Source organism: Pelecanus crispus, chromosome 2 (genome assembly GCF_030463565.1).
Source record: "Pelecanus crispus isolate bPelCri1 chromosome 2, bPelCri1.pri, whole genome shotgun sequence".
NCBI lineage: Eukaryota > Metazoa > Chordata > Aves > Pelecaniformes > Pelecanidae > Pelecanus > Pelecanus crispus.
Genome location: NC_134644.1, coordinates 129013476 through 129085564, shown reverse-complemented (window position 1 = coordinate 129085564; position 72089 = coordinate 129013476).

Sequence of the window (72089 nt, the reverse complement as noted above, 5' to 3'; positions counted from 1 at the left end):
ATGAACTTGTTTTATAACATGAAACCCTGAAAGAACTGGTTTTGTACCATGCAGCACTGAAGAACACAAGACTGAAGGGAAGGCTCCTGCAGCACAAGACAGCTTCCTGACAAGCTATACTCACCCTTAGAACAGTCCTAAAATAGGATCTTCCCAAAGGATCATCTTCTTCTAGATTTGTAATCACCATAAAAAAAACTTGGGCAACCTCACCAGAACAAGGATTTTCCTTTCCACAGAGTTGGGGGGCTTAAAAGTCTAAGCACTAGAGACCTGGCATCCAGGTGTGCAGCAAGGAACCCACAGATGCAAGAAGTTCACCTCAAGGCTTTAGCTTCGACCTTGCAGGCTCTGCCTGGTTTTCTCCAAGGCAGTGCAGGCATGTTAGAAACCCTGCCAGCTGTAGCCTGTGTGTAAGGTTTCTCTGGAGTGATAGACCCCAACAGCCTCAGAAGCTACATGAAGTTAACGGTAACAAACTGAGGCTGTCATTTCACTGGTTTCACTTTACACTTTTTTTTACCCTCTGCCAGCAATATTGGTGTTCCTTTCTCCAGATGAGGAGCTCTTGATGAACTCCAGTCTAAGGAACTCAGCCTACACTCTTTTTTATAAATACTCATAAGGATTCACATTCACAAGGATTTCTTAACTTGTTTTTTTGGGGTTTTTTTGGGGTTTTTTTTTTTTTTTTTCTTTAAATCACCCTAGTTAGGCATTCAGTGTATGTTAATTCTGGGGTTTTGTCTGTTTGTTTGTTTTAATCTTCATGCATAACTATTTTAGAACAAGAATAGCTTAATTTAAAAATGTATAAAAATTAAGTTTCTGATTTTAAATGGAAGCTAGAGATAAAACTGAAACAAAGCCAAATAATCCTAGAACCATTAGAAGTGTAAATGACCTAAAGGTGCTGTAAGATAAATAGTGCTGCTAATTTTTCATTATGTTAAACATGGTAAATCATTAAGATATTTTTTTCCCTAATGGAAACACTTAATATTTTCAGCTGGCTGATGATTTTTCTGCAGAATTTAATATAATTCCAGGAAACAGAGAAATGACAAAAAGGAAGTAATTTTCCAACTACAGAGTTTTATGAAATAATTTATTTGGAAAACCACTAACTTTCTTAACATTCTTACCATGTTCGCCAGAATTCTTACACTATGGCTTCCTTTCTAAATCACTTCTTTGCCTGTAATTATTTCTAAGACCTGTTAGTGAAGTATTTATTCAATGTTCATTTGTAAAGCGGACAATTTAAGGAATAGGTTGGTATATAGACTGAGGAAAGTGTGAGCTGAAAACCAATAAAGAATCCAGGCACCTAATCTAAATTTTCGAGCATATATGGCTTTAATCCATATTTCACGTGTGATTAAAGCTAAATTAATTTACTTTTTATATTAGCTTAGTAATGCATTGTTAAACCACAACAAAAACTTGCATGGACATCATGATTCGATCTATATCTAGGTCATATCAATACTCTTCAGTTTAATTCCAGCTGAAATCAGTATTTTAAATCTTTCTTAAACATCCACAAGGGCTTTGCAGGTTTTTAACAAAATTATTTTAAAATGTCTTCTTGTCTGGCTAACATGGTTTCCAAATACAGTCAAGGTGAAGTAAAGATGCTTGAAACTCAGAGTGACTCACAAGGTTTCAGAGCTGTGCGATGAAAATCAAGTCAGATTCAAGGTTTGCAACCACAGGCAATTAAAAACAAGGGAGAAATAATTGATGTTGTAATAGTGTCAGCTCTGATACCAACGTCTGCTGCTTTCCTGACAGAGTGGTGCAAGGAAACCTGTGCAAGGAGAGAGTCGCCCCTAGTTCTCATGGCACTGAAGTACCAGAATCCACTTTCTGCCATTTCTTCTCCTCCTCCCCTGCATCACAGAAGGGGGGAAAAGCATTCAAAAGCACACAAAAACATGGGTTACTACATTCACTGAGATATTGGGAAATTCTAAAAAGCTTTTACGTGTTCAGAACCATCACCAAGTAAATCCATGCAGGTCCATTTCGGGAAAGGCAGAGAGAATGTATCATATGCACTCATTTGAGTGATATTTATTTATAAAAACAAACAAACAAACAAAAAAAACCCCAAGTTGTTCTATGCCCGTTCAAGAAATGAGTAATACATTATGTCTAAGATGTTTTCAGGCACAGCATAGTCTACTGAAGTGTCAAGAATAAACATTAGCAGCTGATCAGTTGGAATTCATGGTGATAGTAATGCAATGTCCAATGCGGTTAAGCCACAAAGAGTAGTAACTACTGAATTGTAACACGACACTTGCCTGTGCTCGGAGCTCTGTGGGAAATCCAGGAGCAAGTTCTGCCTCTGTGATTATGCACCATTTAGAGCTCTTATTTAGTAGCTTTGCTCATGGAGCATTGCAGGATCCTTAATGGACCCTTTATAAGCTGGCTGACAGATTTCCCAGCGCTAAGAAGGGTTGAGAAATATTGCAGCAACTCACCCCTCACATACACACTACACCTCCCCCCCTCCGCTACTAGTGGAGGCACCAGTAGTTTGCATTACGTCTTGGGTCTTGGCCTACAGTTTGTATCTGCATCTCACCAACTGACGGCCATCTGAGTGGCACAGAGGGACCATATCTAGGTTAGTGAATCTGGCCCATAGTCTCTAAATAGTTTCAGGCTGTCACCAGGTTTGGCTTCGTACAGCCCCACCGATACGATTTAAATTGCTCCAATACCTCCGGCTTTGCTAGTTCACAGTTTCAGGATTGTTCATAAAAAATTGACTCTTTCAAAAACCTGGTTCTTTACTTCTGCTCCTTTTAATAACTCTGGGCAGATTTCTTTGAAATCTTGACTTTATACTAGTGTTTCTGATGACATAGCTCTTAAATTAAGTCAGCGTACCTTTTGCGTCTAATACTTACTGTACAATAGCTCATCCACTGATACTTTGTGATTAAAGATAGATAATATCTACAAATCCTTGCCATGAGTTCTACACAGAACTTTACAAAGGTAAATAGGTTAATTACCTGAAGATTAGATGAATAATCCCACTGTAAGGAAAGCTAATGAAAAAGGCTCATAAAATCGTGCTACAAAATACAGTCTTCTAATGATGAGTGATATACTGCACTAACCTAAATGGTAGGTACCTGGGATTTTTTTTTTTTTTAAATTTCACATAGGAAACCTTAAAAAAAAGAACACATTCTTTTACAGAAATTAGTAGCTCCTATTGTTCTCTTTCTCAGATTATCTTCAATGTACTTCAGTACATGCTGCACCTAATTTTCCAGTAAAAGAGCTCACCATAGCTCACAATCCATTTGCAATCAATTATTAGTTTCTAGAGTAACATTTTGTTAATATCAAAGTACATATAAATAGTATGGTTTCCTTCCAGGAAATTAAAATTACATTCTGCATTTAAATAGGACATGGAAGTTTAAATTTATAGTTTCTACACTAAACAAGTTTGTTTGGGTTTGGGGTGGTTTTTTTTTGTTTATTCATTTTTTTACTACTTTTCTAACAATCTTTTTATCCCAGGCAGATCAAATCAGTAAGGCATGTCCTTCTAAATATGGTATAACATTGCTTTTTCCATTTTAGAATTTAGCTGACTGAGGAACTGTGTCTATCTGAGGCATTTTCAACAAATAACATTGTATCTCTTCAACAAAACACATTTAAGGCCTGACTAGAATATGTTTTGTCTTGGCTACAATACTGTAGCTACAATACAGAACTGATTCCTGGCCCAGATGGACATCTTCCAATCATTACACCAAAAGGCTACATGCAAGAGTCTTTCTTTAAACAAACCACTCATGCTGTTCTCTAAATCCTTTATCTGAGCATTTGGAGAAATGATTTTACAAAAGATATTCAGACACAGTTTGGATTTAGAAAACCTATTGCACATTTGGCATGTGAAGACTAGTAACAAAGTACCTACACAGAAAGTAATTTTGTGTATATATACTAAAAAAGTTTGAGTATACCTTTACACAAATGCATGCACATGCAAAATGATGGTATAATGAAAAGGATATCTTAAAGCAAGTGGTTTGTTTGAGTTTTTTTCCTATGTTAATGAGAGGCTGAGCAGTACCCTTTCAAATATTTGATGATTTGGCTTGGTTTGTTTTGTTGCATGAGATTTTATGAGTATTTTCATTAATTTCATTACAAAATTCCTAACATATTTTGTATTTAAAATTCTCTAGTCAAGCTCCTCAATCAGGCAGCAAATCATATGCTATTTGACTGGACTGTAGCTTTTATATACAGGAGATTGGGATTAAAGTATTTAAATTGCTATGTTCTTTTTGAGGACATAACAGCAGTCAGCTGTAATTTATACCCTCCCAGCTGCGTTCTAGCTCTAGCTGGTTCCAGTTCAAAACAAAGCAAGTATCTGAACTTGCTTAATTTATACAAGGGCTGTAGATAGCTCAAACTACTCAATTAGATTTTGCCCTAAAATACACTAAGAGCAATAATTTAATCAATAATAGCTAGGCACCTCTTTAGGAGATTAACACATTTCAGCTGAGGCTGTTTCAGAAACACAGCAACAAGAACACAGCATAATGGATGAGTTTAATTACTTGTTGCCTGTACTGAATGATGGTTAGCTTCGAAAAATGCAAATACAGTACTATTTACATCAGTATAGTTAAGTTAGGCTGGAGCCATCCTAAAGAGTTCTTACTCTATGTACTCCTATCCTGAATATATGGATGTATGAGTTAGCAAAGTCATGATTATTTGACTGATAACTGGTTTGTTGCTGAACCAGCAGAAAAGAGAAGCCAAAGCAAGGATACCTAATGTCTTTCTGAAATTGCTGTTAATTCTGTTATCAAATGTTTTCAGTGGGACTACTGTTTGTATAGTTAACATTGAACTTCTTTGCATGACAAGATATTTGCAAGATACTGTAATGTAATTTGGATTTTTTGCTCATTACAATAATTACAAAACAGCTGGGATAGAAAATTACATTCCCTAATAGATTTCTTCACCTCTCCACATCTTCAGGACCATAACCCTCTGTCCCCTCCCTGCCTTCCCCCTGCGGAAAACCTGCTAGCTGCAATACACAGTCACCTGTTAGCGCTTTTTACGATATGCAAGTTGAGTTAAAGAATCCATAGATTTATAGTTAAGCCTTTATGCCTAACCAGAAATAGAAATATTTTACTTAAAAATCCCTTTGTATGCAAATCTAAAAAAATTGACTTTCCGCAGTAGAGAGTGAGAATACCTGCAGATTTGGGGTCATTTTTCCCTGTTATGACCCCATATCACTAATGGAAGTAGCTAAGACAGCATGGAATACGTATTCCCAACCAGGATCTCTGGGCAAGATATCCCAGAGGACGCAATCTAGAGGACAGCAAGAAGAAAAGTGCTAGTAGAAGAGTGCATCAGGGGAGGCAAAATTCTTTCTACTGTTACTATACAGTAAAGTTACATAAAAGAGGTCTTTGAAAAGGCAGCAGATCTGCCACCTGAAGTGGCAAATTCTAGCAATAATTTTCAAATGTAGTAGTACCTAAACAAAACTCTGTGCCTACTATGAAAATGTTAATGATGGAAAGCTTAGTAGTGGTAGCTGTATTTTTAGTGACAACAGCCCCCTTCCCTCCTAGTCTGGGTATGAATATACCTTTGCATTGTATGACATTTCCTTTCATTATTGCTCATAAAGAAATTAATAGAAGTACAGCTTTGTCAATTATCTCAGTATACCATGACCTGAATACTTTCATATTTTTCTTTCTAATGCTCTCATGTTCAGTGTTACATTGTCTTAATACAGTAAACGTATACTTCAGACATCAAAATTCACCTCCAACTTTTCATCAAATTAAAATGGCACACCATTTTGTTATTTATCAGTCTTTTGATTGACACAGATTGTTGGCTTTCATATAGTAAGACTTGAGCACACGCCAAATGGATATCATACATTCACTGACTTGGCAGGAACACTGTTGCATTTCTTGAAGCCCAGACCAGTTTTGGGAGCTGATAATCCAGTCTTGGACCCCAATGCCTAAATTTCCTTTTAACATCTGTTATTCAGCAATAAATTTACTGGACTGTGAACAACAGGTTCATATTGCATGAATGTTCTCGAAACCTCTGCTTGGGAATTTGCATATGTTGCATAGCTGAGTCCATGGTTGAAGCTGGCTGGAATCGGTTTCATCCTTTGATGCAGACGAGTTGAAAAACGCATTCAATGATATCAGCTGTTCCTTTTATACAGGTATGCAGATGACTTGAATTTTAACAGTCCTTTAGAATAGCTCTGGCAAAAGTTCCCACATTTTTTTGAAAATAAGTGTGTTGATTTGCAAAGACAATACACACAATTTCTCATCTTTCTCTAGCCTGAAAAATGTCAAGTGTTACATGTTAAAATGGTATGTAGGCCAGCAGTCCTGAAGAGGTCATCCTATTTCACTGAGCCAGTGAATCCAATCTGAATTTGTATTTCAGATAAACTGTGTAAAATATCCCATTTTGAACCTGAATTTGATCACAGAATTATCAGCATCTTTAACAAGTATTGTGATTGCTTTGTACCTATTCATTTGAAGCATGAAAAATATACAAAAGCAATGTGTCTTTGTCTCCCAATAATACAATTTGGCAAGCTAAATTTCCTCATAACAGATTAATTTACTCTTTAATTACTAAATTGTTAAATTTTGAATTTCCTCTTTCTCTATTCATTGTATAAGAATTTTCAGGCTTGACTTGCTGAGATGACTTTGCAAAAACATTCTCCCTTCTGCATTTCAAATATATAGCTGCACATCTTCCCCCTCACACCATTTATTGACATGTCTTGGTAACAAGCACTACAAAACACCTAAAATTGCCATCACTTTCAGGTTGTATAGAGTTATGCAGTTGTGTAAGGACTGAAGGACAAGACACATCTGCTTCAGTCCTGTTTTCAGTATCTACCAACATGATTGAAGTTAAATCATTTTGTAACTTTCAAAATCCAAAAGTCTTTAAGCCATGAGTGCACTTCTTCTTCCTTCAGTCCTCCAGGGTTTTGGCTGTGTGGTCTAGATTTTGGTGCAGCTGTGTGCCCTCAGGTCAGACAGCTGTGTGGAAAGAGCCAAGAGAAGTAGGGCCTGCGCCCCCTTGCTTTGGACTTGTGTTTATCTGGGCTATTTGTTCCTTGTCCTGGCCGAGCTGTGCCACAGTGGTGCTGGTGCCTCTCTGCTTCAGACTTGTGTGGTGCTCTGAACTCCTGGCTGAACCCAGGTGCCAACACCAAACCGGCCTTGCCCACCTTGCTCACCTTGCACAGCTGAGGGAACTGTGAGGACTGAGCTTGGCAGGTGCAGCACGATCCTTGCCTGCCTTGTCATCATCCTCAGCTGCTGGCTTACCTTGGTCTCTGGAGCAGCCCGCCTGTGCTGCACCTGCACTACCAGTCTGCTGTGTCCTGAGCTGCCTGACTTATGAGGATTGAGTCTGTACCTTGGTTGCATCCTTGAGGAATCATCTTTGAAATCTGTGTGTTTTTTCATCTTAGACGAAGCAAATACTATGGAAAGTTTGGCTTAGGACAGGTAAAAATTCAGGAGAATGTGACTAAATTTATATGTTCTCTCTGGTTCTCTTCCAGGGAGGCACGTACTTATCCCCTCCCAAAGAAGGTCACTAGCATAAGAAATCCAAATTGCTGTTAGGTATCCTTTCCTATTATCCCTTCAGTAACAGATGTACATCACAAAAAGATGCCCAATTTGCGAAAAGGGACAAGGGTCTTGTTACATTACAAATACACCTCAGTGCCTCTCCCAAATTGGCAGCATCAGCAGCATAGTTATCCTGCAGCCAAACATCTACAGAATATCTTCTGTGACTTTGTTGAACCAGATAATGGCTATGTGGAATTTTCAGCTTGAGAACCTTGGAAGAGCTATGCATGTGCAGAAGTTCTCTCACATGAACTGTCCAAAGCAGCGTGGACAACACTGACTGCATCAGGCTCTGATGCAGAGTGGTAAGAAGTAATTTAGATGTACTTTACGGTTACCATACTTCATTGCTCTGCATTCTCTAAAATCTAACATACAGAACACAGCCTGTTCTTGTAAAACATCCCTCAGCAGGGGTGTTTGGATGCTCTCTTTCACTGAAAAGTTGCTGAAATATAGTTCACCAGCTACAGACTGTACTGTTGAATTATGAAAAAAAATACCAAAAAGAGACAGTAATAATGTAGAATATGAGGCTAGAATGACAAAAGAAAATAATTGTCCTGTAAAACTGTCTTATATATTACTGTAAGCTATTCTTTAGTAGGCAGTCGGCAAAACAAGAAAAAGTCCTGAAATTAAAAAAAAAAAAAAAAACAACAAACATATGACCAGGAAGATACCAGCATTTGTATTCATTAGAAATTACTTCCAAGTTTTAAGTCAAGTTTTCTTTAATGAAATCTTAAGCTCTGACAAATGGTGAAGTCAAACATTTCAAACCACACTACTCAGTGAAACAGTTTGCCTTCAGAATGTAACATGAGGATAGAAGATAGCATATGATAAGAACAGAATAAAAAGAATAAAAAACTATGATTTTGTTATTGCTGCTATACTGGTAAGTGACTTACTGGACACTGGAAAGCAACAGTCCCCCGCAGAAGTAGAACCCACATAAAATTGATGCCGTTGAACAATTCATGGCCCCGCTTTATGTGATGTAGAAATGTAGTTGTAAAGTCAAAATACAAACTACCTCTTTCAGAGAAGTTACAGAGAAAACATATTATGAGGAAACCATTGCTAAAGGAGGAAAACATGGGGTTCATTAATGTAGAAATTCACAATATTCTTTAAGAAGTGAGAGGGTTTTTTTCCTACATAATTCAGATCTCTTCAGATGTAAGGGACTGACTTTTCCCTCTCTACTGAGCTTACCAAACTCCTTTTTATTACCCCACAGGGGTAGTTTTCACTTAGTATGCACATAATTCCTATTAAACTTTACAGGAATTATGGACATATATCAAGTATAGAACAGATATCCTTGATCTTACATCTACATATTGCTATTAGAGAGACTGTAAAACCAAGTAGAGGATAAACTTCACTAGCTCTGTAGTTTATTCTCTGAATCTTAAGTGAGGTAAGTGCAAAGATATTTACATGGGTAAAAGATGAAACTACAGAAAAGTGAAAGCAAGACAGTTCCAGGTCTTACAAGTAAGGCTGAGCTATTAGCAGATTTTGATTGTTAACAGAAAAAAAAAAAAAACAAACCCTAGCTGGAAAACATTGTTTGTTTCTTTTTCCTGAGAAGTAAAACCTTTCAAATATTTTTGTTTCTCATGTTGTTGATGTTTTTCAGCTACATTTTTTATTGTGGGTTGGTTTATCTAGTGGTCTTGGTCAAACTGAATGTTCATTTCTTCATGAATATAATGTTCAACCACAAATTCTGCACTGCTTCACTTATTGTACAAAATGTATACACAAAGTAAAATAAAACACAGTGCACTGAAATATTGCTAAGCTGCACTCAAGGAACTTTGATAATTCAGAACAAAAAAGGGTATAATATGTGGCTGCTCTACGTTGTTTTAACAGCTATATTGCAGTTAATAAAAAAATGTTAGTGGATTAATGACCAAAAGTTAAAGACTATAAACCAAAAACCTCAAAGAGACAAATAACTCTGTATGTGTATACATGTACAATCTTACCCAAATGAGTCAAGTAACAGTTATGGTAGCTGCATATATTGCAATATTAGAGAGTGAATGGGGATTTAAGATGAAATCCAGCAATAAAGAGGGTGCTGAGAAACAATTTCCTCACCCTGCCCTCCCAAACAGACAAATCTAAGACACAATCATGCCAAGACAGTTCTTGTAAGATTGTCAGTTGCTTTCTTTCATTACAGGCAATATGACCCCCCTCTTTCTCCAAAGACTGAAAGAAGTGTCTTGCACATGTTTGCTATTCTAACTAGACTGCAGGAGACAGTCTTTTTTCAAAGGAAAAAGCAAGTGGTAAAAACCTGGGTCATGAAGAACAAGTGTACTGCATCAGGTACCACCTTTATTATAGGAAAACAATAAGAAGTGACAAAGTGAAACATTGTCATAAAGAATGCGTGGGATTCACATTGGGGTAAAGACATACACTATACCATGGGCTTTCCCTTAGCATTACTACTTAAAGATCCAGTATGTAACAATAAGGTAAGATATGGAATAATACCAGAGAAGACTCCACTCCTTCTCGAAGGTGTGGGACACACTGATGTTTCCTATGAAAAAATGGGTTATGTCTACATGCTCAAAACTGTAAATTTCATTAAAAGCATGCTTTACTTGATTTGCAGGTAATCAATCATTATCTAATGTCTTAGGTACTGGGCAAGCCTAATCACTGCTGGTATTAGGACAGACAGGCTGAAAGAAACTTAAAAATTATGAATGCATATGTTTTGGTTTTCGGATTTGAATTTCCAGAGTTTCTGCCATATGCTATTTTGCACTGAGAGTGTCTCAATTTACATTATGTACATGGCAACCAGGTTTTTAACCTGCTATTTCTTTGAGGCACAGTCTAACAAGTTTTTGCCACTTAAGCCACAGAACTTGAAGAATATCACATGCTTAATATATTTACATAATTTATTTCTCAAGGATTTACTATTTACAGTGATTGATTAAGGCATAACAAGCTAACATTGTGTTTACCTTGATGGCTTTGATCTCTGTAACTAAGCAAATGACTGTTCTGACTGCTTTGTCTCAGTAGTCCAAGTTTTTAATTTGTGCTGAGTTAAGAAGGACAACAGGTAAAAGGTAAAACAAATTTCTGAAACAGTAAGTTTACTTTTATTTTCATGCTAGTGTGGTATTTTTCCTCCTTTGTTATCTGCGCATCAGTTGGGAAGAGTTAAGGTTTATTCCTGCATATGACTGACAGATCTTGCAATTCAGAGACAAGGTTACAGAATATCCCAAATTAATGGCTGTAGGGTATCGTATTTAAAATTATTTTAAAAGTCTCCAGATACACTATGTGTTGCTTTCATCTGTTCTTGAGTAACATTTTACAAAAGCCATGGAGTTGGCTGACTGTGAAATATGTCAACTTCAATATTAAATGTTATCAAATCAGTGTTGATGGCTGAATAAAGTGAAGCATGCTGTGCCCTAATGCTCTGCCTTTACAGGGGAAAGCTAACCTGCATGAGCTAGAAAAGCTATTATCCAGACAGTTAAGCTGTGCTTGTCAAATGATTAAAAGGTGATCGAGCTTTGTCAAAGACAACGATGCATTTACATCCTCTTTAGACTCTTCACTTCCTGCTACCCATTAATCCCTTTTTCTGCCCGAGCACAGCCTTTCTGATGCAACAAAACTATTTTTCTTAATTGATTTCTATGTAATCCTCAAGGTACTCTAGTAGATTTGGATGGTGACTTACAGTTTAGTTAAGGACTAAAGTATGTCACATTACTAACACAAAATCAGAAAGTTTTGTTTTATATAGACTGCACATAGAGGAAAATCATAAAAACATAGTTTATTTTAAAGTACAATGTTTTGCTTTTTTTAAATGTATTTTTGCTGTCAGCATAAGGAGCCTGATTACAATCAGGAAAAATTTTATTTACATCACTGTAAATCAGCATTAATGGAACTACCCTTGTACACAGCAGAAAGGCCAGAGTGGAAGCTGTTAACTTGATAGTTCTTGTAACTTCCTTCACTTGTTCCTGCTGTGGGTTTTTTTGTATAAGTAGACTAAGGAAGTGAACAGTTTGAGCACAGGCTTTTAAGCTCACCTATTCATTCTCATAATTACTGATCAACATGAACAACAGGAAATTAAACTCCAAGTTACAGAGTAACCTTTTTTGAAAGTACATTTCTCAGGTGATTTAGTCCAACATATTTTAATACAAAAAAGGGAAGCAGTAGGATGTCAGTGGTGCATTTTTTAATAATCAAAAGAAGTGTTTTTCTCTGTGAGGGATAACCAGTTTAGGGAAAGACTTTCAGAACTACATTACTTCTAAGTAACTTCAGTGAAGGAAACCTAGCCAGTTCAGGGTATTTAACAAACTTACTTTAGAAGTAGTAGTTAGTTCAAACAGGTAATCTGTAGAATGTATAACCAATTTAAAAACATTATATATATCAGGTTTTATCTACTAAGCAAACATAAAGAAAAAGAAGTTGAGGTTTTCAGTATTTCAGAGTATGTCATATAACAATCAGTTATATATAATATATATTATATATATAATATATATAATAATATAACAAAAGAGGTCAAAGATACCAATTTTATGTGAAATTTGTCAAAAAACCTCTCTAGTTATGCTAGATTATTCTCTAGTGCCCTAGTTCAGTACTGGAGCTCTTCTTGTGTTTAGTATTTACTGAGAGAAGAGCATGGCACTTCCTGTCATGGTGCAGCTCATCAAAAAATATTGCTCATACTTTTACAAAAATGTTCTGTATTTTTTGAAGTAGTAGCATGCTAATTTGCTAATATAAATGTTGGAAACTGGAACAATAAGTTACTTTTTATTAAAAAAGAACAATTATTTTATTTATTATTTTTATATGTAATATGTTTTAAAGAGTTATTTTTAATTGGCCTGCGGAAGTCTACTGGTAGAGAGGAAGTCCAGGAACTGGTAATGGAAAGGGATTGTAAATGAGCTATTGCTTGTTTTTTCACAAAAAGCCTACAGAGTGAAACATGTCCATTACCGCTAATTTTTACTAAAATAGGGAGCAAAATTCCTTTCCAAACACTCCAGTGAAATATGATCTGGTATATGCATCTTGTTTGATTTTACTTACAGATTAGCAGGGGACGTTTACTTTGACAATACCTTCCAAACACTTAAGTATCTTCAAAATTATTTATTTTCAGAATATCTAAAACCAAAGATGTGATCAAACTCATGTTTTGGAGATTCATCATATTTAGATGAGTGAGCAGTAAAGAGAAGCTCTAAGCTGAGTATAATTTTGAGACATTGAAAAGTATGAGTATGATTTATAATCACCTTTTCTGTGTGTCACCCAAAGGGAGAGAGAAATGATTGCATAAAAAGGCACAGTAAAATGGCTAACATATGCATTTCCAACCATCTTGGGAAAAAATTCCTAAATTTGTAGGTTTATGGTAGCATCAATGACACCTAAAGGTTCTCCATTTAGTTAGTTAAATCACTTGTTAAAATTAAATTTAAATTTCACACATTGTGAAAAAATCCTTTCTTCAAGGATTTCTTCAGCTATCATTATTTTCTCCTGCAAGGTTTTACTGAGGAAAAACTAATGGAATAAAAAGGGAAAGACTGTCAGGCTATTTTACAGCACTAGATATATTAAGTGGTTCAAAGTGACATCATCATCTTCAGCAGCACTCCTAAGAGTCATAGAGAATCATGCATTGTGTTGAATCTTCAAATACTGGCAGAAATAGAAGCATAGAAGCAGAGGTGGACATAAATTAATCATACCAATAATCTCCTACTACTGTAAAAAAATTATGTAAAGGATTTAACGCTCATCTAAAGTACCTTGATAATTTGAAGTGTTAAAAATCATCTTCCTTAAAACAAAAACAAAAACAAAAACAAAAAACAAACCCCAACTAATAGCCTTTGATATAAATCATATTAATATAGATGTTCCGCTGCAAGACTTGACTGTACTGAAGGTAGTGAAGCAAATGGCAGGGAAATTAAAATTTTAATTTGAATTTCTCTACAGCTTCAAAGTTAGCTATAAGCAATACACCTAAAGTGATTTCATCTTTGCAGCAATTTGTTAAATTTCCTTTCAGTTAGGTGTAAATTTGAGAAGCAGAAATCAGAAGAATTTTTCCAGGGAAAATATTTTGGTGATGATTTCGAAGGAAGTCACCAGTTTTTCAGTTTAACCTTGTGATGAACAGTAACAATTTTACTCTTTTATTTGGGAGTCATGTTAGATTGCCTAAGTGGTGTGGATGGGCAGCCAGCTTCCCACATCCTGTGTTGAGCAGCACCCTCCATAGAGCAGCAGATGAGAACTACCTTCTTCCCCTCATGGCCACTTGCTCCCTACGGAAGAAGTCTTCCTGTCTGCAGCAAAGCAGCAGAGAGAAAGAAAGAGTTCATTGGGACATAAGGAACTGGAATTTGCTGCCACTCAGAAGTCAGTAAGACTGGGAATAAGCCCATGAGAAAGAATGTGCACAAAAGGAGGACACAGCTAGGAGAACTTTATTTACAAAGTCTTTTATTCCTGTTCTGTCTCACCTTGAGTTCTCTTTTCATAGGTATTTTAAAGGAGCTTCTTAGAAGTATTACTCATGCTTATTTCTGTTCTAATAAAACCTGGCTTTTGTGGGTGAGAGCTCTTCTCTCTTCAGCACTTGCTGGTTAAAAAAAAAAAAAAAGGAGAAGGGGGGGCTAACCTATTCCAACTTGTTTTTTCTAAATATCACTGCAGATTTTAACAGTATCTAGAACATGTGTTTTATCTGGGTTTCCTTGTCTCCAAGGAATTTTGTTCTGTTTTTTAATTATAGAAGGGAAGAATATATTATTTTGTAGTAAGACAAGTTTTTTCTCTTTCTGCCAGAGCTATCCTGACACACATTAACAGCCAGACTCCAAAACAAAACAAAAAAAAACCAAAACCAACAACAACAAAAAAAAAAAAAACAGAAGAGAAGGAAATATTTTGTAGAAAAATAACCTCATGTGTTTTCAATCTTGGGCTAAATATAATTTGATCAGCTTTTAGATGTTTACATAAAAGACTAAATAAGATTTTTTTTTTTTAAATATATTCAAGCAAATCTACTATAATGGTCAAACTCAGAATGTTCTGGCTTAAGTCATATATTTCAGTTGTATAAATGTTTACCTGACTCACCTTCTGTATCTATCAGACTGTAGACAAGACAGGAAGTTTTCCTGATTGACATAAGTCTATGGAGGAGAATGATGAAAGCAAAGTTAGTATTCATCATTGTTATGCTAAGTATGTAGTTTACTGTTATGCTAATTTTTCTGAGACGTTTGTGTGGGAAAGTAAAAAGGACAGTGGGGATTTATAGCAGTAATGTTGGACTGTCTGGATTGCCTCTAAAGGCAATGCATTAGAAGATGTAAACAGAAGATTACTACGGCAGAGCTATTTCTTCTTTGTTGGAAGGCCAAGAGAATTAAGTTTGCTTAAGGAAAGAGATAAAATTAGTCATTAAGCCCTCAATTAGCCAATCTATTATTTTAATTCAATATTGGAAGCTGAGTAAAGGCAGAATTGGATGATTGATTTCTAAAGTTTTTATAGAATCAATGAAAGGACAAAAAAGGTTTACGTTTTATGAGATTAGAATTTGTTTGGCTCATTAGAGGTAGCTGAGGGTATTGGCAGGACTGTTTTAAACCATCTCAGGTTACATCTACAGTGACTTGATACAGCTGTGCCAAAAAGAACAAGCATGCTCCTTGCTCAGCTCCATTAAATCCATATGGTCATTTGGAGAGGCCTCAGCTGCAAATGTATCATTGTTCACAGGCTCAATCAACGTTAGAGCTACCTGCAAGCTGTCTATTCATCACACCAATACTGACTGCCTTTCTAAAAGTAATATTGTCAAAAACGATGTCATACAACCAGGAGGTTACCAATTTAGATAAAGCTGTTAGAGTGAGAGCAAACTCAGAAGAAAGACTGCACTCCGGAAAGATAATGGGCAGGGGGAGGAGATTTGTTTTTACACATTTTCTTTCAGTCTAAACAATATAGCTGAATTTTATTTACTTGAAATTTTGGTGGTTCTAGTGTATATGCTGATAAAAATTACCCATGCCAATTAAATTACCTTTTTCTTAAAGCAAGTACAGCAAAAGAAAGCAGAACTACCTCTGAGCAATGGACATCCTTGGATCCCATCCCACCAAGAAAAATACCAGATATTCCACGGTCCTCAACCTTCTGTTGCCTTCCGCACTGTCAAAGACACTTTTACTACCATGGCTGCCTGAAGAATAGGCAAACTTAGAGTTAGTGCTATACAATTAGGAACCGATGATGGTAATATCACCTATTATTTTTTGTAGTATATTTTTAATAATTTCTGTTTCTGGAATTCAAACTCAGAATTCAGTCAGGAATAGCAATAAATTGTAATGAGTCAACATTTACCTCTGATATCAAAGAAGAGAATCATTTAGAATATGAAGCTCCATGAAAATGGGATTAGATGGGTGTTAGCCTAAGTCTTAGATCTTGAGGACAGATGGAGAAGAAACCGCAGTCCTTACTTGCACTAAGTATTTAAAACTCAATAGAAGTCCTCAAGGACTCTGTTTCATACTAAATTTTGCACAAGTTATTGTTCTTTATAGTGAACGGCATTTTAGGATGGCATGTTTCAATTCTATAATGGATTTGTATTAGAAAAGACAATAATATCCACAGGTAGGAGCCCTTGAATATTTTGCCTTATTCAAAACAGAGCTGAACATGCAAAAGTACTCCACGACCTTATACGAAGTTGTGTTGTGGACAATTAATTCTTGTAGCTAAATGGGGAGAAACTCATATAAACATATAGCCCTATGACATCTTCATTTTTAGGGGTTTTGGCAACATGTGATGCCAAAAAATGGAAAATAAAAACAAATAAATACAATTAACATCTACAAATGTTTCTTATCTTGTTAAGTTGATATGTGTTTTGATCATGACAGTCATTACACATACAATTAGGGAAGACTTAGTCAGAGAGGGATATAGCTTTATGAATGCAAAGAGGTTAGCAGGTTCCATTATTCATAGTGGGTCTAAAGAGGATGAACTGGAGTTCAAACCAAAGTGTTATTCATTTTATTGCCAAGAATGTTTTCACTTAATACAGTTTTATCCCTAACTGTTTGAGGACTACATTTGCTTTATTAAAGAATTTTGAATGCACTAATCATAACTTTGCCTTAGGCCAAAATTTTATCTTTTTCATTACTTAACACAGAAGAAATATTTCTGCATATTCAAAAATATTATGCTAATTGGGGCTTTTAAAAATATAATAGATTGTAAGGTTTCACAAACTAAGCTATTTCATCTATCAAAAATTCAAATACACTATTTTTAAAGCTACACTTGTCAACTGCAAGTAAACTTTCTACTGTAGTAATTTTAGCTGTCTAGGTAATACTCCTCATGTTCCACATTTAGGTATGTCAAGTAAGCAATGACAAGTAGCAGTACAAAAGAAGCTCGATCCAAGTGCATACATTTATCCCTATCTGTAGAGTTCATCCTATGCTATGTATATAGTTACACACAATGGTACTTCAGAGAACACAGTTTTTAAATTAACTACTCGGAGTACAGTCTTGATCTCATTCCCTTCTGCATAAGTATTAGGATGCAAACTTTATTCCATAACCACAGTAGTCCAGTATACCAAAAGGATAGTGCTAAGTTAATAATGACTACTGATTTTTCTCCTTCTTCAGTTTGCAAGGCTCTGATCTTATTACTCTCTATGCTGCTAAATCATGCTAAAAAAAAAAAATTAAAAAAATCACAATTAAGTGCTTTTGTGAGATGATGTAACACAATGATGTCCATTTTGCAGATGGGTCCAAAGGCACAGAAGGTACAGGTCCTTCTAAAGGAAGGAATTTAAGTGTTGTTCTATCTCATTGTTTGCTGCCAAAATATGTTTAAGCATGAGAGATTAGGCCAGAACTCATTTGAAGGATCGGTATTTCGGAGCACTGAGTAGTGTATAAAAGATTAAACACTGATTTTATTTGCACAGCTATAAGCATACAAAATTTCCACAAACTCAAATAGTCCAACAGGCTGTGAAGTACAGAAAACAGGTGATGACATATCTAAGGCTTTTCCAGTATAACATGCAGGTATAGAGCCCTATCCTTTGTGGATAGGACTTATTACTCTGTCAGAGACCAGATCTTTCAAAGTTGTTTCCTCTTAGGTCACGAAAGTTTCTGAGTACAATGAGGGGCAGCAAATGTAGGAAAGGGTCTATTCTTCAGAACCATCTGCATAGAGTATGTTTAACATAGGTTGGAGTTTTGCAAGTTTTCTTATCAAACTCTAATCAGCACATACAACAGGAAATTTCTTTCAGTCTTAGAATTCATTTTTAATTGTCCATAAGCTGAATCTTGCTTGTTTCAAATTGTTGGTCCAAAGTGTAAATCCCCTACAGCTTCCCAGTGCCTGGAGAATTGTAATATTTTCCTCAAATGAACCAGTTCACAGAAAAAGCAGAACCATTTTTGGTGAAGTTTTCCCCAGAAACATTTAGTGCAAGGTCACCATCTCACATAAGATGTTTGAGGCAAAATGTTTTTATAAGCAACTAATGCTACAGGCCCTAAGTTTATAGTATTGAAAACCCTGAGTCACTGCAAACATTTGCTTAAAGTATGCCTATAGGGATTGAACTTATCTTTACCTTATAGTTGCAGCTGTCTCACACAGTTAACTTTAATTTAATGGAAATTTCATTTAACTAATTTGTACATAGTGATACATTCATTATGATGTACCTGGCCTTCTCTCTATTTATTTTTCCTGACAAAGGGTCAGAGAGCTCCATGTGGAACCACTGCCACATAGTGACCTCTTTTTTTGGTCTGTACTCAGAAATTTTATCAATATAGCTTTAAGTTGCTGGCATTAAAAATAATAATAATTATTATTAATAATAATAATAGTAATAATAATAAAAGCAGCCACTGTATATCCATTAGACTTCCCAAAATTTTCATCTCCCATGCACTTCATAGTGTTAAAAGAGTCTGTTAAATCCATGGCAATTATAATCAACATGTAGTGAAAGATAAGAAGGAGTTTCTGTGTGCTCCTCACTCATTTTGCCTTATCCTATTATTTCTAACACTTGTCTAATTATTGTCTAACACTTAGATAGTAACCGCTTTGTGTTTGTACAGCAATAAACAAAAGTCAGCTCTCATTCATTAGACATCACCATAATGAATTAGTAGGTAGCAATATTCAAACGATCCCCCTTCCCTTACTTACACAGGTGGTCTGTTTTATACTCTGTGTTCATTAGTAATATTTTAGGAGAAAATTTTTAAAAAACTCCAACCCAGCCCAGTCTTGGTTAGTGAAGAAAAAAATATATTTAAGCAAACATGTACCAGATATACACAAATATTTCATTTTTTTCCATCTACAGAGTTGTTGTGGTTTAACCCAGCAGGCAGCTGAACACCACACAACTGTTTATTCAGTGCACAGTGAGATGGGGGAGAGAATAAGAAAAAAGAAAAAGAAAAGAAAAAAAAAAAACGCATGGGTTGAGATAAAGACAGTTTAATAGGACAGAAAAGGAAGGGAAAATAATATTAATAACAGAATATACAAAACAAGTGATGCACAATGCAATTGTTCACCACTTGCCAAACAATGCTTAGCCAGTTCCTGAACAGCAGTTCTCTACCCCCTGGCTAACTCCTCCCACTTTATATGCTGAGCCTGATGCCATATGGTATGGAACAGCCCTTTGGCCAGTTTGGGTCAGCTGCCCTGGCTGTGCCCCCTCCCAGCTTCTTGTGCCCCTGGCAGAGCATGGGAAGCTGACAGGTCCTTGACTAGTATAAACACTCCTCAGCAACAACTAAAACATCAGTGTGTTATCAGCATTATTCTCATAGTAAAACCAAAACACAGCACTATGCCAGCTACTAGGAAGTAAATTAACTCTATCCCAGCCAAAACCAGGACAAGAGTATTTGGTTATTGACCTACATAAATAATATCTACATAAATGATATCTATAAATGAAGGGTGATTTGGAGTGTTAGAACGGACTGTATTAAAAGACAACACGAAGAAGAAAAGACTACTGTTTATGTTGAAGAGACCAACACCTGATTAAGGCAAGAAGAGGCCAGAAAAAAAGTGCAGAGGGAAATTACTGGACCTTGGCAAGATAAACAAGCTTTATTTTGGAGGTGGTCATATCCTGTTCTTGTGACAAAACTAACTTTAAAAAATTCTGTTGTGAAATAATTTTAAGGTTTTCTGTTCTACTATTTTGCATTATTTCTCCCTTTGGACTTTTCAAAATTATGATGAATCAGTTTCACACGGGAGGCAGTTTTCATCAGATGATTATAGCTTTTATTCCATTAGTAAAAGCTGCAATGCATCATTAATTAAGAAATGTTTGTTAGCAGATTTTGCATTTATTGCAAATAACCATAAAAGCAGAATAGAAAATATAAGCTCATATTTAGACAATTTGCACTGCAATTCCCAGTTAGAGAAAATACGCTACTGAATAGATATGAAATACTACATATTTAATAGATATGGGGCACTACTTGAATTCAAATGTTTGTGTTCATTTTTTTCCTTTGTGATCTTGAGCAAAGGGAATTCTGCTTCTCAGATGTCATTGTCAGAAAATGTTTGAAATGATCTTTTTCTGTAAAGTTGGTCTGCTGGATGATATCTCGGGTCTCCATTACAAAGTTCTCTGAAGTGTCTGATATGGGAAAGTAAACCCACTCTTCAGATCTCCCTCTTGAAGATAAACAACTGCTCTGCTTGAGGAAAGTAGCAGCATTCCTCCACAGCTAAAGCTTACAAGCCATTTTTATATCTATTTCTGTTCAGCTGCAACACACATTTCTTTACTGGCATCATTCCTTGCTCATTTGTGTCCTCAGGTGGAAATAGCCAATTTTAGAGCCCCAAGCTTTCTGAATGCTCTGCAGTCATGACTAATTTATTCTTGTAGATAAGTATACTTCACTACAAAGTGAAAATCATGACTGAAAATCTACCCACATTGGGAAAAGTTTTCCCCATTTTTATGAAGATTTCCAGCACAGTTTAATAAAAACAAAAAATCATTAGAAAAGCAGCTGTTAAGTAAACTTATTCCAACAATTTAATAACATTTAGTCACTAAATATTTAGAGTTTTTCTGTATATATGATGAATAATATGATAGTGTGAATATATACACCTACACACACATACACAATTTAACATATATGTACAGATAGACATACACACCCACATACATCTAATATGTATAAAAATGTAGGTGTGATATATAAACTATGAAACTATGTAGCAATTAATTTCTGCAACTTTGTTTTTTAGCTACTTTTGAATGCACAGACTGAGCAAAACTTAGTTCAAGAAAGCTTAGCTATACCTACAAGAAAGTGACTGTGAGTCCTTTTGTGAATGACTGTTTCAAACTTCAATCATAGTAGTTCATCTTCCTGCAGAAGTCTACTCTATTTTTTTTTAATATATCTGTGTGGAGAACAGTTGCTTTTATTTAATGAACTTAGCATCAGTTATGATGTTATGATATACATCAACCTCTCATACCTTAGATATGATATTCCACATATTTTTGAATATATGAGTATTCTTATTCACATAGGGTATGAAAATATGCAACATTCTATGTAAGAAGAGTACTGAAGTATGTAGAGGAATATTGAGGAAGATAATTTGCTCACCACTTTTTCTTGAGAAATTGGTTCTCAAAAACTGAGCATCATTGCCAGTTTTCTATTCCTGGAAAGGAAGAAGATTGCACAGTGCATCATTTGACCATCTCATTTTACATTTGGTATATGTTTAAATATTGAGTCCATGTTTGAATGTTGAATCTATGATGGTTTTTTTCAGCACAGAAAACAAAGTGAAACAGAGGGGGAAGGGGAAAGGAAGGAAAGTGGAAGGGGAAAAGAAATTAAAGCAAAGAATACATCATATTAAGATGGAAAATAACAATCATTAGCATCACTAACAATTAAAAAAATTGAGAAAATAAAGCATAATGAAATTACATATATCTGAGCTAATATCGTATTATAAATGTGATACTCTTGAACAGCACAGCACATTCACAAAAGAACTTATGATCTTCATACTGGCAAAGACAAATTTAGGCTTGCATACAAGCATGGTCATCTCCAATATTCACTAGTGTTTGGGAGTTGAATGCAGACAAAACTTGTTGTCTGTTTATTCCAGGATAGCTTCTATTTTTTTATTGCTAAATTTCCTCCATAGCAACATAATGTTCCATGGCATCTGTTCATACAGCTTACCAGTAACATTATGAGACCAAATACACTCACATTTCTTTAAATGAAAACAAGATCATGCATACAGTTTTATGACAATATAAATATAAGAAAAATATTAGCAGTATGTAGTTTGCTGTATTTATATTATTAAACATTTGGGGTTTTTTTTTCAATTTCTTTTACTTCTTTTTTCAGATAATAAATATCTAAATTCTGTAGTGTTGATTGTGAGTCGTCAGACAGGATATATGCTTCAATTTTTTCTGCTGTTTAGGTAAATACTTTAAAGTTTTTGGTTGAACACACAAAAATTCACTTCTCTAAACAGAAATACTATGCAGGCTCTGGACTTTGCATAAAAGTATGTGACATGCTCCTTCTGCTTTTCAGGGTTAAAGTATTGTGTGTTTTCCATTATCTTACTGCACATCAGAAAAAACTTCAGGGTGGCAAAAGATTGCAGGTGTTTGATGCAACAGCTTAAGTATGCTGTAATAGTACTAATCTGTGGAGAGAATTTCTGTCAGTAGGAAACATGAGCACAGCAGAAAAGATGAAAATAAAGGAAATAAGCAGTAGCTGTACAGTTTATGGCAGCTCTTGCATGTTGATCTACTTGTAAGGATTGGTGGGGTCTCACATGCTCCCTTAGGTGACAGAAGCAATGCAGTGTAATGGTTTCACAAGGTAAGTATGAGGCTGCAGTTCCCTTCTGCTCCGGCAATCTGGGTGGAGAAAGAGTGGAATGAAGGATTCAGGCTCCTAATTCAGCACACAAAGATGACTTCCCTCGTGTGTGTGTATTACTTGCATAATGGCAAGGTGGAATTATGGTCTCTATTCTAGTCAGGCAACGCCACTCAGTACATGCAGCCTACGTAGGGAGACTGAAAGGAACAGAACAGGTAAAATACAAGGTATTCCACTAAAAAGTGCAGGAGGATAAAAGCTTCGCTCTGCACTGAGGCAAACTGCTTTCCTCTCAGGGCTGATTGCCTCCTACTTCTTCCTTTTGAACAGCATACTACGCTGCACCCCACTTGCATGATGTTCTTTTATGTCTATTCTTAGTTCTAGGCTATATGCAGAATTACTGAATAATCAGTCTGGTTTCAACAGAATAAACAGAAATGCAATTTTAAAGAACTTGCCTGCACACATTCAATCCCTAATCAAAACCAAGAAGAGACTGGAATAGCTGCTCCCTGCGCACTTCCTGCACTGTGAGACTTGTCTATATGATTGGTCTTGCTTATTTTGATTGCCATTTGATGTTAATACAATCCAAGCTGGTTTTGAACTCACAGCTAATATGGATGAGTGAGCCAGGACACTGACACATTTGTGATAATTTCAGGAAGAAGGAGTTCGAGTTATGACTTCAAGGGCTAGATGGTGACTGGTATGAAATGTGCCAATAAAAGAAATAAAAGGGTAGGACCTGAATAGAGGTTAAAGAGGAAAGGTTTGCATGATTGATTGGATGGAAGTGTGTCACAGGATTTGACAACCTACATACCCTGACAGGAAATGTCTGGGGAGAAGGCGGAGAGAACCAGTCACTTTAGTTCTGTCGTAAATCTGAACTTGCTGAGTCCCCTAATGCTGCACAGATGTTACAGGAGGAAGAGGATTAGAGTGTCATGCAGCTATACAGCATTTTTATTCTGGTCAAGGAATGATGAAGAAAGCCTGAGAGTGAAATTCTGGCTTCAGGTTTCCATCTTACCCAACATGCCAGCCTACAGAGTTGTAATATCTGAAACATCTACAGGAGATAAGTCACCCCGTGTCCTTCCATCTCCCTGTCCAGAACAAGCAAGCACCATAAAAGCAACCAATCTCCAACCTGCAGGCCCTTCCCCTTGCAGCAATGCAATCATTATGCCTGCTTGTGAAACACACAATCTGCATTTAAAGTTTTGGGGCAAACTGGAATTTCAGTGTTCTTCAAGTTAATAAATGGATGTCTATGTGGACTGAGAACAGTTTATATTTTCATTAGTAAGAAACTATGTATGCAGCTATGTAACAGAAGGCATCACAAGACATTGATCTGCTGCAACGCAATAAAAGTAAGGAAAGTTTGTGTGAAAATATAAAGCACACAGATCAAGATAATGGGAATATGAATGCAGCCAGAATGACTGTTCAGGGACATTTCTGTTAAATTTACAGTCTGATATGTGTCATTATTCAGAGTTTTAAGAAGAGAATAAGCAACATAACCAAAAGTTCTGAACAACTGGTTTTAATTAATTTTTTTGTTGTCAGAAGGCATTAGCTCATTTGTCTCCAGCAACAATTTCAATAATTTTAAAACTATTTGCAACATATCAAGTTACCTTTTATCTATGCCACTTAGTCAACAGACTGTAGTATTCTGATGTGGCTTAGGACTATAAATTTAATGTAAATGACCAGCTAGGGGTTGGCTATGGGACCTGGGGAATCCTGGCCAGCTCTGTGTGTCTCTGTGTGTGTGTGTGCACGTGTGCACACGCACATATGTGTGTGTGTGTGCGCTAGTACAGACCAGCGAGATGGTCTGTACCAGCAGCTGGAACGGGGCTGCAGCCTCAGTGGGGCTTTTATGTCCAGGTGCCAGTGACTGGGGAGACTGGGATCCAGGGGCAGCTGCTGGGCAGACTGCTGCAGTGTCTGAGCCCAGCTGCTGGAGGCATCATAGAATCCATACTGTACATATGTATGTATGTCATATACTTATGTATATAATATACGTGTACATGTGTACATTCTCATTAGTGAACCTCCACCCTCTTCAGCCAGAGAGAGGAGCAGGATGAGGTCATTGGTGCTGTCTGTGTTCGCATGAGTTCTCTGTGTGTCTGCCTGTGATCTGTGTGGCCAGTCACGTATATATGTATACGTGTATCTACATGATGTATCTGTGTGCATGTGCCTGCCAGAAATAGACCTTCAGCCTTGATACTGGTTGAACCTGGGGGCATAGAACTGCATCAGCCTCACCTCTCTTATGCTGTCAGATGTGGCATGATATGTTTTCCACTAACAGTGAATTATACATAAATATGATTAATTCTCCAGCAATATACACTGACACCTATTGTATCAGAGAGAGTCTGAGCTATACAGCAAGTGGCTGTATCAGTAGCTTTTCAGTCCCATTTTCCCTGCTATTAGAGTGGACCATTAGCTTAAATGTGGAAAGCCTGTCTTTTTTCTTCCAAATAATATCTGTATGATAATGAAATTGCATCAACATCTTTGTACTTTTGCTCACTCTAGTGATTTTAATATACTATTGTGAGTATTTCAGGTAGTTTGAATAAGCAAATATTTGTGTAGAATACATAGACAAAACAATTTTGGTTTGCATGGCTGCAAGGTAGATTATGAATGTATTAAATTCAAACACCCTCCTCTCCCCCATGTTTTGTCCTCCCTGATTGAGTCTTTATGACTGCAATATTTTTGTTTTGTTTTGTTTTGTTTTTCCCCACAGACATACTGAATGTTCTTCAGCTTAGTTGGACTCAGCTGACTTTTTATTTCATATATCAAATCCATAAATTGCCTTTCTGTAGAAGCTTTCTAAATGATGGTGCCTGTGGTTTTGCTGTAAAATTATGCCTGGTCCACCATAGCCTAATATATGATGTTAGCTCTTAACAGTTTGTTGCATTTTTTTCTATATTGTTAACATTTTTCACAATTTGGTAATGATAAATGTTTCACTGATCTCCTATGTGTTGCATAACCTGAGGATGTCAAAGAAGCTTTAGATCTCTAAATATATGATTATTCATTATTTGCCATGCAAAGGATGGTTTCCTGTCTTTAACTCATTGTGTCAGTACTGTTCTTATTTCTCTGAAACATTTCTGCTGTACAGGTTGCACAAAGTCAACACAAGTATTTTAAAGAATGTCTAAATATATTTTCTACTTCACAACTTTGAACAGATTGAGAAAATAAGATATTCTAAGTCTCCTGAGCAGAAGAATAGGCTGTTGTTTTGACTGAACACTGTAACACATCAAAGCTTCTGTAACAATTCAAAGCTTCTACACCTCCACTTGGCAAAATGGTTCAGGATACCCTCTTTTATAGACTTTTTTGAGACAGGAGCAGCGATAAAGAATGTGTTATAGACAGCTTCCTAGTTTATTAAAAAAAGCAGAAGTTACCAGGAACACTTCTGCTCTTTAGTAGACACTGACTCACTGTTACAGTGTGGAGAAAAACTATGCAAGGAAACAATGAGGTGAACAAGAAGCAATGGAGGGAAAAAGCATCCTACTCTGGGAGCATCTCTCACAATACACAGCCACTCAGTGTTGACAGTTAAAGAACTCAGTCTTGCATACGCAGGCCTAGGCATATTTTAGGCTGAAGAGAAAGCTGATGGTTCTTGCTGTAATTTTCTTATACAGAAATCAGATATTCATAAAGTTTAATTTCAAAATTTTCAAAAAGATAAGAAAAAGGGAGTTAGCTAAGCAATAGGAATACATCATCTATAGTATCCTCATTTACCAAAAGAACATGGAAACAAGGTAATTAATGGAAACACAAGAAATATAGGAAAGGCACAAGTCTCACCTCTCAGCAGGATCCATGTGGAGGGAAAAGTGGCAAGAAAGGAGTTCAAGTGTGAGAATCAGTTTCCTCTTCCATTTGTCGCATAGATCCAGTCTTCTTTTATATCCTCCCTTTGTATTAGCAATGTAACTTTTATTTTTTTCAACTAAAACATATATTCTGATATTTAAAAGTCCATGCTAGTGACTTAAATATTATTTGTTGGATGACTGTTTTTAGAAGTTGCCCATAATTCTGCCCAAAAGTAAGATCTAGCTTTTACGTACTGTCAGGCCATGAGAAGTACTTAATACATTATCCCTTATTTTACATATATGTAGTTAGTCTGCAATTTCCAAGGAGAACAGTAACCTCTTGCAAATGGTGGCTGGTAAACAGTCACCATATGTGGTGACTAGTAAATAGTCATAAATATGTGGATCAGAAAGAGACTGTAAATTACTGTCACCTTTCATGTCCATGAATGTCTAGATCTCCCTAAAAGCATTCTGGTGACTGTTGATCTTTATTTTTTTTAGGATTCTCAGTCCTTTTGTATTTTAATAGCTTCCATTTTATTAAATGATCTGTCTTCCCAAAATCCTCAATTAAGAAATTTCTAAATAATACAAATTGACCTTAATTCTGGACATGTATAAGGGGGGGGGGCAGGGAAGGACAAAAACCCCAAACACTAAGCAAATGCGACCCAAAAGTGGGTTAGCCCTAAGAGTACTCTCTTTTAAGGGAAGATTGGTTTATCTCACTACCTAATTAGAAACTGACTGATGCTGAACTGTGAAAGTCCAGCTGAAGAAAGTATCCTTCACTGCAATTGCTAGACTTAGTTTGTAAGTGCAAATCTTTTGAAGCTTTGACTAATGCTTTAGTAGGGGTCCTGGCAGGATAAAAAAAGATGAAAAAAAAAAACCCAACCCAATAAATTAAACAGATGGACCAAAAAGAAAGAAAACAAAGAAATTATGAGGAAAGCAGAGTAATGATACCAGGTTTGGAATCATCTTTAAAGCTATAATATTTTTTTACCTGAAATCTTTAGAGTTGTCCTCATTTTCAGTCATATTTGTATAGTCCTTTGCAGAGTTTAGTCACAGTGTCCTCCAGATTTATAACTGTCAATCTTAACCATAAATCAAATAGATCCAATCTTGCCATGAAAACTCTGTAAAGTAAAATGGAAAAGTCTTTTTTTACATACTCATCATCTATTTATGCCACTATGATAAGGCTTTATATCAATAAAGTTGTTCTATTTCTGTTAGCAAACACTGTACACATTTCACTGGGCTGTCAAAGCTGCCAAATAAAAAAGGTAACAGAAGCTGGAAGCTCTCATTCAGCAAGAAGCCAAGGAAACACTCTGATTTTTTAGCCTATTTTCCACACCTGAACAGACGAAGCACCAGGTTTGGCTGTTGATGCCAAATGAGAGTGTGTTGCTTAAGAGTAAACTGAATACATCTCCATGCCTGAAATGGTACAAAAATGTATTTGGGGACTGGGGGCAGAATTACCAACTACATTCTAGCACTGTTGCTTGGCTCCAAGGAAAAAGTGTCTTTTGCAGGCACGAATGGAAACTAAAATGGGGTTTCAGAAAGAATAATCTATTTAGTGTAGTTTTCCTTTAGCAGTCCTGGGAAAAATGGCATGAAACTATTCATGTGCATTTTTAGCAATTACAATATCATAAAAAAAACCAGCTTTTTTCCTAGCAGTAGTGATTCCCAGACCCTGGATTGTAAACCACACATTTGAATCTCTAAATTAAATATCTGATAATGGAAAGAAACTTTACAAGTGGGTATTACCAGGTTTAATTGATTGATCTATGTAAATATATATACGGGTGTCAAACTTCCTTTTGGGAAGGATCATGGATACAAATTGTGCTACTCATTGTGTTCACTTATGGTTGTTCAACTTGAGCAAGTAGAGCTGATTTCAAGAGATCTTGCTATAAGAGGTTTTTATGAGTTCTCAATTTCATTTCAGAATCTGTCATTAGTTGAGGTTTCAAGATCAGATATAAGAGGTCCGTCAGACAGCTTCTGGTGTGAAAGGATCATCTCTGCCACTAAATATTTCAGTAACACTTCCACTGGAGGTTAAGAGAAATGTGCTTATAACTTTTATCAGGGTGGTTCTTTTATTGATGTTTCTTTCCCTTGCAGTATTCCAGAAAGCATTATCCAGTCCAGATTTGACCTTTCATAGAGTTTCATTCACCAATAATATATGTGTGTGTGTGTTTCAGGTCTTTAACCATCTATTTTAAGTTGCTAGGAATAATAAAATTTCCATTCAGGTGTTGAGTGTTGATGGACAGGCATACTGGACCAACATATTCCAATGCACACAGATAATGTAAATAACACAAGAGATTTCTCCTGTGGTACAGCTTCCCTGTCAGTTACAGTGTTGCTGTTACAAAAAATACAGCTTCAGAAGTAGTTTATATAATGACAAATGCTGCATTTTCATTCTAGTACTATGTATTTAAATCCAAAGTGCTTAATTAGGTACAGATTTCTCCTCTAAAACACAAAAAACTATCAGCCAATATACTAAAAGAACAAGCAATTACCTAAAGGGTTTTCCTCATGAAATTTGATGAAATTTATACACTCACGAGGTACAAGGCAGTGATTGAAGATCCATGTCAAGAGTTCTGTTCTGCTGAGTTTTCTATTTAATACAGCTGTCTACAGTGGTTTAAATAAAATTTGGACACCTGTACCCTCTTTCGTGAAATCTTGGACTGCTGCCCTTGCATTCATACCTTTTGACCAAATCATTTTAGTTCAGAATGCCAATAAAAAAAAAAAAAATCCCACTCCACATCATTGCTGACTATGTCAGTTCTTTTGCCTTACCCCACTGATTTCTCCTCTGCTACATTACTTTGGTCACTTGCCATCCTCAGTGGTATCCCCATTTTATCCAGTATCTCTCATTCATAGTCATGATGCTAACTCCTGCTCTGCTTACTGCATTTGCCAAACTTAATTTCCCAATTGTTAATTTTCAAACAAGCATTCTCCTAACTAATTGGGAAACTGGTGCTTATATCCTCAGCTCATTGTTGCTAGGCATAGAAAAATAAAAGCAGAAAAGTACTTTAGCTTTGGTTTGTGAACTATCCTTTCATTCTGGAAGCCTAGAATCATGAACAAATACATCCAGAAAGATGTTTAATATTCACAGAGTCTGAGTAACCATGAGACCTCAACAGCAATTGCAGAGAAGTAAAAACCCTTGACAAACATTATTTAGAACAAGACTACTCCCACAAAATAGTAATAGAGCACCTTTTAAAACACTTTGGGACCTGTCTTTGTACTACCAATACTAAAGAATCTTTTCCATGAAGTCATACTTGCTTCTAAGATCAGAGGTAAGGCAGTACAAAGACTTTCAAATTTTCTTTGAATTCAGTATAGAGTAAGGATGTGTAGAAAAAAACAGTTCACATTTCTGTTTTGTAAGTGAAAGTGTGTCCAATGACATTTTGCCAAAGGTATTATGATTAACACATTGATTTAAAAAACTTGTCATTTTTATCATAGCTATTATAAAAATTAGTTAAGCATGCAATCTTCAACTTGAAAGAAGAAAACATCATGTCAACAGTAGTGAGAACTATTATCATGACACAGATAAGCCCTTATTAGGAAATCCAATAAGCAATCCACAGGCATTTCACAAAGTCTTAACATTGCTACAAGGAAACTTTACAGATATGTTTTTTAGATGTAGAGTATATATATATACACACACATGTAATAAAGAGCTTATAGAGCTACAATTCTTTTGTATATGTGTTACCAGTTTAGTAAACCTACCTCCTAAATTTAAAATTATTTCATTCTTCTATGGCCTCTTCTGCTTTATGGGGTTTTCCTATACTATAATGCAGGTAATTAATGCATATTTGTAACATTCCATGGCATTTCTGTTTTGAATAAACCTTTAGGTGTACAATGTCTTTGTACTTATACAGTGCAAAAGGATTTAAGTCCCTTCTAATAAAAGAGCAAGCTAACAAAATACATTGCAGGCACAGGCACCATTAAGAAGCAGGTAGAGATTTCAGAAAAGATGTGAAAATAAAAATTTAAGAAAGGTTTTTAAATGCACCATAAGTTTTTCTATGTTACGTTGTTGTTGTTGTTCATTGGTTGGTTGGTTGGCAGGTTATGACTGCAAAACTGTCTTCTTTAGGAAATAATAAATTATTGTGGTCAACAATATGAGAAACAGAACATATGAGATATCACAGACTTTGCAGTGATGGTTTTCCTCCTATTTCCTCTGTAGCACATATTAAGTTGTGACTCAGGCAATAACCTAGACTACTCTCTAGCTGTTGCCAGTAAGTGTTACTTGATTCAGTATAAGAAATATAGAGAAGAATATATCCTGCTAATTGTATAAATAATTAAGTAGGACAAGTACCTTACTGACCATAAATAATCACTTTATTATTTGACACAAGCTCAGCTTTAATTGGCCATATCATTAGTTTACTGTAACAAAGACACATATGTTATTTATGGTAGCATGATTACACTAAAATCCAGACAGTGAGACTTTACACTGACATGAATAATTCCATGAATGATACAACTTCTCCACTGATACCAATGGAACCTCATTACTGCTGCTAGACAGAGAGAAATGAGGAGAGAATTGAGACTAAATTTGCCAAATATTATTGGAGTTACATCATTGTAAAATTGAATCAAGACTCCTTGTACAGTTAAACCTATAAAAGCTTATAACAACTCCAAATAATCAGAGAAACAAAATAAGGTTTTGTCAAGATGTGGAATAATTCATGTCCCCTTCCCTGGAAACCACAGAAAGTTTTAGTAAGTTGTAGGTCCCCCTCACTTTGAAGAGATACAGCCTCATTAGACACATGACAGAGATAATCCAAACCAATCAGGTTTACAAAAAGGTTAGACCAAATTGATGAAAGATTGTCTTTCTTGTCCCTGTCCAGCCCTCCTGAGGCTGCCCCCCATTGCACCCCCCAGGGCCATCAGTCCCTGCCCCAGCAATGCTGCAGAAGTGCTGGTCTCCAGCTCCCCACAGCCCTGCCCTGCCCGGCCATGGGCCCTGCCAAGCTGGCCCATGTCCTGGCCCAACCTCTGTCCATCTCCAAGAAGGTGCCTGGTGCCTGGGTCTGGGCCCCCACAGCTGCCCTACTCCTGGCTGAGCTGTTACAGCACTGGACTCTCGGCTCCCCACCCCTTAGGCAGCCACTGGCCCTTAGGGTGCTCTGATGGTACCTTCAGTCTTCTGTGTTGTCCTGGAAGAAGATACAATCTGGAAGATAAACAGTCCCAAATGACTGTGGCTAGACATACAGTGATGTTGCAAATAACACAGGAAGTCATGACTTCCTTATAAATATACAAACAGTTATGCCTTCATTGTGTGCTTTTCTTACTCTGCTCATAGCATGAATTTTCCTCAGCCCCATGGAGGATAACAAGCAGTCATCAGACACAGGCCCAAGGGTAGGTTCCTCTTAGGCACTGTTGTCTCTTCAGACACTGAGGCTCATTTTATGGCAAGGAAGACAAAAATACCAAATATACTCAATTTAAGTAACAAAGTGAACAAAGAAAAACTTGTAATTTCATTGTGATGCAGCAATTCACTGTAGATCCTGTGATTCCCTTCAGCCATGATCACCACATTGGAAGTGGAAACTATCACTAGGACTTAGGAACCAAAGACTGGAAGAGATTAACTGTGTATTCTTTGTTGTTACAAGTACCCACATTACTTTTTCTGCTTTACTTAATGCTAGTTAACTTGGATTATTTTTCCTACTGGAAATGAGCCCTATATATAAAGTCAGCAGTTCTTTCAAAGCTGGTGAGTGTTGGGAGCCAGCAATTCTCTGTATAAGTCCCCAGAAAGAGGCAAGAAATGAGAATTTCTGAAAATTTTTGTCCTCAAATAACTACCTAATGGTTTGTCTGAAAGCAACGATGTTTTTCCAGAGCAATTAAACATACAAATAGTCTCTGATCCAAGAGATTAGATTCCAGAAATAAGTAAGATATTACCTAACAATGACAAGCTAAAAGTTTAGCAATAAGCTACATTTCCGATGAGCAATCATGGCTTTTGTGTAATCAGGGAAATATGAACTCTGATTGCTCTTCCATGACAATGCTGCAATTTTAGAAGTCATGATGAAACTTAGAACATATGTTTTCAAAATGGTCTTTTACATTTAGGAAATAAAGACATTTAGACCCTTTGGGAAAGTGTAATATTGCAACAGATACAGTGCAACAGTGCACACTGCAGGGTGCAATGAGATGGCAACTGAAAGAATTGCCCCTATTGCTACTCCTATAAATTGATCAGTAGTCTATTAAGAACAATGTCATACATTGCCAAAGAAAAATTAGTCTTTTCTGAGCTTCCCACTATCTGAAGCATCTTTAAGACTTTTTCATAAAGGATGCAAATCACTAAGTCAGGAGGAAAACAGAGCTTGGCAGTCGGTAAGAGAGTACCCCTTATGTTATCCCCCCGCCAGCTCATGTGCAATACTCTTTTCCAGTCTCACACTGATTATGAGAGAGATAAAGGGACATTCAACCCTTTTGACAAGAAATGGCTAGGGAGCACAAGGATTAAGAAATGCTGTCAGAAATAAAACACCAGGAAATCCCTCCAGACCAGGGTAAAGGAAACCAAGCAATAGATAGTAGGTCATGAAAAAAACAACCTTAAGGAAGACAGCACACATGGAGCCCAGATGACCAGATACTCACTTTCTTCAGAGAGAAAGCAGTTTGCCATGTGATGACTGGGGAAACAAAGTCACACTGGACCCACCTTCTTAGAGCCCCAGAGCCAACAATGAGCACAGCTAACAAAAATCCAGCATAAAAAATGCTTCTACATCCTCAAGGCTCTCAGGGATTCCATCAGTTGTTGCAACAATGCTTGCCATAAATGACAAAGAAAAATAAATAGGAGACTCCAAGAACTGAAGGGCTATAGAAGCTGTCACACCTTTCCAGTACCAAGGAATGAAGGATGCTAAGGACCAAATAGGACTTGTTGGAGACTTCCCATGGATAACCGATAGATAGCTAATAGATAGCTTAGGACAAGTCTTATCCTGAATATATGAAAACAAACCACTTAGAATATTGGAACTGAAATACTATTTTGTACTATACTTTGGTAGAAAAATTGCACAATGTTATATTAAAAAAAAAAAAAATCAAGGAGTAGAATAAAGGACACAGTTTCTGTTTCTTGTAGTCTGACACAAGAGACAGGTATTCTTATTCACACAGTCACAGTCTTCCAATCAACCACTATTCAAACAAATTATGTATATGAAGTAGTAACAGAACAGGGAAGGGGCAGAAAAAAACAAACCGTGGACAATGTTCCTGCTAATTACATAATATAGGTAAAAATAAGCAGCCATTTGAAAACCAAATTTGTGGTCTTGTTTCTAAATCCTTCCTGATTCAGCTATGGAAAGCAGCTTAGGAAATTGCAGAGGATTGGTGAATAGCTTGTAAATTTCTATGTTGGCTTCTAAGAGTGTTATTTAAAAATGAAATGAAATAGAAGTGTCACAGCACTGTCAGTAAGACGTATTCTCAAGCAGTTCCCTGTACAGAAATTTTGCCTACAGAAGCATCTTTATTTCCTATTATATACCCAGAGTTACCAAACTTTTACAAAGCCTACAGTAAAGAAAGTTTTTTAATATTTTAATATTAAAAAATGAATAAATCTTAGTAAACAGGGATATTTGTAGCATGATATAGATATGAAAAAAATTACTGAGAAATTTTGTAAGTATGTGTATACATATATGTATTTAATGATGAGATTGTTGAATCAATCTTCAGGCTCTTCTGTGAAGAGGATTTTAATTGTTTAAGCTTTTAAACACACAGGTTAGGTTGTACACAGAATAATTGGAAATTAAAATCTCAGAAATAATGAAAGATCTAGATGTGACATGCCTCTGATGGGATAGCAGAGATTAACTTTTTTTCTTTTACAACATTTAGAGAAACACTTTGGGGCTTTTTTTTTTTTTTTTTTTTTTCTCCATATAACTGAATACCTAAGAGCAAAAAATTGCCATCACGTTATGCTGAATAACAGTATTTATACATTATATGGCAGTGATTTAAATATGGGTTTCCAGTATGTGCAAATAACAATGCTGAATACAAATAAGATATGAAACATTGATTGCAAAGTTGCAGAAGTGGAAAGACAAAGGATACATGTAAGAAACCAGAAGTAATTCCACCATTGACATACAATACATTCTGGTCAGAATATTTTCAAATGAAGAACTTCTTGCAAATGTCTTATGAAAGACATCAATGACATTAACCACAATAGAGAGGTTTGGGGTATAATCAACAGCAAAATAATTGCATAAAAGGCTATCAGAAGTGATATTAAATTAAAGGAACACAGTACCATATGCATTAGTAAAATATTAAACAAGGAACAGAATCATTAGAGTACCTACTAAAGCTAAATGACATTGCAAAGAGAATGAAGGAGAAAACAAGAAGTTCTACAGAGTAACCCTTCATGTCCAGAGCAAAATTGCATAAACAAACCCAGAAACACCTTCTTATCTTCTGCTGTTTAAGCATCTTTTCCTTCTGATAAGATATGAAAATTCATCATCTTGGAAAGTTCTGTGACCAAAAAAATCTTTTAATTACATTTTCCAGTTCGCAAAAAAAATCATTGTGGAATGAAGAGAATGTCTTAAAGAAAACATTCTTTCATTCTCTACTTTCAAGACTATTCTTTTCATACTGGATACAAGGAAAGACAGAAATAGATAATGGTTACTTGCAATGTAATCATTAATGATAATGAATACTTGCACATGGGGTTCAGTTATATATGCAACCGAAAACTCCATTTCTGATTTGACAGCAATCTGGAAGAAAGGATTATTTTTTTTTTTTTTCATTTTAGAAGATACATGCATGTATGTATGTGTGTGAACATGTGTTATATTTGAAATAAACATGGAACTCATCTTGCCTAAGTTCCAACACCTACATTACAGCTAGATGTCTACACCCTTTTCAGTCAATGGAGAAAAACTGGTATTGCTAGAAGGCACTGCATTTTATTCTAAAACGGTAATCTAAAAGAGATTGTATGAATTATACCTGATAAGTACCTACTCCACTTATTATGAAGGGAATAGACTAGGTATTCACACTGTACCTTAACAGATGTAATTTAACAGATAAATCCCACCCTTAGTTTGGGTGGCAGTAGAGGCAAAATCTTGTGACTTAAACAAAAAAGAAGAAACAAATCAGGAGTTTGTAAAGATAGATTATTGAGTGAGACAATATGAAATAATCTCATCTACCCAGGGTTACTCAGTTGCTAATGGGGGATGGCACAAGGTTTCTCTCTCCTGGAAAGAAAAGAACATGTGGCTTCAGAGCAGTGAGCACAGAATGCTGCTTGACAAAATCAGCAAGTTGGAGAATGTGACAATGTCTTTTCTGGATGCATATGCAAGCAAGTGGTATAAAACAGGACAAGACCTGACATTGAAATTTCACACCGAGCTTCATAAAGATTATAATAGCAACAGAATGAAAAATTAATGTGTTAAAACCTGATTTGAATGGATGCTGTTTCTCACTACAGTATTACCATTTTACAGCAAGAGTTTTCCTATTGCATTAATTATCGCTGAATCCAATATATGAGTTGGAAAGGATGCCTTAAGATGCAAGTGTATTTCCTTTACCTTAATTTTTTGTAATTATTTACATTCATTCTGTTTTTGTCAAACTTGTGGAATTTCAGGACTACTTGCTTTGGTAATTAATGTAAGGATTATATGCCCTCTCTAGGCATATAATGACTTATAGTTTATGGGCATATATAACAGTTAAAGCAAGATTTCACAATCTCTAAGTCCTGATGTCTGGCTGCCAGTGGAGCAGACTCTTTCCAGGTTCCATTCACTCAAGAGAACCTTCCTTAAACAGTCAGTCTGACAGAATGTTTCTTAAAATGTAAATGCAGAAGTCTGAATTTCCATCTTCAATGTCTCATTTTCCCAAAGTTTCATTTTTCAATTTTGTCAGCGTGTGGCTTATTTCATTTGTACTTTTTAGTCTTTTCTCTCATTTCTGTCAAGTTATTAGAAGGATTTGACTTCATTTTATGCATTATTAAAAGAATAAAAAATCTTGTAAAAAGCCTTTCTCCTGGAAAAAAAAGCTGTAGGTAATGCCAGCATGTAGCTCTGGCAACAATGAAGGTGAATTTCTCTGTTGACCATAGAACTGTTACTGGATGGAACTACAGCACTACCAAGTTCTCCTGTTGTAATTTGATGATATCTATGACTCTGAGGACAAATATTTAACCCTGAATAAGATACACATCTTCTACAGCCAACAGGAAAACTCCATCTATTTTGCCCTGTGTAATAAATACTGCTCATTCTGGCAGCACTGAAGACCACTGCTTCTTTCGTGGACATTGTGTTATGAGCCTTTTTCCCACTTGGAGTACAAATGACTCCACCATGTATTTATTTTCTAACACCTGGACTGCATGCTGCAGATGGTACCACAAAAAAATTGTTATAATTTGCCTCAAAATGTACTTTTATACATCAAAAAAATTCAGTTTAATGGCATTGGTTCTTCTATGATAGGAAGTATGCATTAGAGTTTGTAATTCTTGTATTTTTATGCAAGAAAAAGTAATCTAACTTTTTTCATCTGCAAAAGTGTTAGTCTGGCTTGCATCCCTCCACTTTTGTTTATGAAAAATTAGAAAGATCTTTGTAGTTGTATCACATCAGCTTTTTAACACTGACATCTCTATATTTATATGACACTTTTTTGCTGGCACAATGCAAAAGCTTGAACTGCAATAGCAACACACTTTCTCCTTGAGATGAATTTATGCTTTGATTTATTTTTTCATCTTATAATTCAGGAACAAGGCCAGAAACTAAGGAAAGGGAGAGATATAAAGAGTATCCTTAGGTTTAGAAACTACACATTAGTTTTCCTCACACCTTCCATACAGTGCAGTTCAAATGCCACTACATTGTACTATAGTCACTTTGCCAGAAGAAGTCAAAGCTGCCCCTGGAGGGAACCAACATTTTGTGGAAGTTCTATGAAGCCTCTCAGATAAAAGGCAGCAGTTACTGGCAGTGCTCTTTTCTTTTCCTGTTGGTAACACATATAAAGGACCTTGCAAAAAGAGCAAGAGACACCAGTAAATTCTGAAAGACTCTACAGCTGTCTACAGTTTTGTTCGTTGCAAAGAATGAAGAAACACAAGTGTAGTTATGTGAGAGAGATCCTTTAACTTTATGTATCAAAGACATTTTCTTTCCATCTGAAGGGAATATCTTCCCTAAAAATACAGACACATCAGAAAGTAAAATGTTCATTGAGGAGAATCTCTGAAGCTCCAGCAGCAGTCACATAAACATCAATCACTGCTGCCTCATTTTTAGAGGCTGCCTTTGCCTGCTCTAAACAGTACCAGTCAATTAGGGACAAAAAGGAAATGTCAAAGACTGTGCTTGCTGCAGCCTTTGTATCAGATGTGTCCGGTGACAGTATCACGTCTTCTGCAAGGGCCATGACTTCAAAAATACTGTAGACCATATAGTTACCAGTACTGATAGGGAAAACAGACAATTAGCTAAGAAAACTGCTCTTGTCAACAAATTTTGGGAAGTAAATGCATTTGAATGATTTTGTATAATGACAGACAGCTAACATCTGCCTGAAATAAAAATACTCTATCTCCCATCAGATGTATATGGAGATGAAAGAAGTGTGGAGGTTCCCTTTTAAGTAGCAGTAGGGAAAGAATGAACAAATGAATAACAAAAAAGATCATTTGAAGATACAACCGAAAGCTGCTGTGAAAACAAGTAAAAAAATCTATTTATATCTCCCCTATCTCCCAGACTGGGAGAAGGGAAATGAAGAATGTGGTAGCGTCCCTCCAGCACCTTGACACTATAAAAAATGACATAACAAATTAATAGTTTAAAAATAACTCTGCTCATAAAATAGCAACATTGACACTGGTCTGTACCTTATAAAGTTCAACAAACTGAAGAAAGAAAGGGAAGTGAAGAGGAGAATGTCAGCATCTTATGCTGCTAGTTTGAAAGGAAAAGCAATCATGATAATAGATCATCCCTTTGTGGTTACAGCACAGACGGAGGGTCAGGGCATGTGCACCGAACGCTAACAAATATACTGTGTACTGATGTGCAAGTCCCTCAGTTTCTACCTTGTGGTCTTTCAAAGCTTTATCAGGATACTTAAACTCAAAAGAATTGTGAGCTAGATCAGTCAATGCATGTCATCTGTCTGCTGCGATTCACAATAAAAGGCAGAATACAAGTTCACAGATTTTGACAAAGTGTGCATATTGATACTGAATAAATGATCCATGAAAAAATAATTTAGAAGTAGAATCAAAAATTCACAGAATGGTTGAGGCTGGAAAGGACATCTTGAGATCATGTGATTCAACCCCCTTGCTCAAGCAGAACCACCTAGCACCATTTGCCCAGGACCATGTCCAGACAGCTTATGAATATCTCCAAGGAGGGAGCTTCCAAAACTTCTCTGGGAAACCTGTGCCAGTGTTTGGTCACCCTCACAGTAGAATAGTGTTTACTGATGTTCAGGTCGAGGGAGGTGATTCTGCCCCTCTGCTCTGCTCTGGTGAGACCTCACCTGGAGTACTGCATCCAGCTCTGGGGCCCTCAGCACAAGAAGGACATGGACCTGCTGGAGCAGGTCCAGAAGAGGGCCACCAAAATGATCCAAGGGCTGGAGCACCTCTCCTATGAGTCCAGGCTGAAAAAGTTGGGATTGTTCAGCCTAGAGAAGAGAAGGTTGTGAGGAGACCTTATTGCGACCTTCCAATACTTAATGGGGGCCTACAGGAAAGATGGGGAGAATCTTTTTAACAAGGCCTGTTGTGACAGGACAAGGAATAACGGATTTAAACTAAAGAAGAATAGATTTAGACTAGACATTAGAAAGAAGTTTTTTAGAATGAGGGTGGTGAAGCACTGGAACAGGTTGCCCAGAGAGGTGGTGGAGGGCCCATCCCTGGCAACATTCAAGGTCAGGTTGGCTGGGGCTCTGAGCAACCTGATCTGGTTAAAGCTGTCCCTGCTCACTGCAGGGTGTTGGGCTAGATGACCTCTAAAGGTCCCTTCCAACCCAAAGCATTCTATGATTCTATGATTCTATGACCCTCCTGTTTTTCAGCTTCTGCCCATTGCATCTGGTCCTGTCACTAGGCACCACTGAAAAGAGTCTGACTGTGCCTTCTGTGCAACCTCTCTTCAGGTATTTATATACATTGATGAGATTCCCCCTGAACCTTCTCTTCTCTATGCTAAGTAGTCCCAGCCCTCTCAGCCTTTCCTCACAGGAAAGATGCTCCAGTCCCTTAATCATCTTCATGGGCATTTGCTGGATTCTTTCCAGTGTCAATATCATAGACTCTTTTTTGGAACTTGTGTTTTAGTATTTCCTTGTTTTGTTTATTGAATTTCTGCAGATTACTTTAGAGTTTTCAGAGCTTTATGATTCTGTGGATTGTTCTGAAATATTGCTGGAAATAACAAGGCTCCCCTGGGCATCCAGCTATTCAGTTTGTAAAATGCATAATACTTTATATTACTTTATCTCTTCATTTCACTCTGTGCTGCCCTTGGCTCTGAAAATGCAACTAACCCCTGCTCTGTCAAGTAACAGGAATATTCACAGCAGGCAGCTAGAGGGAGGAACATTTGGAGGACCTGTTCTCACACCATAACTTTATCTAGAGAATGAAGAACTATATCAGCTATATGTTGGATTGGACAACAAACTAGCCTCCAGTGCTTAAAATGGATCAAACATCTTATGTAGCAGTACCACGAGGCTAAAAGGAAGATAGTTTTTCCTAAAATCTGTTGCAGCACATCACAAATTGCAATCTGTTTTGCATAATCAGTGGGAGGAATTGTTATTCAGACAGCATTTTAGATGCGCCCAAAACCCAGTCAGGAAAATTGCCAAAAAAGACAAATTTTTTTTTTTTTTTTAAAAAAGTTGACCTTGCAATAAAGAATTAGATACTTGCATTTGATCTAATTCAGTGATAGTAAAAAAACACACTGAGATGGTCTGAAGTCTACAACCAGTAGGAGGAAATGTCAAGTGACTGTTGGCTGCCTGTGGGAGATGTGATAAAATGAGGTGATAAAACCCCTGACTCAATGAGCTCTGCAGAGCACATATAAGCCTCAGAAAAGGGAATTATGGGGTTAGAGAGCAGTGAAAAATTGAATAAAAAAGAAGTCCTGATCTAACAAAATTGAAGAAGAGCACCAGGGCAAAAGAAGCACCATGAGCTTTCAGACAATCCTATGGCAACACTCAAAATCTGATCAAAGCTCATTTAACCACAACTCTGTTTCTCTGTCACAGATGTAGAGCCAGTTTGACATATACATATTCTGTAGTTCTTGACAATAAAATCACATGCTCATTGTGTCATTTTCTTTATAGTTCAAGTGTCATGGTAAGGCAGAATTGCTATCCACACTCTTTGTAGGGGCTCTCTTGCTCACCTCCTGTAAGAACCAACTATTACAGGCCACCTACAGAACAAGTTAAATTAGAGTTCCATAATTGCTTTTGAACAAATACAATGCCTATTTAAAAAGCAACTGGTTTTATTGTTATGGTCACCATGGCCTATGTATTATTTTCATTTGTAAAGTAAGCATGTAGAACATGTGACGCATCCAGTGGAAAGGAAAGGAAAAAAAACAGTGGAGCACCACAGGCAACAAACGTGATTACTTTAAGGGTTATTTTAAGGAGTGGAAGCTCCTTATCCCTCTCTGTATTTAATTTTTTCAGCTGGTGTCTCCAATTACATTCAAAAAGCACAAAAACACAAAAGCATGAAAATTTGCAACAATCATTAGCAAGAAGCTGTTCTGAATACACAAGTTTTGTTTTCCTATGATACTTGTTAGTTTAATCAGCTGTTATTCTTGCAGGCAGTCCTGGTTGCTGTCACATTTTTTGCATGGAATTACATAGACATGTTTGTGCAACAAGGTTTTATGAAAGTATCAAAAGATCAAATCAATTTAATGGTTAAATTTTGAGTTTCCCAAGGGTCAAGACTCACAAAGACAGAAATACTCGCTTAAGAATTGTAACTGGCAAAACAACATACAAATCAAGAAAACCTATATCCTATATAGATCAGAGTATAAACCAGGAACAATATTCATAAAACCTACAACAATTCTGTCCTCCCAAACATTCTACTTAATTCCTAACTAAATATACAAATATAAAAAATGTAATACAGCTAGTTCTATAATTAAGTGTAATCAAGGAAGGAACACAAGCATTTGCAGTCAGATACTACTTCACATCCTCCTGCATAGCTAACATGCGTACACATATTCCATTTTTAATAACACTTTCTCTCCCTTCAGCTTGTATTACTGCTGATGTATGTTCCTTAGAAAACCTGACAACGTCCTATGAAAAACTTGCCTCTAATTTCAAATGTGCTTGCAGGTAAGCCAAATTCATATGAGTGTACCTATTTGACCCTCAGTGATTTTGGAGACATTTTTATATTGTCTTCAGTCTTCAGAATGCACACAAGGTGCAACAGCAATTGCATTTTCTTTCCCATGAGCCGACTGGTCAGAATAAAGCTCTGTGATCTATGACAACATGGGTGATTTAGGATTTCCTAGGATAGCTGTGTACCCCAAAATTTCTATGAACAATACAGTTTTATCATGCAGAACTAAATCTATGTGTCTGTAGTGATTATGTTTCCACAGTAGTTTATAGCCTCTATCCCATCTACACAATCTCCTTTAGATTTCTCAGTTCCTGAGCTCACTAGTTTTCCATGTTTCAGAAGGCCAAAAAAACCAAAAAAAACCTTCACCTATCCCCATCACAAACAGATGACCTACAATCAGGAGAGGCTTATCTAACAAAATCATGGCCCAGTTAGTTAGTATCAAGAGATGGAAGTCAGGTAGTTGCAGTCCAGGAGAATCCTGTATCATAGCTTCTAAAGTATTGTCATTACTTAGAGTCATAAAGGATGGGCAAATTATCCAACAATAACCATAATACTGTTTCTAGAAAGACATAACCTGCTGTGAAAATAAGAAATCAGAGACAGTCCTTAAAATCCAGATCTTATATTCTTACAGCACAGAAGCAGTGGTGTGGATGAAGGTTATAATATATATATGGTAATGAAACATGAGCAAATGGAGGTCATTTGGTCTAACTGATGTCTGTATTGACATAAGCCACAAACAAGCATATACAACAGTACAGACAGAAGACACAGCCAGAGAGTTAGTCTTTTTCCATCTGAAATTCCAATCCATTATTGCTCCTAATGGACAGAGCTGTCACAGTAAAGATTCTTATATAAAGAAAATTGTAAGCATTCTTTTCCTCAGCAGTTTACTTGCACAGACCCAAATCTGGCTTTATTGAAATATATTTCAAACATGATTGCATTTATGTGTACAACACATATTTGTAAACTGTTGTGTTAAAATATAACGGTCCCTTTAAACAGAAATGAAGGACGAAGTGTATGCATCATAAGTAATGAAATATTATTCCAAGTGGTGTTTCATGGCATTCTCCCAATCAACCTAATCCAAAACAAACTAGGCCATTTTTTTGTGATACATGTTATAAATTAAAATGTTTGCAATTCAATCATTTTGAACCTTGCTATTTAAACATGTACAAAAAATGATTGTACTTCAGAGCACTCACTGAGTCATTTGACAGTGTTGCTTGTTATTATGTCACTTTGGGACACATGACATTAGTAAACAGCTCACCAGGCTATGGTTAAAATAAGTAGCTATTATTTCTCTCAGGTATATTTCCAATCTCTACCTTCCCTATCAAACTTTTCCCCTGAATATCTGTATAGAATATATTCACTACAGTTAAACTTCCCTATCCTAAGTATAAGATTTATTAAAAAAAACCCAAACCCAAAACTTCAAATTGCTGCAGATGTCCACTAATTTTGACTCATCCATATGGCCATCATCTTTCAAGTGACAAGTCTGCTTTTCTTCCACGGTCCTTCCAAGAAAGCTCTATGTAAGCAAAATTCTCCTGTTTCTATGAATGTCCTTTTATATGGGGCAAAATTCCTAGCTTTCTCCTTGCCATTTTTTTTCCTCTTTGCAGCTCTTTTTATTCATCCTGGGTTAAGTTACTGGGGAATAATAAACTTCACAGGACCTGCTGAACATTGTGTGGGAAACGCACACTATTTTCTGGACTCCTAGAAAATAGTTTTGTCCAGCATAGATGAAGCACAAAGCTCTAGCATGAAGCCAGCACTGAGTCCAGTATTTAGCCCATAGCATTATCAGTGAGAGAAAAGACAGCCTTTTCTTTTTTTCGTGCCTTTACTTTGAGCATATGACCTCCTGCATAATTCAGAGAGAAAGAAACCAATAGAAAAACATTCCGTCATCAGATTTTCTATACAGTGCCTATGGAGATAGACATAACCCAGTCTGAATATTTCATACAGAAAAGAATCACTTAGTAATCCATTACTTCACACTGCCAGTGAACTGCTTGAACTCCTCATTTTATCTCACTGAAAAATAACAGCACGAGCCTTGTGGTTTAGTGAAAAAGACCACACAACTGGGCTGTAAAACACAAGCCAGACTGCAAACAAATTATGAGAAAGTAAGTCATGTAACTATTTTTTAAAATCATGGAACATGAATTTCAATTAGATTTTATTCCTGAATATGTTTTCAACAGATGTAAAGTTCGTTCACCAGCTCCAAGTCTTTAGGATATTCTAAATTCTTAGCATATCTTGAGAAATGAGAAATAATAAATAAGACACAGACTTCTATTTGTAAATTGTTTTATTTCCTCAGGTTCTTCTCTTGCAAAATAGAATCTACTTAACACTACTTTACATTAAAAAGCAATTTTGTAGCTGTGAGCTGGCATATCTCATCACAATTCTGCTCTAATAACAAAAGCTTCGATGTTTCTAATGTTTTAAACACCTTGTAATTGTCCTAAATCTCCACAATCAATGTACTCTCTCTCAGGTTAATGTAGTACACCCATTTAGTTCTTTGATTATAAACTGGAAGATAATGAATGTTAGTATTCCTGTCAGCAGTTCAAAAGAGCTTGCAGGCATAGTCATGTCCATCACCCTTAACAGATATCCAAATGTCTCAATCTCTTTACGCTTAAATTTTTTGAAATTTTGCAAGTGTATGCTGAGACTAAGGGGTTTCATTTTTCCACTATTTTCATTATATTAGTTTTTCAGTTCTACAGCATCTTATTACAAGTTCTGATCAGTTCTCCCTATTTCTCTTATTTTTATATTTCTTTTTTTTCCCCTTGGTCTGATTCAATTCTAAGTACATTTTTTGTAACAGCAAAAAACCCACAAGAAGTCAACAGTTGTTTCTATAGCATCACCTAACAACAATACACTTGACACTAAAGGAAACAGCCCTAAATTAAGAGCCAGAAGCCCAGTTCCTGGTGCTAAGAATAAGAGAAATTTTTTTCTCTAGTACACGCAACTAGAAGATAACTTTGTGGTAATTTTCTTGCAGCCTTGTCATATGCCACGTGTTCACAAATTTATCAATATTTATCTTAAAATGATTTAGATTGTTTGCCCTGTGATCTTCCCATTGGAAGGTTATCCTGTAACCTTACTGACTTAGTGTACTTCCAGTGTACTTTACTTTCTTCTTATTTCTAATTTAAACATATTCAAGTCCATTTCATGAGATGTTGTCCATATCTTGAGCTCCTCCTTTTACTGAGCTAACTTTGCTCTTTTCCACATGTTTATCTCTGCAGGTAAGAGCCCAAAACCTCTCACACTTAATTTTTGCTATTTTAAACAAGCATCTAGTTTTCTGGGTTATCTTGCTCACTTACCTCACTTTTTGTGACTGACTCAGCTTTCTGATTCAAGAAAATACATAGTAAATATGAGGAAATAAATGGAAAATACAAGGTAAATTATGTTAGAAGTTATTGCCAGTATAATCTACCTGTCATTGGTCCTTCTGTAGCCAGATCTCTGCATAGTCTACAGAGAAAATAACTGTCATGACCCCTGTAGTTGAATCCTAGGTTCTTAATTCAAGCCAAGTTGACCTGTTGTTCAGGTTATTCCTCAGTGATGACTTGTGCTATTAAAAGCTTGCCCAGGATTTAAGTATTTTCTCCCTTGGTGCATTACAGGTTTTCTCTTTTCAAAGGATACATGTAAGCAACTTGTCAGTTTGTGTATGTACTATGTGTTTCTGCGTGTCCTTCCTCCACAAATAGTCTGAAGCTGTGACAGTTCATAAGGGCAGCATAAAGATTCCAAACCCCATTCTGCAGGAGGCTTCATACCAGTATTTCATCAACTAGTGCTAATGGCAAAGGACAGGCTAAAGACTCCTTTGCTGCTTTTGTATCAGTGCTTGAACAAAAAACGAAAGCCTGCTTTTTTCTTTCAGCAACAAACCTGTGTTTTACCTCAGGCAATTCCTAGTTTACTCACCTGCATGTTAGCCAAAACAGCAGCCATTGTAGAATTAGTAAGTTCTTCTCTCAGTGTTTAAGATTCTACATGAATGGGAGCCAAATAAACTCAAAGGTGTGTGGTGTGGTATTCCTCATGCTCATTCCACAAGCAAGAATATAACTGCAAGCTTTGTATTTAACTTTCTTAACAGATGACAGTACTCTGAGATGCACCAATGAAAATACAGAAGAAAATAGTAGTAATTAAAGGTCTGTTCCATGGGTACACTGAACTTAACACAGCTGTCACAACAGTGTCTCTGGTCAGCAGCACACAAGAACAACAACGTGGTCAGCATCATATCTGGCCCCCCCTGACATCCCCTCCCCACCCTGAAGATTCAGGTACCCACTTACAGGGCGGGGTTTTTTTATGGTAGACCTTTAGAGGTAAATCCAAAGCAAAGTTTAATTAGACATTTTCATTCTATCACTTAGTACTAACCAGTAGAATTCAAATGAAATCTCTTTCACAGTCTATATGAATATCTGAACAAACTCTGCAGATATTAGAGGAAAGTCTTATTATTAGCCTGGCAAGGGATGTAAAGAATAACAAAAAGGGCTTCTACAGGTATGTCAATTAGAAAAAGAAGGTTAAGAAAGCATACCCCTCCTGATGAACAAGAGTGCTGACCTAGTATCAATAGACGAGGAGAAAGCGGAGGTATTCAACAACTTCTTTGCCTCAGTTTTCAACGGCAACCTCTCTTTTCACCCCTCCCGAGTCTATGGACCGCAAGTTGGGGACCAGGGGGGTAAAGCCCCTCCCACTGTAAGGGAAGATCAGGTTCAAGACCACCTGAGGAACCTCAGTGTACACAAGTCTATGGGACCTGATGAGATGTATCCCAGAATCCTGAGGGAATTGGCTGATGTAGCTGCCAAGACACTCTCCATGATATTTGAAAAGTCATGGCAGTCAGGTGAAGTCCCTGGTGACTGGAAGAAGGGGAATGTTGTGCCCATTTTTAAAAAGGGAAGAAAGGAGGACCCTGGGAACTACCGACCTGTCAGCTTCACCTCTGTGCCTGGGAAGATCATAGAATCATAGAATCATAGAATCATAGAATCATCTAGGTTGGAAAAGACCTTTAAGATCATCCAGTCCAACCATTAACCTACACTACCAAGCCCACTCTAGACTAATCAAGGGTAGACCAGACTAAACCATATCCCGAAGTGCCACATCTACCCGTTTTTTAAACGCCTCCAGGGATGGGGACTCCACCACCCCTCTGGGCAGCCTGTTCCAATGCCTGACCACCCTTTCCGTAAAGAAATTTTTCCTAATTTCCAGTCTAAACCTCCCCTGGCGCAGCTTAAGCCCATTTCCTCTTGTCCTATCGCTAGCTACTTGGGAGAAGAGACCAACACCCACCTCACTACAACCTCCTTTCAGGTAGCTGTAGAGAGCGATAAGGTCTCCCCTCAGCCTCCTCTTCTCCAGGCTAAACAACCCCAGTTCCCTCAGCCGCTCCTCATAAGACTTGTTCTCCAGACCCTTCACCAGCTTCGTTGCCCGCCTCTGAACACGCTCCAGCACCTCAATGTCTTTCTTGTAGTGAGGGGCCCAAAACTGGACACAGTATTCCAGGTGCGGCCTCACCAGCGCCGAGTACAGGGGGACAATCACCTCCCTGCTCCTGCTGGCCACAGCATTCCTGAGACAAGCCAGGATGCTGTTGGCCTTCTTGGCCACCTGAGCACCCTGCTGGCTCATGTTCAGCCGGCTGTCGACCAACACCCCCAGGTCCTTTTCGGCCAGGCAGCTTTCCAGCCACTCCTCCCCAAGCCTGTAGCGTTGCATGGGGTTGTTGTGACCGAAGTGCAGGACCCGGCACTTGGCCTTGTTGAACCTCATAAAGTTGGCCACGGCCCATCGATCCAGTCTGTCCAGGTCCCTCTGCAGGGCCATCCTACCCTCGAGCAGATCGACACTCCCACCCAATTTGGTGTCGTCTGCAAACTTACTGAGGGTGCACTCGATCCCCTCATCCAGATCATTGATAAAGATATTGAACAAGACTGGCCCTGGATCATGGAGCAGATCCTCCTGAAGCTATGCTCAAGCACATGGAGGACAGGGAGGTGATTTGAGACAGTCAGCACGGCTTCACCAAGGGCAAGTCCTGCCTGACCAACCTAGTGGCTTTCTATGAAGGAGTGACTGCATCAGTGGACAGGGAAAAGGAATGGGTGTCATCTATCTGGACCCCTGTAAAGCCTTCGACACAGTCCCCCACAAAATCCTTCTCTCTGAATTGGGAAGATACGGATTTGATGGGTGAACTGTTCAGTGGATAAGAAATTGGTTGGATGGACACATCTAGAGGGTAGTGGTCAACGGCTCGATGTCCACATGGAGACCGGTGACAAGTGGGGTCCCTCAGGGGTCTGTACTGGGACCAGTGTTGTTTAATATCTTCATCAATGACATAGACAGTGGGAAAGAGTGCACCCTCAGCAAGTTTCCAGACGACACCAAGCTGAGTGGTGCAGTTGACATGCCAGAAGGATGAGATATCATCCAAAGGGACCTGGACAAGCTGGAGAGGTGGGCCTGTGTGAACCTCATGAGGTTCAACAAGGCCAAGTGCAAGGTCCTGCACCTGTGCTGGGGCAACCCCCGGTATCAATACAGGCTGGGGGATGAAGGGATTGAGAGCAGCCCTGCAGAGAAGGACTTGGGGGTACTGGTAGATGAAAAGCTGGACATGAGCCAACTATGTGCCCTCAAAGCCCAGAAGGCCAACCATATCCTGGGCTGCATCAAAAGAAGCATGGCCAGCAGGTGGAGGGAGGTGATTCTGCCCCTCTGCTCTGCTCTGGTGAGACCTCACCTGGAGTACTGCATCCAGCTCTGGGGCCCTCAGCACAAGAAGGACATGGACCTGCTGGAGTGGGTCCAGAACAGGGCCACCAAAATGATCCGAGGGCTGGAGCACCTCTCCTACGAGGCCATGCTGAGAGAGCTGGGATTGTTCAGCCTGGAGAAGAGAAGGCTGCGAGGAGACCTTATTGCGGCCTTTCAGTACTTAAGGGGGGCCTATAGGAAAGATGGGGAGAATCTTTTTAGCAAGGCCTGTTGTGACAGGACAAGCAGTAATGGTTTTAAACTAAAGAAGAATAGATTTAGACTGGATACAAGGAAGAAATTTTTTTCTATAAGGGTGGTGAAGCACTGGAACAGGTTGCCCAGAGAGGTGGTGGAGGCCCCATCCCTAGCAACATTCAAGGTCAGGTTGGCTGGGGCTCTGAGCAACCTGATCTGGTTAAAGCTGTCCCTGCTCACTGCAGGGGAGTTGGGCTAGATGACCTCTAAAGGTCCCTTCCAACCCAAAGCATTCTATGATTCTATGATTCTATGATTCATGTGAAGTTGAGCAAGTGTTCCTGTAACAGGAGTAGTTATTTCAGAATAAGTTTATAGATAAATAAACTAGTGACAAGAAGATCAACTGGGCAGGAAGTGCAAGAGCGAAGCTAGTACTTACCGAAGAGTAATTATGAAAAAATGGGACAAAGCCATGCAACATTCCAGAAACAGCTTCTTATTCTTTCCAGAGAAGGAAGAGTTTGGATCAGGAGTGAAGGATTCTGCACAGTAGTAAGAGCCTGTTCTCCTTATCTCCTGCTCTGTGGTCCTATTTCAGGAATAGGTTACCAGCATACTCAAAGCAGGCATAAGGGATTAATTTTGTGCCTTATAATAAAATTCAGAACAGTTACTCTTTCTTTTTCCATTATTGAATCTTCATATAACATATTGAAGTAATACCCATAAATATAACAAAGTATTAAAATGTTTCATTTGCAATCTGATAAAACACATACACTTCCCTCACTTATCCAAAACCCCTGGTATTAAACTATCCCCCTCTTGTTTTAGTATAAGCTGGAAGTTCTTACCAGAAAATGGTGCTGTAAAAAGTGAAATACAATAAAAACACTGAAGTGACTCAATTCTATTCTGTTTGGACACTTGGTGTCAATATTAGAAAATAAGGTAAATGTCTCACTGCTTTGGAAGTGGGGAATTCATTTTTACATTGATTTTCTCAACAAACTGAGATGATGTTTAAAGAACCTCTTTTAAAATTCCGATCTTTAAAATCCAATTTTAACCCATAAAATGTCAAATTTTATATATACATAGATATATAAATATAAAAATATTTAAATACCTTAAAAAAAACAGTATCCCAAACCTGAAAACTTGTAGTTTAGGTACATAGAGTTTCATTTTTCTTTACAGACTAGTCTTAGACTGCATGAACCATAATGAAATCTGGCAGAATGATTCCCATGATGCACTATGACAGCTTAGCAAAAGACAACAGTGAAATATCATCAAGAATGTAGTTCAGCATAGTGAGAACAATGCAAAATATATAACTGTTGTTTATCATGTTCAGAAAATTTCTAAGGAAAATAAGCTTTTTCCTAAGCAAAGTTAAGGGATGACACCTCCTTCTTCAGAGAAAATAGTTTGTAGAACCTCCATGCTCTAGACAGTAAAGTGGTATTTTATCATGTCTTTTTGCTGAAATCCTTCATACAGTCTGGTTCTAAACATTTGGATGAGCAGACTATTCTCAGCATTAAATATTTCAATGGATTATTCTTGTATTTCAAATAACTGATGGGTTTGTAAATTGGGCTTATTGAAAGGATACCAAAGCCTAGCTATGGATTACTGATTGGAGTTGAATAGACAACAGTTTTTGAATGTACAGCTACTGTTACTTTTCTCTTCTTTTCAACTGGAAAGGAGTGTAGATTTGCAAATTCTTGTCAATGAACATTTTGTCTCTCTTCTCATCTCTTCTCCGTTCAGAACCCTCTCCCCCAAAAAAGTCTGCTTAAAACAAACCCACATTGCCTCTCAAAGAAGAAAAAGTATTTATTCTTACATGCTTAGTAGGGTATAAACACATTTTTTGATGGTTTTGGTTTGCATTTTATGTCCAAATACAAAATTCTAATATACCGATATACTGATGTTACTGTTACATGAGTAGTGAGCTATTTTATGAATGAATGTGGAATTAAATGAGCTTATTATAACTCTATAGTAACATAAGAAGCCATATGAGTTCAGAATGTTTATAATAATTGAAAAACATATTAGGCATCTGGCAGTGGTTTAGAAAGCACTTTTGCTAAGCTCAGAAATACAGAACTACTTTTTGTAGGACTGTTAAAATGAAGAATACTTTCTTTATAGGATATTTAAGTTATTTTAAAGCTGAATGACTTTAACATATAAGTAGAATGAATGTAAACCACTTGAAACAGAATCAACTTGAATTAAAATCTAACAGAAATCACTGAGTACCTCAGAAAATGAAGGAAATAAAAGCAAGTGTTAAAACCTGTATTCTCAAAATTGACCAGAGACAGGAAAAGGCAACATAACCATGAAGCTAAAGATTTGCATTTCTCTTTAAAATAAGAACATAGAATGCAGTCAGGACTACTCCATAAAAAGGTGGTATCACTGCAAGAATGAGAGCAGTCATTTGGAAACTAAAGAAACTGAAAGAGAGCACTTCACATCTCTGCATTATGATTAAAAAAGAAATAATTACATTTGGCCTAGTAACTCTGGTTACTTTTTTAATACTTAATAAACCTTCCCTGAGGCCAGAGACCTCATGTAATAAGGAAGAAATGGGCTAAGACAGCATTTCAGGACAGAATAATTACAATATTTTGAATTCTGCTCAAAATTTTAGGCTATCATAGGTTGGAGGTTTTTCCCTTTTGTCTTCCTTCAGAAACCATAAAGGATATTCATTAAGTTATTTTCAATCCCTGTTAGAAACAGAAGCCAGGGATATGCCTCTGAAGAGACAGGTAGACAAGAAGAAAATGTGCATTTGCTGAGAGTACAATGCCAGCAGCTAGATGAAGGTGTAAAATGAACTATGGGTTAGGAAAACTTGGCTGGAATTGGCAAGAGCTTCTGCAGAAATTAAATTTCTGGGGTAGAGGGACTGGTGCAGAAGGAATGGAGGTGAGGAGCCTTGCGGTTGTTGTGTGCTTAACTGGGAGTACAAGAGCTACCTGGCTAGAGCAGGAGAAAGAGGAACTGACCTCAAAAGGTGAAGAAACAAAGATGCCTTGTAGGAATAAGCAAATTCTCCATTGGGTTTGTTAGAAAGATAAGGTCTTGGAAAGTCTTTGGCAGAGAAAGATTCAGGGGATGTAAAACTCTAGGTTAGTAAACACTGGAAGAAGCTAGGGTAGAAAAAAAGAGATTTCAAGGCTCTGAGTCATGATAGGTCACTTACTTCAAAGCACTCTGTACCTGAATATTTCTGCTCGGCTTGGTTGGGAGTTTGAGTAAACACACAGAACTGCCACAGTTTCTGTGTGCATTCCATATCTTCATGTATGGGACTTCTATAAAGCCTGGGCCTTTTTTTTTTCCCCCCCCAGTATGAGAAAGCTTCATTTTTGTTCAATGGTTTTAATTGTAATTACAGTGGAATCCAGGTTGATTTATGAAAATCAGAATGCATTTAGTTTTCATTACTAAACACTGAATTTCCCATTATTAGCTTCAATCATTATAGCTGTGTTCTATACTTCTTAAATTACTCCTTTTAACTACAAATCAAACTTGAATGACACTTTAACAACAGTGAAAGGGTACTAGAATGATGCATAAATAAAGTGCTCTGAAAGAATGTATGGTGATTGGTGAATCAATATGTGTAAAAGTAATGATTCATAGGATAATCTTTCTCTAAATATTTGATTCACACTCATGAAAGTTTACAAACCATTTATTTGCACTTCCTTAACTCTTGGCTTCATCCTAAAAATTATACTATTGAGCCCCTTTACTCACCAGATTGTTTCACATAGTATGTAAATACCAGCTTCCCTGCATCTCTTTGGGCATACTTCTCTTTCTTTTTTCTGTGGTTGGGGTTTTTTTGTTGTTATTTTTTGTTTGTTTGGTTTTTAACATAAATAGAAGAAAAGAGTCATTCATATCCCACTGGCAAAGGCAAAACTTTTTATAGAAGAAACATTTCTAACTTAATGGATTAATAGTTCTAACTCAAGAAAACTAAAAAGGTATTAGATACAAAAGAGCTTAGAAGCTTGATTGAATTTATAGCTAAGTAAATGAAAGCTGGTGGAACCTGAAGACAGCTGCAAATGATTGCATTATTCATGACAGGCAAACACAAAGCATTTACACAGAACATGGAGTTAAAGAGAACAGAATATTGTTTTTCAAGTTAATGTACAGTTAGATGTTAAAGCTTCATTATCTGGTGGATCTTTGGGATCTTTTTGCGCAGAGACTACTTATGCATGTTGGGCTTTCTCACTTGCTAACAACACTAGGTTTTCTTCAGTGTGTCTTAATAACAAGACCTTTCTAGTCTTTTTGCCTTCCCAAAGGAAAAAGACAGAAGTGGAATTATTTTTAAACCATTTGGATTGACAGGCAATTTAAAAAAAAAGGTGTTGATTAAGGTAGTCACTATTATTTTATTGTTAAAGTACATAAAGAAATAAAGGCTAGGTCAAGCTATAGTTAATGTTCCTAGCCACACAATTAGAAAATGTAAAGTGGAGTTTAACCAGGTTTTTCACAACATTAAATGGCCAATGCTGCAACTGAATTAGGGCATTTTCAGGTAAAATATTAGTAGATCTGGCAACCAGTTGGAAATACGCTAACATACCAGTGGACCACAGTAATCTTAAAAAAAAAGAAAAAAGTTTTTTAAAGTTTGGGTTTAATTTGAAAAAGGTCCTAGGTTCTATTCTTACTTTTTCTGGCATACATCAAGCCTACTACTATAAAATGTTTATAACAATGTGAAAAAAATCACTGCCATAAAGTGGCCATGCGGTGGAGGTAGGCTTCGCACAATTCAGGATTGTAGTTCTATGTGATCCCTTTTGTATTTACTTGCATTGATGGGCAGAGAGGGGATGAAAAGAAGCCTGAACTGGGATCTGTGACATTCTTTAAGTATGAACTAAGCAGCCCTTTCTTTAGTTACACCTTCCTAACAAGCACCTATGGTGAGGTCAGAGTCCCTTTCAGTTCAAGGTGTCAGAATGAAATCACCTATGCAGACTGCCTCATCCCTCACTTTGAACTCAAAGGCTCAGACATTCCTAAAATACATATTTCAGTGGATTTTTTTAATGAGTACAAAATCCAATAAGTGTATGGTTTTATTATGTAGTTTTCTATCATATGCAATATACAACTGGGGGAAAAGTACAGGTTTTTTTCATAATCACAGACAGAGGAAACCTCTACAATTAGAAATATTTAAAATACTAAGTCCTCCTTTTGCTTTTCAGAAGCTTTTTCTTCCTTCTTTCCCAACAGAAGAATCCAACATCATCTCTGTTATTCAAGCACCAATCTTATTTTGCTGTGCACAAAGAAAGAAAGTCTCACAGTGGTAAAGGAACACAAATCAGCGGCCTAAAAGAGATTTTTAATCTTCAACTGGAATTTAGGGAGAAGGCCAGAACTGACTTTTACTACTTCTACATGCCTCTGAAACATAAGACCTATCTAAATTATGTGTTGGTCTTTTCCTCTTGTTTTACCATAGACATTGAACAATTATTTTCCTAGTCTTTCTTGGAAGCTTGGACAACTGGTAGAGTAGTAGAGGGAAGATTCTACCCTTCAAAACTAAAGCACTTCAAATGTGATGAGGTTCATTTTCCTGATCCGTGCAGTGAAGCAGTGAAAACAGAAAAATGAGGGATAACGCTGGTATGACTATTTAAACTTTATCATTTTATTTGTTTTTGTTAATGTTGCTTAATCTGAATACTTGCCTAATTGTTAGGGGAAAGACATTTCCCTCTTCGATATTCAGTTCCTGGCCTTTCCACTTATGGACATAAGACTCCCAGACCTGTTCTTTATATTTCTCAGAGGCTTATAGAAAAAACAGAGACAACATTTCTTCCTTTTTGCAGATCTTAAGGTAAACCCCTAGATTTAAGCAACAAATATAACCCAAACGCCCTATGTCCTCTCCCCCTATTACTCCCTGCCTCACTAGATTGTGGTGAAACAAGAGAGGTCACAAACTTAGATTGTTTTCCTTTGCAGGTCAACTTTCATCAAAGCAGGACTGGGTTTTCAGCTTAGCGGGAGGGTTTGTCTACTACTGAACTAGAACCTGTGCTTTAAACAGATCTAACAAATCTGAAGTGTTTTCACATGAAATCAATAAATTCAGTTAAAACATATGTCTTCATATTGTGTGCCCTTTGGCATTATATCATTACATTCCAAGATTTTCTTACATAAAATAACTGAATGTGTAAGAAACTAAAGACTTTCTAGATTCAAGGCATGAGATCCTCCATTTGGGTCAAGCTTAACTATATTATGGATGATTCAGGCACTTAATACAAGTGGAAACCTAAGCATCATATGGCTACATCTACATGGCAAATACTGGCCAGAAGCAACTCGGTAGCATGAAACAGTTATGCTGAGAATATGATAACCACATTAGATTCAAATGTTTCTGCTAAAGACTAGCACTGGACTAGTCCAAAGCTAATGAACTGAACACCCACTAATAGGTGGAATGTAGTTTCCAGTTGAGTTTCATCCAAATGAAATCCAGTTTGTGCTCTCCCATATCACACTTGCACAAACCAAAACACAATAAGCTTTGGTAATTGGTATCAGGAATTTCACTTCAGAAGTGCATTTCTGGCTCAATGCAGACACATCCACAGGGCTGCCATAAGGGATCAATTCTACCCTTCCTTGAGGCAAAAAAACAGGATATTGACCAAAATGGAAACTGTGGGCTGAGGATTTGCTTCTCTGGTGCCTGAGGACGGTTACAACGGACACGTTGTGTCCCTAAAAATGCCCTCTCAGCTTCAGAGAATGAGCATTCTAGGACCTTCATGAGCCACAGTCTGCATCCACTTTACAGAAGTTTTTCATGAATTTGTAGGATGGATGTTCTGTTGTGCATAAATGTAAATGAACACACCAAAGCATCTGGGAATATATATATCTTTTTAGAATTTATTAATAATTTATATAAGGTTTCAGCAATTCCAAAGCCATGAAAAATCTAGGCCTAGCTATGCATACTAGTAAATATTAGAGAATGAAAATCAAAATATTACAGAACAGAAATTAACATCTACTGAAACAAATACCATGACATGACTCTCCATTCTCATGGGAGTTCTTTGGGTGTTTCCTGCTGCTCGGTGCCCTACAGCTAGTTGTTTCCATTTATAAGTCTCTATGTGATAAATCAGAGCTTTTCAAATTGAGCTGCTATACAGTGCTGCCAGCACACATCTTTCTTAGGAAAAAAAAAAAAATGGGTATTCTAGCTGCATCCAAGATTAAGTAAGCCCCCACTTGTATGTTCACAATTTCCTACATACTTCTACGTGTGTTACTTCAGTGTTCTGATCCTTGCAGTTAAATCAAATAATTCCACTACAAAACAATGTTCAGAATATACACAGGAACATGAATTCCCACAAATTCCAAACATGCTCTGATTCACATATTATTTCACTCCCTATTAGTTGCAAGTACTAATATTGGCTTGTTTCAGACTTGAGAGAATGGTATGTTTAATTTGGATCTTTCAAAAAAGATTCTGGCATACAGTTAAATCCCACAGGGATTAAATAGGGATAATTTTTAAGGACACTGTAATGCAATCCTGATTAGGAATGTTTCTGTGAACCAGGACCCCACTGTTATCAATACTTCAGGGAAGGTACTGGTATATGGCATGATGATACAAGTCACCAGGATGCTGCAGGTCAGCAGGATACTACGGAGAGTTTGGAAGCAGTTCATTCATGATGATAGGAAAGCTAGGCTTCTCAGTGGTTTCTCTGATGACAACAGGGTGCTAATGTGCACAACATACCCATAATTCCCTTACTGTCTGCTTGGTTTCAACTGCGAGATGGAAACATAAGTATGAACACAGTAACATAAGTAGTGCTAACAAAAGTTTTACATAGTCACAGAATAATATCCTTGAAAACAACATTTATGAGCATATATATGCATATAAATGATATATGAGCAACTATAACACCAAAGTTTTGGTAATTCTTGATGTACAATATTCCACTAGCTGAATGCTGATCATGCTATTACACAAATATGTACCACATAAAGGCACTCCAAAGATGTGCTGTACTCTGCACTTTGCCTGGTCAATCCCTCCAAATATCACATTTACATTTCCTGCAAATGTGATTATATTACTCACTATTTTATTCTTTTTATACATAATCAGGCTGCTTTGTATAAAAACACGTATATGTGCCCAAAGTGAGATTTCTACTGAAGCAATATCATGTATGGTTTGCTGCTTCGGTTATCTGTAACATGTCTACTAGGATTAAAAATTTGTTGCTGCTTGATTTGTAAACTGGAAGCAATTAATAGATGTCATCCAAAACTTATTTAGAGTTGTTGATTTTTTTACACTTAAAGTTTTAAGAGGTTAAGTAATGAACCTCGTCTTCTCACATATTCCCCGTGCATGGTGCTTTGTTGCAACCACAGTCCTGGCAGTTATTCAAGTCTGGTCACATTTATCCCTGGCAACATACCAACACGTATCTGTCACTGTTACTTTCTTCTTTTCCCCTGTGATCACCTATTCTGACTAACAATTCCCCAGTTCTCTATTTACTTTGAAATGTACCTGCTGTCAAAATGACTTAAGACTTTATGAACAAATGTTGTTTGGTTGTTTTTTAAATGTATGAAAGGCAGTATCATACAGAAGAGAGTCTGCACTATCATTCCTGAAGTCTCAATTTTATCTGATTCCCAAACAAAAAGCTTTTTAAAGAATTATAATTATGATGGATTGCAAAATACTAATTGATAACTACTTTGTATACTGAGTAATAGAAAAAGTTGATTTTAATTAAGCTTTTCTGAATCATAATGTGTTATACATTGAAAGATTTGGGGTTAGGTGAATTGGAATTCAAAAGGTGTTATTATCTCTGTGATAATACTTTCTAAATTTCTTCAATTTATTCTGTTCCTTCTCTTGCATGAAACAGCTGCTCAAGGAAGTGAGCATGTTTTCCTAGATATTTTATACCGTGGTGCATCCATATATAATAAGATATTAATATTAATCCATTTTTTAAAAATAGAATCATACCACCTAAGTTTTTTGGCTGATTTCTTCTCTGCCATATGTTTTTATCTTCTCTAGTATCCATGTCCAACACACACAAATGGTAAACTAGTTTCTGTCTCTGCTGTTTACCCTGATCCAGAAAGTAAGATGCTAGCAAAAGTCATGTGGCTCAAATTAAAAAAGGCTCAATTCATCTGCTCTTCTTTGGAAGACCACTCTTTAGTGAAAAAAACAACAGCATATAGTCCACACTAAACTTTACAAGTTAATTGTTCCAGAAGAGTATGTCTTCTACTCTTGTCAAAGATCTTGACTTAGTCCCCAAAACAACTGGCCAGAAATGTCAGGTGAGCCTGATTTGGGAGATCACCCCAAAGAACTGAACTGACAAGAGGAATGAGCTCTTAACAGACACTAAACTAGTTTCTTCATGGCTATCTCAAATCAAATCTATGCTAGTACCAAATCTACAAACTTAATTCAGAGTAATTATTTTCTAGAGGGAGGTTGTAAGACTCATTGTAAATACCAGAAGATAGATATTTCTTTGAAAGAGCTTTGCATATTTACTCCCTCCCGCCTTTAGTGTGGAAAAGAGCTGTTTTGGGGGTGTTTTCATCTGCCAAAAAGGCAACATGACAGCATTTTTATTCCTATAATTTTAAATCAAATCTATCTAACTAAACACTTAAATGAATCAAAAAGACCGCACAGTATACTAGCACTGGCAGAGCATGTTAGCTCCACACAGAAATTTATCATGTTTAAGTACTATTCATACGTGGCAGAAAAGGAAGCTCTGAAGAGAATTGTCTATATAGGCACAGTGAATATTTTACATTCTCAAACCACAGTAGTTTGAACTGAAACCACATATTAGGAGTATGTCCCCATAGTATACTCCAAGTAAAAATACTAGCAATATTTGTACTAAAAATATATCTTTGCATTTGCTTTATGATGGGAATGAAGGTAGAAGTAGGCAAAAAAAGAAACCATAATTCAGTTCACAAAAGAAGTCCCCCTTTTCCATCAGTCTCCAAGCATGCCTAATAATCAATTACCTGAGTAAAAATAAAATTATAAATTAAACTCTTTACAAGTGGTTCTACATTGTAAGTGTGTTTTCCATGATTAACTTTCAGAGGAAATAATTTACCAAAAGGAAATACTGTCCTTTGTATTTTGGCATAGATTTCACTGGGAAGGTTAAGGAATTGAAAACATATTGGAGTTCCATGTTATCAATTCTCTTTTTATATATCAGCTTTTTGGAGTAAAATTTATAGTAGGATCTCATCACGCTTTTTCAAAGCTGGACTTAGTTTATATAAGATGAGTAACTGATTAATCTATGGTAATGTTAATTTTAGTCTGAGTACAACAGACTAACATAAAGATCTCGCTGAGAAAAGAGTCAGGAGCTTTTTTTTATATTTGAGAGCTACTCCATGTTGCTTCCTCTTAACAGAAACAATCTGAACTCACAATTTGTACTTCCAACTAGAGTTTACATAGTGAATGACAAGTATAAATCTGAATATCTGCACTTCAAATTACCTGACTTGTCCCCCAAAAGGCAGGCTCTGACCAAATGTTCCTTTCCAAGGCTGTGCCAATTTGTTCTAAAGGAGAAAATTCACAAGGGGTTAATCTGACAATAGTAACTTTTAACAGGATGATACAGTGAGGAAATACTATTTCTCAAAATCACAGCCTAATGCAGTATGTTACACAAGCTGACTTGTGTAATCAGAAGAACACTTTTTATTAAAAAGAAACAGTAAAAAGAGGTCATTTTGGCTTAAGATGGACAGCCAGAACAATATTTGTAGTGAAATTCTTTTCTTTCCTCATAAGCACTAATTACTTTGACATTTCATGAAGAAATAACAGTGAACAGTTGCACTTATTTTTCTAAAACAACCGCAGTTTTTGCATGAAAAATTAGATATGGCTTTTGTACAGCTTTGCCAGATTGATGGTATAATCAATGGAGAAGTTTCTAAAATATATTTACAATATTTGTGTTGAATTCAGGCACTTTCTGGCTGCCTGCTGAAGAGTAAATCCCTGCCTCTACACTCACTTGCTATCTGTATCAGAAGTAGAGTGCAAAGAGCAACATTTTCTGCAGGTCTATCACTCATCCTGGGCAGACATGAAAGCAGGCAGGCAGAAAGTGGGATTGGGATGACTTCTAGCTGCAGGATCCAGTGTAAAAAAAAAACCCAAATAACCTATGACAGGCAAGAATCAGTTGACACTGTTTCCTGTGGAGCAAAATGGAAGAAGAGAAAATAGAAGACAGAGGAAGAAACCTTAAGTCTAACCTGATTCTGTGTTTCTTCCTTGCAATGCATTGACTCTTAATTAATAAAATTAATTAATTAACTAAATTTAAAAAGGACTCATTAAGTTCAGAATTAACATCTTCTGTTTTCAACAGGTAGGTATGTACTTGACATATACCCCTAACAATTAAGTTCTGAAAAATATAAATGGTATTAGTCAAAATTTAAGAGAGAAGAAATTTAGTCCATCTTAGGAGTTTTTAAGAAGACCTTTTCTATACTTGGGGATTTCATTGTCTTCCACTTACACATCCCATCACTGGAGACAGTGTGCATCACCAAAGAAGCCTTTTAAATAAATTTACCAAAATGAATGTATTATGATGCTATCTTCACACTCTTAACCTTTGAGATTGAAAATCATTATAGAAAAGATCTCTGTGTTTTATTCAGTGGATGTTTTAGGGCCAATGGATAGTCAGATGCGACACTGGATAAGCCCAGGAGAAGGCTTTTCAGAGATGAAGGTGTACGTTAAAAATAATACAAGCTTCATAGATAAGCAGAATTCATATCAGTGGACAATTTATTTTTGATACCCAAAACTGCATCTACTGGTCTAAAGTTGCATTTCAGGAACCAGTCTCTTATTATCTACACACATAAAGTAATTTACTTGTGAATGTGTGCTATCTTGAGTATCTTTTTGTCTTAAATATAACTGATGACAATATTCATAGATCGCTAATAATCTTCTTTGACCAGTGTAGTCTGGTCAGTCTGAACACTTGGGACTGATTAGCATAGAAAGATCTATCACTTTGAAGTGAATGTTTTATAACACTTTGTCACACGTTTACAAAAAAAGGAAATTCTGAAGTGATAAAAACCAGGCAGCACTCAACATTTCTGTCTAACAGCATCATGATTTATACACTGTGCTTAAAAACCTATGTCAAGGATTTCCTGAAGTACTTGAGGGTGGTAATAATGCATGCAGGAATCAAACTCCTAATTAATTTAGTTCATATTGAAGTTATTTAAAAGTGAGAACTGCAGAATTCTTTAAACAATCTGGACTTAAAATAGGACAGAAATTCCCTACTGGCATTTTTGTTTATTTTAACAGAACCTTTTCTACTCAGTTCTACTATTTCATTACCTTTTCTATAATGGGATGTTGGAATGTATTCCAAAATAACAAGATTATATAGACATAACATTAGTCATCAAATTCAGTTTCTATCTGTCTTCTGCGTGGAGTATAGGAATTCTGTTTGTATAAGAATCAAAGTTTTAATCATCTGTCTCTAAAATTGGGTATTGCAAAAGCAAATGAGCAGCAGAATGACAAGTAGAAAGGGTAAATAAAGAAATGCCACATAAGGACAAAAGGAACATGTGGAAGGAATGTTGTAGTCACATGCTGTATGACAATAAAAGTGTCTTTAACTACTATGATGAATTTGCTAAGCAGATAACTAACTGTTCTCAACAGCAAAGCCTGGCAATTTTCACGTATTTGACTCAATTTTCAGGTATGACTGTCTTTGAGACAAGTGAGAAGATTTTTTGATAGCAAAATCCTGCAGATTGACTTTCTTACTAGATCCAAATTATTTTACTAAAGGAAAAACTGGGCACAAATATAGAGATTTGTCAAAGTCTACAACAGATTTAAATTCCTTCAAATCAATCTGGCGCTTTTCCTGGTCCCTATGACCTCATCATTCCTTAGATTTCACTTAACTAATTTCCTTAAAACCACTCCTTGATTTTCCATGTCTACATTATAAACAAGAAGAGTAGAAAAAATTCTGTCTGTACTTAAAGTCAACAGCAAATTTCCTAACTTCCACATTGAGCTTGCATGATGAAACAAACCTGTCATCTTACAGTTACTAAAGGCTATATTTTATTTCTCAGCTTGTTTGATCTAAGAATGCAAAGTGACGCACACTTCATAGAAGTCCTACCTTTCACGTGTTATGCCCTCATCATGGGTTTTTGGTGGCATTTTTCTCCATGATATTTCTCTCGCGGCATTTTTGTCATTGATGTCAAAATGGAGTAAGTTATCAGAAACTTCTGTATCCAAGACCAATGCTCACACAAAAACTACAGACACTCTCTCAATTCTCCACTTTATTTTCATATTCACAGGTCATCTCTTGAAGTCTAATAGGCAGCTTTAAAATTCCACTCTTATCTGCTATTTTCTCAAAAAAAAAAAAAAAAAGAAAAAACCAAAGAAAAACAAAAGAGCTAAAACCTAACCACACCTTTAAAAACTAAAACCACATTATAATACATTTTAAATTCCAAAACACATTAACCTCAGAGTTTGATGTTCTGAAAACGCAGGATGCATGATTCTTACCTTCAGCCACTGACACTAGCTGGTTTGTCTTCTGAAGATCATCCTGCATTAAGAAAGATGAGCTCCTCCTGAAAAAAAAGAGGTAAGACCAGGGACTAATTTTGCACCTCTGAATTGCTCTGTGACTGAATTTGTTTTCTCTTGCTCTCTTTTAATTGATCGTGGTTTCCTAACTAGGCAATCTAAGTTAAGTGCCAAGGGCTATGTAGCATGCACACTTCAGAATAACTTTCTCATTAAAACATCAGAGGACAAAGGCTCAAGGAGAATTTGAAATCAATATTCCATATTGTCTTTTACAACTCCTTCCTTCAGCAGCCATTCCTGGCACTGTATTCATTTGCAGATCCTTTTACACAAAGGTAACGGGAGACATGTAGACCCACGTAAAATTCAATTTCACCAAAGAATGGTGTTTGTTGCTAAAACAGTAATCATTTTACACAGCACAAGTTGAAAGTGAGTGTAGTAATAGTTTATTAGAGAAAATGCTAAAACTTTAATGGTCTTTTTAGTCATTCTATACTCTGGTAATTTTTCAGTGAGAATTTGCTTCTGGTAAAGGATCTATAATTTAAAATAAGCGAAGACATCAGGATGTGTGTCATTAATTGTTAATTCTACTCACCTAACTTTACTGGTTTCCTACAGAGTAGCTAATTAACAATGATCTATAGACAGATTTTTTCAGAATACCTGTAAACAAAAGAAAACTAAGGTACTTTATGAGATGGTTCCCACACCATCTGCTACGCTGCTTTGAATGAAATGACAGTAAGAAAGAGTTCAACAGAAATGATGTAGCAGATGACCTTGAGATAAAATGATGACATTTATGCCTTATTTTTGTTTTCTTTTCACTTACTACTGAAGAGAACACAAGAAATTTATCCCCAAACTCTATTAGAGTATTGTAAAATTATTTGGAAATATAAAGTGTACCAGGAGAAAAGTCTCAAAAATGCATCTTGTAAATCCACTATAATGTAAGGGGTGGAAAACCAGCATCCTAGATTAACAGAAATGGTTAAGTGAACATGTTAAGTGAATGTTAGTGAACATATCCCTTTATCCTTCTTTCAACCTTATAAAAGTTGGCTTTTTAGCTGTCCTCCCAAATAAGCATACCTTTACTGGTGCAAGAAGCTTCTCTTTCTTAATCCAGTGTTCTTTCGTCTACATCTTCCTGAAATTGTCAGTAAGATTCATCTTAATCAGATACCTCACCTAACTTTTGACTTAATGTTTAGGAACCAAATGAATAGTAGCTAAAAATATATCTTTTACCAGTCATTGCTTTCTTTCCTTTGGGACATGAGACGTATTTCAGTGACCTGTTCCCCAAATTGTAATCTGTACGTCTCCAGTGTGATGCTCCCTCTATTGATGATTCAGTTTTTTTCCCATCAACTGCCTTAGCAACCTTCAAATTGTCTTTTCATAAAATTAGGCCTCACAAGTCATTATGATCTACAGATGAAACCTGAAAAATTACTTGCAAGGGAAGAATAAATAAATAAATAAATAAGTTGTTATGCTACTGTAGAAGAGCTTGAATCAGACTGATTGTAACATAAACATCAGTTGAATTTTTTATATTAGAACAGAAACTTTCCATTACTATTGCCCTTTGCAACACCATCAGCAGTAAATTTGTTTCAGTTGCTAGACAGTTAGGTGCATTCCAGGTCTTTCTGAGCATTACCTCCCATTACAAAACTCTTTCATCTTATTTTGTAGACAGAATGCCAATGTATTTTACACTTGATTCTGCATTGCACAGCATAATTCATGGTGGAGTAAGAGCAGCCTGCTTATGAAATTCAAGTTGCAGTATCAGCTACTAAACTACTCTGCAGTTCCCAAGATAAGCAGAACCAAAAAGAAAGTGACAAAATGGTATCGGGGAGCATGTGGCTGTATTTATTTCCATGATGCAGTGATATGTGATAGGACACTGTAGGATAAATTCTGTAAAAAAAAAAAAAAAGCACTGAAAGTATTGGGAAAAATTATAAAGTCAGACTGCATTAGGAAACAAACTTTCCCTTATAAATACTACTGGAACTCAATCTAAGGAATTTCCTTCTAGAGATAATACTTTTATTTTGGGAAGATGATACTCTTTTCATGCATATGGATTTTTTTCTTATTAAAAAAAAAAATAGGTGAGGGGATCTAGAGAGAATGGGAATGTATTTCCTGCTAATTCAAAGAGGAAATTATAATGTAAGGGCTTGGTTTGGCATCAGTTTCTTAGATGTGAATACTTATAAAAATGGTTGTGAAAAAGCTCTAACAGGAAATGGAAAAAACAATAGGGAAATGAGCCTTCTTTCTTCATAAACATCTGACTAAATTGTGTGGAACTTATGCTAAGAGCAACTGAATATGCAAATATAATATATAATTTATGTTTGGTTTATATTGGCAGTTTATTATCCACTTAAACTGAGCTGAAAAGATAATCCTTCAAATTTTTTTTTTTTTTTTAATCCTTTAAATCAGTTGTTAAGAAAAAAACCCTTACACATTACAACTGGCTTCAGGGGTGTAGTTTTTGCCTCTCAGAGAATGAATATATGAACCCTTACTTTTAGATTCAGCAAACTATTCTGGGTATCAGTCATAGGATTCTGCTGCATTTGTACCTTCGGATGGCGATTACAGTTCATTTCCAGTTATGAAGAATCAGCTTGTGGAGATCATATATAAGCTCTTAAAACAAGCTAACTATTAGAAGACTTTAGGCAGCTATGCTTTAGAATTTGATCTTTGCCTAACAGCAGGATATATTATGATCCAGACAAAGCAATTTCAGTTTACTACAGGTAAGTCTGTGGGGAAAAAAATGTGTAGGCATCTACCAGCAGAGATACTTACAGTAAGTATCTGTTATCACTATTTAACTTACAGATTAGAATTTACCACATCTCAAAAAGGTTTCAGGCAGTGCCAACAGGTGACACGACAAAGTCCTTGGACTTCAATTTCTAGCATACTGCTACATAAATCATGGGAGTATGCACAGAGTCTTCAGCCCTTGTTTCAAAAGACACACGTTTCTGTAAGACCCAATAAATACTATCGTCTTGCTAGAGGATATCTAAAAAAGCAAAACAAGAAAACCAAAAGGAGTTTCTTTTGTAAGAAGAAAATGTTAAGAACATCAGGGAAGTATTAAAAACTGATTTCTAAGATAGGTCTTGAGTTGGGACTTTATACTTTCTTAATGAAGTGATAACGAAGGATGCCCTACAGGGAAAGTTGTACGATACTAAAATGTTCCATGAGTTTTCACACCATTTATACATCTTATTACAACAATAAGAAAGGACAGTGCAGAGCCTTAGTAAATACAAAGTGGAAGTCCAAGGCATGACACTTGCCCATGAATGGGTATTTTCATATATGGTCAGAAGAATTAACTACAAGATACCATAAAACGTCCACATGTAAACTGAAAATGGAGAAAAGTCTGACATAGCCATTCAGCAGGAAGCTAAGAAGTTTTGTGAGGAAATGCACAGGTTTTTTAAAGTCAGGGAAATTGTGATAATAATTTGATTTTGACTTTTCTGCATGACCCAGAGACAGAACATTTTCCTGATAACTCTAGCATCAAGCCCAATAATAAAGAAAAAACAACTCTTTTGCATCTCTCTTACATGTATGATCCATCTTGATCTTAACATTAAAAGTTTCAGCAATGGAAAATTTGTCACATTTCTGGAGTTATTTATTTGTTTTTACAACACTTTTCTATGCTTTTACTAAAACCCATTAAATGTTCAACATGGAGAGGGTAATCACAGGACCGTTTCTTGGCAAGTTTAGAGAAACGATGATAAGATACGGAAACCCCAACAGAAGTCCCAACAATTAAATATGTCACATTAAGAAATGAATTAAACATTCAGCTAGATCAAAAAGCTGAAAAATAATGAAACATAGTCCATAACCCTCTCAGGAAATAAAGCAGCCTTCCTTCATGGAATAGCCGAAATATTAAAACACTTGCACATGTGACCTAAGCTGTACATGCCTAGCTATTTAGTTCATAACATAGTGATAGGACCATGAATTCAGAGCAGCTAGAGCAGCCATAAACCATGAAATAAAAACATCTACAAGGATTCTACGAATAGGCATAGAAGAATAAATAGACAAGACAGCTGCAATAAAACATTTAAGAATATGAAAACGTACAGTCCATCATTTACCTAGCTAAAGGCTTTCCAAGGAATAGAACCATTAAAAGGAGGCAGATGGTTTTGAAAAAGACAAACTGAAGAGATGCATTAATGGAGTATCAGTCAGAAAAGAAAAAAGAAAAAACAACAAAACCTGGAAATACTATACTACAAAACAAAAAATTATTACAGAAATACAGAAATGTAGTCTTTTTTTCCCTGTAATGTCATAGAACTACTGGAAGTGCCAAGCTGTATATTTTTGTTTTAAACTTCACAATGCCTTCCTGAAAAAGAAAAAAAAACATTCCTTTCATTCATCTGACTTACTTAAATACTTGACTTCTGCCAAAGATTCAGACATAGGTCAAAAGTAACTGCAGTGCTCTTGAAAGTGTTTCTGCAGTATTTTGGAATGTATTTCATTGTGATGTTAATAGTCCAGAAAAGAAGACTTAACAAGAGAAAAAGGGCAGCCCATTGTTATTTTAGCATGAAGAGTTCAATAATATTCATTTCATTGAAGTCTTTTTTCATTGAAATCTTTTTTTTTTTTTTTTTAACTGAATCCTGACAGCTGTGAAGGGGGTGGAGAGAGCAAAAGACTTTTAGTCTTTTCTAAATGTTGATAAAACTATTTATTGAGTCTGATGAATCTAAGACAGATGAGACAATCATCTGGAACACTCTTATGTGAGACATAGAGAAGAGAAGCAGTAATAAGAATGGCACAGATCCTCAGATCCTACTTTTTATAGGGAAAGTGGCACTGCAGGGGAGAAGGAATAAAGAAGTAACAGAGACTGAAACTAAGGGCAGATGTAATAAGAGAGAAGTGGAGACCAAGACCTAAAGCAGATAGTCACCAGGGGAGAGAAGGGAAGTGGGATTCTATAACTGTCTCCTGGTAACAGCTTTACAGAAGTCAAATGTTGCTTGAATCTTTATCTTTGTAATTATAACATACAGCAGATCTGACAAAGATAACTTGTAATCATCTGCAAGTAACATATGAAAACAGAAATTTTTATTTTTATCATAAAGGTATTAAAATGGTAGTTGCTTCACTGAATAATGTCTTTTTTAAACTTTAAGAGTAATGGACTGCTCTAGAATGAAATGACGTGACTCAGGTTGATGTGTGCACCCATTTTAGTGATGTGCACTGCTTGATAGACAGGCCCAGGCACAGAAGAACATCCTGTCTTTGAAATATCAGTGTTGTGCAGTAATGACTCTCTTCCTTCAAAATCCTGACAGGATTCCTGCAAATTAATTACCCTTTGTCTTAGAAGTGGAGACCTCCATGACACAGTGCTAGGCAAGGCTCTCTATTCCCCATAATTGAGGTGCAGAAAATTTTGGCATTCTTTGTACACTTTACTAGGAAAAAATAAAAAAGATAATGTGATGAGAAGAAACATAGCAGAGGGAAAAATTCTTGAATCTGTGCTACCCTAGGGTACAGTACATGTCTCCTGCAACATAATCTGCCACTATACCTAACTGCAGAGACATCATGTGTCTTTTACTAGGTACATATGTTGGATATGGGCTCCTTCTTCAAAAGTACCAACATCTTACACCATAAGTGTAGGCAGCAGAATCTGAACTGCCCTTTTGACCATGGACCATTCACTTCATATGAAGTCATGGGTCAGGGAGCATGATGGGATCCACTCAATCCCCATCTATAGGCTGGCATCATACAGTGCAATATCAACTGTTCCAGAAAGAAATAGAATGTTGAACTAGTATTGGAGCTTGATAACATGAATGTAGTTAAGAAAAATCAGAGAAAAAATGGAAGATGAAGACTAATTAAATAAGAAACCTTTGGAACCTAAGAAAGAAATAAAGAAAAAATTGAGAAAGTAACCTTAGGTTGATATAACTTTACATTCCTTGTGAAGAACAAAGGAAATTAAATCTCTGAAACACAGAGAACTGTGAATCAAGCAGTCTTTGTCCAAGCACTTTTAGACTGAGAGCTGAACTGCCTTTTGATTAGGGATTTGAGATCCAGCAACTGACAGCTTTTTTTTTTTTTTTTTTTCAGCTAAAAAGTAGAAGTAGACAGAGAAGCTTGAAGCACACTTGCTGCACTTGTAACAAATAAATATGGTAAAGGTTGTATGATCTAATGGTGGATCACTAGTATCTGTGACTGGTGATCTAGAGGAAATTCTCTGAAGGAGAACTAGGACATAGAATCCTTGATTTTACAAAAAAAAAAAAATACAGAAGAGACTCTATAGCTCACTTGACATTTTAGAGATTTCAAAGTTTTTTAATAACTTTTCACATGGGAAAATCTATAATTCAGCCATTTCTAATTAAGAAAGAGCAGATGACGACATTTATTTCATGCAGAGCTGAACCTCCTCCCAAAATGCAGAGGCAATGCCTGTTGCTAGGCATGACCCAGAAGAAAATAAATATCAAATGAGTGTGAATGAACAAGAGCTGTGCAAACGTACACCTTGTCACATACTGATTGATACCAGGATTAAAGCTTTCTTACAGAATTATATTACTGAATTATACATAACTTCTTGGTTCCTGTAATATAAAACAGAAACCTTAGTCAAAATTACACCTAAGAATGTGTTCTTCTCATCAGTTGTCACTCAAAAATTTAATCTTCAAAATTTTCAATTCTATTGTCAATTAATTCTGTCAAATATTGTTCATTTTAAAAGAAAAATAATTTTATTTAGATTCAAAGGCAGCTCATGGCTTGGACGGGCATACTATTCACTGGGTAAAAAACTGGTTGGGTGGCCGAGCCCAGAGAGTAGTGGTGAATGGAGTCAAGTCCAGTTGGCGGCCAGTCATGAATGGTGTTCCCCAGGGCTCCATTTTGGGGCTAGCCTTGTTTAAGGCTGGATCTGGATGAGGGGATTGAGTGCACCCTCAGTAAGTTTGCAGATGACACCAAACTGGTTGGGAGTGTCGATCTGCTGGAGGGTAGGATGGCCCTGCAGAGGGACCTGGACAGGCTGGACCGATGGGCCGAGGCCAACTGTAGGAGGCTCACCAAGGCCAAGTACCGGGTCCTGCACTTCGGTCAAAACAACCCCATGCAACGCTACAGGCTTGGGGAAGAGGGGCTGGAAAGCTGCCTGGCCGAAAAGGACCTGGGGGTGTTGGTTGACAGCCAGCTGAACATGAGCCAGCAGGGTGCCCAGGTGGCCAAGAAGCCCAACAGCATCCTGGCTTGTATCAGGAATAGTGTGGCCAGCAGGAGCAGGGAGGTGATTGTCCCCCTGTACTCGGCACTGGTGAGGCCGCACCTGGAATACTGTGTCCAGTTTTGGGCCCCTCACTACAAGAAAGACATTGAGATGCTGGAGCGTGTTCAGAGGCGGGCAACGAAGCTGGTGAAGGGTCTGGAGCACAGGCCTTATGAGGAGCGGCTGAGGGAACTGGGGTTGTTTAGTCTGGAGAAGAGGAGGCTGAGGGGAGACCTTATCGCTCTCCACAACTACCTGAAAGGAGGTAGTAGTGAGGTGGGTGTTGGTCTCTTCTCACAAGTAGTTAGCGATAGGACGAGAGGAAATGGGCTTAAGCTGCGCCAGGGGATGTTTAGATTGGATATTAGGAAAAATGTCTTCACGGAAAGGGTAGTCAAGCATTGGAACAGGCTGCCCAGAGAGGTGGTGGAGTCCCCATCCCTGGAGGCGTTCAAAAAACGGGTAGATGTGGCACTCTGGGACATGGTTTAGTCTAGTCTTCCCGTAATTGGTTTAGTGTGGACTTGGTAATGTTAGGTTAATGGTTGGACTGGATGATCTTAAAGCTCTTTTCCAACCTAAACGATTCTATGATTCTATGAAAGATATTTAACCTGAACTATCTTGCTATGGATGAATTCACACTAACAGGTTCCAGAGGAAGAGTTATTTATTTCTTCCTGTTAATTTTCCCTACAGAACTTAATAACTTTTCTTGCTAAGAATTGCTGATGATCCTTTCACACATTTATAGAAGTTATCTATTTATACATACAGACGCTTATGATACATAGACTTATGTAACAATGCTTACCATTTTATTTTGCTGCTTACTTTTCTTTTTTCTTTAGAGAAGAAAAAAGTGTAAGATTATACATTTTAGAACATCTAGATACCAATGAAAAACCTATGATTACAATCTTCTTGTATTTTAATAGCATTTAGGTTTTGTAGCCATATACTGAAGCATAAAAATAAAAAGAATGTTTCCTAAAGAGCTCACAATCTATTCTGCCCTTGGTATTTTTCTGAATTCATTTTCATAATACATAAAAATAACAAAACTTAATTCCTACTGAAAAAAATAGGGCATATTTTCTGTAATTTATCAAGAATTACGATATCTGACATAACAGAGGAGGCAGGCTTGTCCTGTATATTTGAAATACAGGAGGGACTCGGGTGTTTAATTGCCATTGCTTACAGTGTATTATTTCCAGGACAGAACAATCTGAGAGGCAGTAACATAAGCCCTGTGATTCTACCTGGGTTTCTCCAGACAGTGAAGAAATGGGTGTATCTGGATAGAGACAACC